Source organism: Dioscorea cayenensis, chromosome 15, assembly GCF_009730915.1.
Source record: "Dioscorea cayenensis subsp. rotundata cultivar TDr96_F1 chromosome 15, TDr96_F1_v2_PseudoChromosome.rev07_lg8_w22 25.fasta, whole genome shotgun sequence".
Taxonomy (NCBI): domain Eukaryota; kingdom Viridiplantae; phylum Streptophyta; class Magnoliopsida; order Dioscoreales; family Dioscoreaceae; genus Dioscorea; species Dioscorea cayenensis.
Genome location: NC_052485.1, coordinates 22109302 through 22171974, shown reverse-complemented (window position 1 = coordinate 22171974; position 62673 = coordinate 22109302). Strand labels below are relative to the sequence as shown.

General features: G+C 32.8%; 4 protein-coding genes and 1 pseudogene across 7 annotated transcripts; 1 reads left to right on the top strand and 4 right to left on the bottom strand.

Moving 5' to 3' along the window:
* Positions 1–2659: 2659 nt before the first annotated feature.
* Positions 2660–5733, top strand: LOC120276920 (interferon-related developmental regulator 1-like). 2 transcript variants are annotated; one of them, XM_039283658.1, is made up of 14 exons: positions 2660–3099; positions 3214–3282; positions 3411–3534; positions 3629–3709; positions 3804–3886; positions 3996–4111; positions 4197–4304; positions 4374–4486; positions 4585–4819; positions 4921–5004; positions 5090–5140; positions 5238–5306; positions 5383–5448; positions 5542–5733. In XM_039283658.1, exons 1-14 carry the CDS (start codon positions 3090–3092, stop codon positions 5581–5583), a joined length of 1251 nt encoding a protein of 416 aa, XP_039139592.1. In that variant the 5' UTR covers positions 2660–3089; the 3' UTR covers positions 5584–5733. The 2 variants fall into 2 exon arrangements, with proteins under 2 accessions (XP_039139592.1, XP_039139593.1); XM_039283659.1 differs by lacking the exons at positions 2660–3099; positions 3411–3534.
* Positions 5734–9784: 4051 nt separating this feature from the next.
* On the bottom strand, positions 9785–11298 carry LOC120277818 (annotated as a pseudogene).
* A 1353-nt stretch (positions 11299–12651) lies between these two features.
* On the bottom strand, positions 12652–16917 carry LOC120277923 (receptor-like serine/threonine-protein kinase SD1-8). 3 transcript variants are annotated; one of them, XM_039284794.1, is made up of 4 exons: positions 15203–16911; positions 13847–13942; positions 13325–13763; positions 12652–12706 (listed from the first exon to the last, which is right to left on the bottom strand). In XM_039284794.1, exons 1-3 carry the CDS (start codon positions 16455–16457, stop codon positions 13750–13752), a joined length of 1365 nt encoding a protein of 454 aa, XP_039140728.1. In that variant the 5' UTR covers positions 16458–16911; the 3' UTR covers positions 12652–12706; positions 13325–13749. The 3 variants fall into 3 exon arrangements, with proteins under 3 accessions (XP_039140728.1, XP_039140727.1, XP_039140729.1); XM_039284793.1 differs by lacking the exons at positions 12652–12706; positions 13325–13763 and adding an exon at positions 14093–14226 and having other exon boundaries at positions 13885–13942; positions 15203–16917; XM_039284795.1 differs by lacking the exons at positions 12652–12706; positions 13325–13763; positions 13847–13942 and adding an exon at positions 14100–14287 and having other exon boundaries at positions 15203–16915.
* A 21559-nt stretch (positions 16918–38476) lies between these two features.
* On the bottom strand, positions 38477–41960 carry LOC120277922 (receptor-like serine/threonine-protein kinase SD1-8). Its single transcript, XM_039284792.1, has 6 exons — positions 41381–41960; positions 39777–39904; positions 39485–39695; positions 39164–39401; positions 38912–39059; positions 38477–38798 (listed from the first exon to the last, which is right to left on the bottom strand). The coding sequence occupies exons 1-6, from the start codon at positions 41883–41885 to the stop codon at positions 38490–38492; spliced, it is 1539 nt and encodes a 512-aa protein (XP_039140726.1). The 5' UTR covers positions 41886–41960; the 3' UTR covers positions 38477–38489.
* Positions 41961–41977: 17 nt separating this feature from the next.
* On the bottom strand, positions 41978–42635 carry LOC120277817 (S-locus-specific glycoprotein S13-like). Its single transcript, XM_039284652.1, has 2 exons — positions 42047–42635; positions 41978–41997 (listed from the first exon to the last, which is right to left on the bottom strand). The coding sequence occupies exons 1-2, from the start codon at positions 42633–42635 to the stop codon at positions 41978–41980; spliced, it is 609 nt and encodes a 202-aa protein (XP_039140586.1).
* Positions 42636–62673: the final 20038 nt, after the last annotated feature.

Below are 62673 nucleotides of genomic sequence, written 5' to 3'. Positions count from 1 at the left end.
CACATGCATGGACATTCACAAGAAGCATGAGTGTCATATGTTGCTAGAACTCAAGTCTTATATATAAATCTGTGTTTTATGTTTGAATTTCTAAATGATAGAGTTTAATTTTTTTTATTAAAAATAATTATGATTCTGTTGCTCAAATTTTATATGAAATAGCTCGATGAAAGAAATGCATTATATATATATATATATATATATATATATATATCCTATGATACCAATGATTAAATTTTTAACTTAATATCATTATGTATTGTGAAAGAAAAATTTGAGTTGTTGGCCTATCATGGGGATCAACTCAATTAAAAATTGTATATTTTAATAATAAAAATATTTATTTTAGTCATTTAATTAAACAAAAATTCTTTATTTTTGTATGTGTTTGTGATATGAAGTATGAATCCTCTTAAGTGATATATAGCGGTTTGTGTGATAAGTTGCTTGGTTGAATTTTTTAATTTTTTTTTTAAAGAAAACGAGCGTCTATCTCTATAGCGCATGAGTAAATTGCGATATGGATTCGAACTCTCACCACTCCGCACGCCATATAATAGACTTATTTTGGTGCCGCGCTGACCACTCGACAAGTGCCTATCTATAGTGTGTGAGATGCTTGGTTGACTTTAACCTATGCAATTGAAAAAACAATTTTATTAAAAAATTAAATGTTTACATCTTGGTGTAACACATATAAGTGAACATAAACAATTTTTTAATAAAATGTGCAATGTAACAAAAATCATCTCGTCAATACTTCATTGGATTTTTACTGCATGTTGTACATTCAATAATAATAATAATAATAATAATAATAATAGGAAAAGTAAATTAAGTTATTTGTAAATTAATTCATTTGTATTTAGTTGTAAGACGAAAATAACCAATATGTTTAAGTTACTAATTTGTTAAAGCAACTAATTATCCCATATTAATTAATTTAAAAATAATATTTTTGGTTTGTAGCTGATATCTAATTCTAAAATTAAGCCAACGACCATTTGATCTATTGGCATCGGGTCCCTTGCGTAGGGTGTTCGCCTCGAGTGTCGAGCGTGGCTCCCCCACGTGTTCGTCCCTGGGTTTCGGTGCTTGTCGCCTTTCTCAAAAAAAAAATCTAAAATTAATACATTAAATTAAATGTATCGTCCTATAACATAAAACTTAATTTAATTTCATATATCTAATCAATTGAAAGGTCATAGTCATAGTTTCTTAAAATTTAATCTAATTATGAGTTTTTTTTAGCCTAACTTTAAAACTCATTAAAAGAGTTATATCAAGAGTTATAAAAACGATTTCATATTCACCATGCGGCGAAAATGTTTTTTTATTTTTTTGTTAAAACTAAATAAAAAAAATATGTAAATAAATAAACCTATAAACTAAAAAAATTCAGTTAGATAACAACGGCACAATAGTTGAAAAATAAATAATATGATCATATGTTCATATATTTTCATTATATTTATAATATGTTTATTTGTTATTGTAATATTTTTAAAATTATTTTAGAGTTTTTAAATTAGTTAATAATTTTTTTTTAATACTACATGCAAACATACACTTCCTAAAAACATGATTCGGTTAGATTTTTTAAGTTTTTTTTAATCAAAATTAGACTAACAAAAATAGAAAACTATATTTATGTTCTAACTAATGCTATTATGATTAAATCCACTTATTTTTAGCGTGCCTTATAAGACCGTGAATGGTTCATGCTATTCATACATATTTTTAATAAAATATGTGTGCAAACTATAGAAAGGAGAGTTGTGTGACAAATGAAACAAATCATGCTCTCTTATAAATTTAATCGATTATACATGCTCATAGTTAAGCTCATTTGAATAAAATAAATGAACAAGTTATCATACATTAATATGATATTGTTTTATCAAACTTAATTAGATTTTGAGATATTAGAGTGAATCAAATAAATTTTAATGCGCTAAAAATAAAATAATTAAAAGATAATATTTTTAACACATTTTTGATATAAAATAAAATATTAAATAATTATATTATTTAATATTATATAATATAATTATGATAATAATAATCTTAATTTTAATTTGAATTAAAATCAGATTTTCACCCAATTTGAACTTACATAGGTGGAAGCATTGTATATTTCTATAAATTATAAACATAAGATAACTTCAAATAAAAAAGACATACTATTTAGAGCATTACTTTGAAACCCATCCAAGATTTGAAAAAACAATGAATGGAGTTTCTTTGTAAGTGGGGATCAATAATGTTGTATTTTTTAATTTTTAATTAAAAAATAATAATTAATCAGAAAAAAACTTAATTCAAAATTTATTTTAATAACATTTTTATGCAAAACCAGTTAATTTGTATTAAAAAAACATGGTCATAATTTATTTTATTGAACTCTAAAAGGAAAAAAAATATAACTTTGTTCTTAAACCCAATTAAACAGTTTTTTGCTGATAAATTATTAATATATTATTTTAATTTTTAATTTTGTTGAACATAAATAATTATTACATGATTTATGAAAAAAATTAAATATATCTGATAATTTAATCATCAAAACCAAAATTAACCCTTTTTACTGTGTAAAATTTCATAAAAGTTTATTTTTCATCAAGGGTTTTTATGCAATTTTACAATCTTTGTACTTTTCGTTCCCAATTCAAACCCTAATTTCCAATTTCGCTGCCGTCGTTTCCACTTCGCCGTGGCGCCATTGTGATCGCCGCCACCAGGAGCTCCTCAATGATCTGGTCGTGTAGCCGGCTCGAACTCAGCGGCAGGTGCCGGAGCTGGGGACGGCCTGGCGGAGCTGCGGATCGAGATGCGAAAATATCCTATGTAATCTTAATCGGATTGGAATTCTTATTAGAAAAGAATTCGAATTGGAGAAGGTGTTCTTTTTTTTTTCTACGAATCCGAATTCTTATTCGAATAGAATTCAAATTGGAGAAAGTGTTTCTTTTTTTTCCATAAATTATATATAGATAGCACTGTATTATGTAATTATAAACCTTGAAAATAAAAGAGTTCAAGCTCTTGTGCTTCTTTGGCTCCTTGAAACTCTGCAACTCCAGTGAATCATGGGAAAAAGTAAGTAGCACTGTATTATCATTATTATTTTCTGCATTTTATTGAAATTATAATTTTGCACTCTTTGTTCGAGCCTAAGAAATTTTGGTGTATTTTATTGTTTATGTATAACAGGTAGGATTGACAAGGAGAAGGTCGTGGACAAACAAAAAGCTTTGCTAGAGAAAAACACCACTAGACGAGGTGAATCTCTTATAATCACTGCTTTATTGATTTTTGATATTGTTCTTGATATTCTTCAATGCAAAAACCTTTTTTTTTTTTGTGTGAATTTATAAGAGAATTATTTGTATATGATTTCGTCAATGCAGAGCGAAATCAATATGTGGCCACTGATTTATCCAAGCCTGACAATAAAATTGATATTGTATCTAATTCACAATCTATAAGTAAACGAAAAATAGATGACTTTGTGGATGCTCTCAGTAATAAGAGGTACTTTGGTGTTTATTTTGTTAATTTTCAGTATCTAGATTTTAAAGTGGTAGATATTGATTGTGAGTTGTTGTTGTTGTTGTTGTTGATACAGAGTATCAGTACGAGAGAAGGCTTTAATTGTGGTTATGGATCTCTTGGAAAGTAATGGGTTTGGTGAAGTATTGGAGTCAAGGTAAATAATCTATATATATACAGTATAAGTTTTATTATTATTCCATATGTTTTACAAATTTATAAAAATTGGTTTTTCACATTGTTTGTTGTAGATACATTACGTTATTGTATGAGTATCTCAAATTTATTGAGAAGGGGACAATCAAAGAAGCTTCAATTGCTTGCCGTTCCGTTGGTTAGCCTTCCATATTTTTAAATTTAGAGTTTTTGGTTATTCTTTAGGGTTTTAATTATTTGTCATCACTGAGTATTGATGTGCATATAAATATTTATATTTTTTGAAGGATTATTGGCTATTTGCATTGGTTGTACAAGCAAGGTTCAGGAAATCATAGAACATTCAACTCCGATTTTTTCTAAAGTTCTTGAATCACGGCTTAACCCACAAGTTAGATCATCTGTAAGTATATATAGTATTTTTGTTTTATCTTTAACAATTGTGGGGTTAATTTAATCTATAATGCATCGTGATTTTGATTGTGCAGCTATTCCAATGTATTGCTATCGTCACTTTTGTTAGTAATAATCCATGTGAAACCCAAATGTATATGAAAACCATTTGGGAGGCAATTGAGGAAAATTCAAATTCTAATGTAAGTATCCACATTCTCCCATTTAATTTAAATTTAAAGCAATTGTAACTCACATTATAAACTTTGCAGCATGGACAGAATAATAAGATTAAATCGTCTGTGTTGGTGACTGACTTGACAGCATGGTCATTTCTGCTGACAAAGTTGGACCATTGGAGGATTGATTCAAACAAGTGGAAAGGGCAAGTGAATGCTAAAAAATCACTTTCTTGCTTGCTTACTCTTGATGTTCATACGATTTTTGGAGTTATAAAAGTTTGTGTTTTGATGATCTTTTCAGTTCAATATCATTGTTGACCACATTGCTCGAGGATGCAGATTCATCTACTAGAATAGCCGCTGGTGAAGCCATTGCTCTAATTTTTGAGACAGGTAGAGCGTATAATTTCTGCATAGAAGAGGGCGATTGTGAATTTGTCAAGGACACAGTGAAAACTCAAGCAAGCCGATATTCAAGTGAAGCTAAGCAAAATGAAGAGAAAAGTGTTTTTGATGACATTTTTGTATTTTTGAATGTAATTTACTCTCATAAAAAAGAATTTGTTCTCACCATTACTATATACTCATATATATATAAATTATGTGGTACTTAAGATTTATTAATTGGTTTCCACAGGATGGTACATTTCAGGATAAATCAATAAAATTTGCAAATAAACACGGAGAGCTGAAAGTGTCAACATGGGCAAGAGCCATTCAGGTTCTTATTTGGTTGCATTATTCTCTCTATTTCTATTTCTGCACATATTTTGTGTTTGTAATTACTTATGCATATTTGATTGCAGTTGAATTTTATCAAGTGTTTTCTTGGGGCTGGTTTCCGCAATCACATGCAGGTTTTTAATCTAATATTAATATTTCTGTGTTTGAGACTAATATGTGAATGGATTAATCATCTTTGCTTTTTTTTTTTTTTGCTCTCCGGTTTTACAGAGCAATGAGTTCCTTCAAGATCTTTTTGGTTTATCAGAAGAGGATGATCATCAAACCTGGGATGAAAAGGTAGAACACGAATAGAAAATTAAATTAAAGTATGGGTTAAATGTCGAACTAATGGATTTGTTTTTTTATCATGAAGACGGTAAATTATACATCTCACAAGGAAAGAATGCAATTGCGAAACAAGCAGAGGAAATTGGTTGAGGTAGCTTCTTGTTTCAGAAAATTTTTCCTTCAATGCCTGAAATCATACTTTGTTTCTCTCACAACTATGTATAAATTATGTTTTCATTTTCAGGAACAACATTTTTGTTTCGACTCTGAAGAAGGATTTGCCTGACTATTTTATACAGTTTTTTATTTTTTTATTTTTTTATTTTTGTGTGTATATATGCATGTGTATGTGTATATACATACATCAATTTTTATTTTGTATTAAAACAATTTTATTATACATTTAATTACTAATCAATGAATTGTCGATTTTTTCCCCAGTAAGCAAACACTTCTTGAAAATTATATATTCTTGAAATACTACTGCAGATTTTTATGGGTTGTGTAGACATATGCACTTTTTTTTGTTGTATATATGTAAATAGTATTTTTATGAGTAATATGCTCAGATGTGTGCACATGAATATTAGTTGGGTCTGTAAATATGGAAATATCCTGTGAAAAATAATCCAAAATTATGGTTAATTATATTTACTAAGAAAGAATAAAAAGAAACAATTTGAGAGCTGGTGACATGCATGAATACATGTTCAGGTATTTCAATTTTTATAAATAAAACTTAAAGTTACACGTATATACATTCCGCATGATAAACTCTTCAAATCAAAGAATGCTAAAAAATTAATATGTTTATAGATATATGTGATTTAAATATGGTTCTTTATATTTATCAACATTTGTTTTTTTTTTTTTTTTAAAAAGATTATCAACATTAGTCATCCAATTTGTGTGAAAGAGATGAATTTTAATTTTACATGTTGAATTAAATAAATGTATCTAAAGATTACAAGTATGCATAAATAGTGAGACACAAAGAAACTTAAAGGGCATAATGTTTTAGCTCATTATGTTTAGAAAGATTTATAAAATTAATTAATTTTTTTTTTTTGAAATATTAGAAAGAACCAAATATTAATATATAAAAGAAACTTACATATATAAAGTTGATTTAACGGTAGAAGATTTTTTCAAATTTTGATGAAAATTATAAAAGAATTAACAAAAGAGATTAAGTGGTTATGTAAATTTAGAGACTATATAATTATTCTTAAATAATTTGTGGGTCTTACTCTTTTGATTTTTTCTTTTATTTATAATTTGACAAGTTTGTTTTTCACGAGAGTTGAAAAGATCCATCAATAGCAATTAATCAGTTGAGAAATAATAGAATAATATTTTATCATAACCCTTAATAGAACAAAGCAAATTATAATTCAGGGCAATAAAAAATTTTATTTTATTTTAATCATTTTTATTTAATACATTAATTTTTTAAAAACTATCTTGTTGAAGAAATATATAAATATAATTTTAAAACAATATTTATAAACAGGATTAAGCCTTTTAATTACTATTTATTATTATTATTGTTATTATTATTATTTTAAATATAATTTTTTATTCCAAGGTGATTTATAATAAAAACAGTATTTTTTAAAAAAATTTCACATAACTTTTAAGCTAACATTGAACACCTGTCACAATTTATGAAATTTATTATTATTATTATTATTATTATTATTATTATTATTTATGTAAAAATTATTTATTTTTGTGAAGAATGGGTGCTGTGTTAATGATTTTGTGTAGATAAATGAATATACTTTTTGCAAGTTCAGAATGTGAAAAAAAATAACACCGTCATTATAGTTCAATTAAAAAAAAAAAAGTCTTTGATTGGGTAACAGTAGGGGGTTGTATATAAAATCAACAAAGTTTTTTAAGGCTTGGAGTAAGTGAAGCTCGGCCATTTGACTTGAGTGACTAATATTTTTATCCCTGTCTGGTTTATAAACCATTACAAAAATATTTATTTATTTTTTTACCAAATTTAATTCTTTTCATATATCTACTGCAGACGTTTCTAGAATGCTTGCAGCTAAAAAACTGGGTTAAACGAGTCAGATTGATTGAGTTATTGTTATGATCAAATTAACACTAAAAAGTATTCACTGTGTGACTATTTATCAGCATGGTAACACTATTATAGGATCACAAGTTTGTATTAAGTTGAGAAATGGGTAGTAGGGTGATGTAGCTTTTTATAATTTTTTTTTGTTAAAGTGCTAGTAGAAATCGGGTTGGATGGTTCAGATTGATTGAGTTACTGTTACGTTCACGATATGATGTTTTAATTAAAATACTGTGTATCCCACTTTGTATTGTATATTTATTTATCAGCACGGTAACACTACTACAGTGCCAAAAGCTTGTACTAAGTTGAGAAATGAATACTTGGGTGTATTGGTTTTTATAATTTTTTATTATTAGGTTCATTAGGATGCTAGTAGAAAATAGAAATCAGGTTGGACTGTTTATTGTGTAACTATTGATAAGCACAATAATACAATTTAGATGAATAGTACTATTTGGATGAGAATTGTTTCTTTGTTGCAGAGGCTATTCCATAAGCATACTAGCATGTAATACTATTTAGATAAATAGTATCATTTGGATGATAATTGTTTCTTCACTGTAAAGGCTATTTGGATGACCGTTAGATAGAAATCCAAATAGCATGAATGTTCGTAGATTTTATATTTACGAACGTTCATAGATGATGCCGCTTCATATATATATATATATATATATATATATATATATATATATATATATGCAGCATTTTGTAATTATGAACATCAATTTTGACAGGAAAAATTGTTATATAACACTATAAGATAATATTTTATAAATTCTTTTAGTAAAATGTATTATCTTGAATTTTGTAAGTAAGAATCCCTCGAACGGAAAAGTTAACTACTGTCAATAACTATTTGGTCTATTGATATCAAATATTTTGTATGAAGTGTATTCAGTGTTTATCCCACTGAGATGGATGCGAATTCTAATTTATACAGGTGAAGAGCATAGGTGTTGTAAAATTTAGCTCTTTATGTGTGCTCATTTGTGACATGTAACTTGCCCACATTTATTAAGATAAAAAAAACTAATTAAAAATTAATAATTACTTTGTTTATGAAACTGATCTTTATAGAGACCCTAAAAACTTTGTGAATCTGGACGAATTACATACGATGGAACTTAATTATTGTGATACTCAATGGACAAAATTGCCTTTAATTTTATGGTAAAAAAATGGTAGAAGCCTTGATATTTGAATCATAAGATGTGTAATTAATTGATTCGAGACTACATATATCAGCAATAATAAGTTTGAAAATTATTCACAATGAAATTTACAAAGTGTTGTAATTATAATTAATGAAGACACAGAAATAAATTCATGATTTTGTAGTTTTCCTACATTCTGAGCCACTAATGCTACTCTCTATTATTAATACTGTATATCTACACTGTTGCTTCTCAAGTTAGAACAGAGAGAACCAAAAGCCTTTGGTCTAATGGTATTGGTTCATTGTGAAAAGTATTTTGTAGAAATTTTTAATATTTAAAGTTTGAAAATACTCTGAACAGTGGTGCCAAAAAAAGTTTCGATTATAAGAGTGGATTTGCTATTTAATCCCCTATCATCAGAGTGAGTGCGCATGAGTTGAACAATTAATTTTTGATGATATTGGTTCATTTATAATTAATTTTAATTATTATAATTAAATAAAATAAATAAATAAATAAATAATATTAATTTTCAATATTAATTAACTATAAAGAGAGGTAATAATGTCATTAAAGACTCGTTGCCCCTTGCTACCCCATTATTGGGTAAATAGGGATTCTTACGATGATGGTTGGACCATTAAATCAAGGAATCCTCATTCCCATTACCTCAGTACTCCAAATAAGAGGCAACATGGATTAATGAAATGATTATGGTTATGATAGTATATCTATTCCCTCCATCCAAACGTATTTTGTAAGCATAGGGTTCATTACAATAACATGATCAAATAAGTACTCGTGCAAATTTGTTACTTGAAATAAAAATTGGCATACAATTAATACAAGAAAAATCAAACTGGGTTCTTATCATATATCATCCTTGCAGTCATCAACGTGAAATATATATACACCATTTCTCAAATTTCCAAGAGCTCCTACAATGTTTTTTTTTTAATATTTTTTTCCTAAAAAGAAATCATATGTGTCCATCTACTAAGTATGCCCTCATTTACATAAACGGTAGGGAGAACATCATATTATGAGGTCAACAGTTTATTCATAACTAAATCAACACAATAAAAATGGCTATTAGAACGTTTTTAATAATAAAAATTTATTTTAGTGGAAAATTCTATTGTTAGTTTCACATCGCATATAAATTACATAAGACTAGAACATGAATCGAGTTTATCACTTGCTTAAGTTCAATCATTCTATTATATAAATTATTACCGACCTGTAAGCTCTGTAAGTGTGACATTATTAAAAGTATACAAGTCAGCCTGGTTTGAAGCTGAATCATTTTTAGTGGAAAAAATACCATTAAAACCCGGTGCTTTAGGCGTTGCTAATGGTGCATCATCGTAAACATTTCCCAACATGATAACCACCGATGACATAATTGGTCTATCCTCCGCCTTTTCTTGAACACATAAGAGACCTATATTTACACATCTCATGACTTGAGATACTGAAAATAAATTGCCGATTAGTGGATCCAACAAATCTAAAACCTTCCCTTCATTCCATAAGCTCCAAGCCTGAAAAGATTGTTTACTAGTTTTAATGATACATTTTTTTAAAGAAAAAAAAATAGTTGTTAACTTTTAGTATATATTAAAATAAATAGCTCAATACATTTATATTGGACTACTCACATTCCCAAGAAGATAAAGATTTGGCTGTGAGAGGAAAGCTCTATTCCTCTGGCCACTTATGATTTCCAGTATTAATACCCCAAAGCTAAACACATCTGATTTCACTGAGAAAACTCCATCCAATACATATTTTGGGGCCATGTATCCACTGCATTTTTAAAATTTATGACCATTAATATATATATATATAAATTTAATTCATTTAAGACAACATTTAAATTATGAAAGTGGACTTACTATGTGCCAACCACTTTTTTTTGTCTTGGTTAATTATCGTTTCATGTTCTCCAAAATTTTTAGCTAAGCCAAAATCTGAGATTTTAGGGTTCATTTCATTGTCAAGAAGGATGTTACTAGCTTTGAGATCTCTATGTATGATCCTCAATCTCGAGTCTTGATGAAGATACAAAAGACCTCTAGCAATGCCCACAATTATATGGAAACGTGTTTGCCAATCCAAATGCACTCCTTTTTCTTTATCTAATGAAGTACAAAGTATTAAGATGCAAACTAATAGTGGTTATAATGAATGAGACACACACACACACACACACACACACACACACACACACATATATATATATATATATATATATATATATATATATATATATATATATATATATATATCAAAATAAGTAAGAAAGCTAACCGAATAATAATGCATCCAAGCTCCCATTGGGCATGTACTCGTACACAAGAATCTTTTCATCTCTCTGAATGCAATATCCTAAAAGCCGCACAAGGTTGCGGTGTTGAAGCTTTGCTATGAAAGTAACTTCATTCTTGAACTGATCCACACCTTGCGTTGAATATTTAGTGTCACGCCCCGAACCTGGTGCGCTGACAAACGGCCGCAGACCCACAAGGCGGGGCCCAGTCAACCTGCAAGGCCTCAAAACCTAAACACAAACTAGGAGTAGAAAATAACTGACAAAATACTAAATAAGAGTACAACTGAAGGTTTACAACCAAACCCAAATACAAGGCGAAAGAAATACAGTACGACCTACAAGGAGGTCCTTACACAATAATACAACAAATGCAAATACATAAGCCACAGAACATAATTCCAAAGAAGGCATCTACTGGAAGTCTTCTAAGATCCCTCAGGTCTCATCGCTCCCCGATCCGAAAAAGGATTTAAAGTAAATCCATGAGCTCACTAGCCCGATGAAGTAATCCAAAAACAAACTGGAAGCAAAAAGTTCGAGTCCGAAAAATTTCACACACAAAAAAATAATGCAATAGCACAAAAATAATGTAAACAAAAATCAAAGGTAAAACAATAAATACAATATCCAAAGTATGACTCCAAATTCACCGAAAGTGCTAAAGGTCATTTTGTTTACCCTCGGTGATGACTCGAGCCGAAAATAATCGAAATCATTTATTTACCCTCGGTGACCCGAGATCGAATAACAGTGGTCGTTGATTATTTCACCGAACGGACACTAGATGCAAGCTGCAGCTCTCATTTTTCCAAAATTACTTGTCGACAAGGTCGGGGTTTAACTCCCCAGCGACGGGGTTGCATATTGTTCATTTGGAGACCAAAAAATTCGAGATACAATTCCAAGCCAAGAATACTGGAATATCCACAAGTATTTTTCCAAAAAAATTCATCTAATAAAGTAAAGTAAATAATTAAATAAACAGATAAATAAATAATGTAAAAAGGAAATACTCACTTTTTTTCCAAACCTAAGCCCTCGGTTCTCACTTTGGAGAAATAACAACATTTCACAAATATTTTTCCCAAAAATTCAAGAAAAATAAAGGATTTACAAAAAAATAAAAATAAAAATAACACAAATATAAATAATAGTGAAACCAATAAATAATTATTCGACCAATCTCAAGGAAGAAATGCATTAATACAATAATATACTAAAAATTTGTAAAAAAATACAAGGTCTAATGTATCTCATCAATTGAAGAAAAAAATGGCCACCTAAAACCAAAAATAGCTAGAAAGATAATTTCAAAGGAAATATTGTCAAAACAAGGATGTTAAAAATTTTAAGAAAGAGATAGGCTAGGACATAAAGGCAAGTGGATATTTAAGTGATAAATGTATAACCAAATAATATATAGGTAATTCAAGTTGATGTTAGGTGGACCAAGGATTCAAGCACTTAATAAATCTTAAGTTTTTGTTATTGGGAATAAAACAAGATTTCAAAAAAAGGATAATTACTTTGCTAAATGTTTGGAAGTAACAAGGAAATAACATATATAAGTTTTTGGCAAATAATAGCACTATGGTTCCAACTAAGTATAAAAACTTCTCTTCCTCTAAAAACACAAGACATAAATAGATGGCATTCCCACAATAATTTTTTTAAAGAATAATGCAAACAAAAATTTCAAAAAAATTTTTGCATGAAAAATAAATCAAAACAACAAAAATTTAAATACAAGAGTTTAAGGGATTACTTACTTGGTGATCCTAAATTCAAAAAGAGATCCAAGATGATGCTCAAGGTGGTCCTAAAATCCAAGGGAAAACCAACCAAATATACATGAATATTTGGAAGAGTTCAAGCACCAAAGTTCATGCTAAGCTAGTCTAAAAATACCCCATTAAAACAACAACAATATGAAAGTATCTACAAGTAGATCTAACATAAAACTAATACTAGCGGTAATAACAATGATGTGGGAAGGGAACATAGAATGATTAAGAGGAACAAGGACAATAGGTGAGAGAAACAAGGATGGAAATAAATCTCCTAGCACAAGTAGTAGATCAATGCATGCATGCATGCATGTATATATATATATATAATCACAAGGGTGCAAAAATATATAAGGTCCAACACACATGCCAAAACTACAAAACTAAACATTCATTAGGCATGCAAAAACTTGGGTTTTTGGCTTGGGTTTCAAGCAAAATGGTATAAACATATAGATGGTTCCATGAATAAAACTTTATGTAACATGGAGACCAAGAACTAAAGATACTCAAGAGGCACAAGGGTGGGTTTCAACATGCATAAGGAGAGGTTTTTCATGCAAGGATAAGCACAAAAAATTTTAAACAACAACCCATGCAAACATAAGCAACAAGACAACCACCATCAACAAGAGGAGGAGAGAGCCTACCTTGCCTTTGGAGGACGCCGGCGGCTACTTGCTCTTCTTCTCCTCACCTTCGGATGCCAAGACCACCGGTGGAGACTCGAACTCCGGTGATGGATGGCCTTCTTCTTCAACTTCCAAGGAGTAAACAAGTGGGAGAGTGGAGAGAAAGAAGAGAGATGGAGGAATGAAGAAAGGAGATGACCATGGGGGTGAAAACATTCGGCCAAGAAGGGGGCCATGACAAGATGGCTTCCGGGAATTCCTCCGGGAATTCTTCTCTCTAGAAAGACTCCCAGCATGGTGACAAGAAGAAGAAGAAAGGATTAAGGGGTAAGGTAAACAAGGTTAGCACTTAACTAAGTTTTTTAGGAGACAAATGAAAGGTGTAGGGACCAGGTTAGCGGGGTCCACATTTAGACAAGCGCTTCACTGCTACTTGACGTCCCTCAGCTAGCTTCCCCTGCATTAAATTTGTGCTTTAATCACATGGCTTTATATTTGAGAATCAATTTAATGTAGCTTATATATATATACACGATTCACCTTGTAAACAAGGCCAAAACCGCCTTTCCCAAGAATGTTTGTTTCGGCAAAGTTGTTTGGAGCTTCCATCAAAGTACTCCATTGAAGTTGTGTTACCTACAATTCATCATTTCCTCTTATATCTCTCTCAAGTTGATGATATGTAATAAAAGCTGAATATGGAAGAGCTTTATAAATAGATATTATTAAATGTCCCTTACAGTCGTTGAATTTGATTTAACTATGGGAGAGTATTGATTTGCTTACCTTCGTGCATCATCCTCTTCTCCTCCTCCAACAGAAGAATAGCATTAAAAATATTAATGCCACAGTCGAGAAAACAATGATCAAAACCATTGATTTGGATCGATTTTTCTTACTAGACTTGCTTGAGATTGAGGCTGTTGGATCATCGTAACAAAATTAAAGACATTGTTCTTTTTCGGATGAGAAACCATCGTTCTTTAATTTTGAACAATGACATGAAAAGAAGAAAAAGAAGATTGATGTTTTGGAGATTGAGGCTAACAAATAAATTTTCAAAGATACTATGAGAGAATGCATCAAATGGTCAAATTACTCCAAAATTATGTCATCATATATAGCACATTTCAGCTCAGAAGATATAGTTTTTTTTTTTTTTAAGAAAAAGAAAAACTTAGTTTAGTGATGGTTTGATTTATTTAACTTTGTTAAAATATAGTTGTAATTATTGAGGAAATGATTAATATAGTAGTTAATAAACCTAATTCGGTTCATATTAATTTGTTTGGACTTAAAATATTGCATTAATGACTTAGTGCTGGTCGTTATACCATGTTTTATTAAGACATGGGTATTATTGGAATATTAATAACTTGGAATAATACGTCCATATCTCCACTATGTATTGAAAGGCCATTCTTGGAAATATCTGAGTTGTTAATGAATAGTCAATGCTCATGCACCTAGGCTACCATAGAAAAGTAAAAGGGCCCTTAATGTCAAGGGTGTGAAGTTGACTCATTTTAACCAAGTTCTCAAGTGGCTACACAGACCCTATAGATCACCTACTCTCACGTTCACCCCCGCATTTCGACCTAACAATCTAACATCCACAAATAAGAAATTCGACACATTCATATATGTACACGCATATTAAGTCCTCCGATTCGAAGAGATATATAATAAATGACTAACTTAATCTAGCAGTTAAAATTTTCATTGGCATATATATATATACTGTTTTTGTCAGATGATCCTTGTGATATTCAAACTCAAGTTTAACAATGAACTAGCACAATATTAGCAGATACTATCGTGCAAATATACTCTAATAATTAATTCACAGGAAATAAATAACAATATATGGGTTAATGCATCAGGGAGCTTAATTACCTAGATCAGCAGCGGCAAGCCGGACAAAGACATCCTGTGTAGGATGAGAGGACATTTGCATGTCGATGAGCTCTGTGACCCAAATAATGCACCCCATTCCTGCACCACTGATGTTGGTTATCGCATAGGCAGTGCACGAGCAGTTCTTCAAACAGTTAGCTCTGCATTCATTCAGGCTAATGTTTGGGTATGGGATGGCTTTTGACGTTTCTGGCAGCGCCGTAATGGTGATAGTCATGAACCCGTCGGTTTTATTCTTGCAGTCGAGCGTCGTGAGGCGCTCACAACCGGACAAAGCATCCCTTAGAGCCCACTCCTGTGGCGACTTTGGTTTGAACCCTTGCAAGCACCTGCATATGGGCCAGACATCGATGTTGCACACGCCGAAAGGCCCACACTCTGAGTACTCCTCGCACTGGCTCTTGGGGAAGTACAAGACGTTATTCCACGTGCCTGACCTCTCAATCCACACAAAACTTTTCTCCATGCCGGACTGGTCCACTATCGAGCGACACACAATCGTTGTGCCCGTTGTGTTATACATGTAGTAAACCTCGTCCTTGTTGCTAACAAAAGCAGAGGAGAGGCCATTGTTGCTCTTCGTTGCTCCTATGTTGCTGAACGTGATACCGTTCCATGGCCCCATGCGGGCCTTTTTAGTTGAATCAGACCATAAATTAACTTGAGGAATCCCTTCGAGGTCCATGGATAGGACGTATCTTCCTGGAGATGGATCATCATTGCTCCGCCAAGAGGTGAGATTGCGGTTAAGTCCAGTTCTCAAGTCCCATCCGAACTTCATGCCAGAGAGAAGGGTATCGGTCGGGTAGTCAAAGCTCTGCCAAGCGAACTCGCTGCTGTTGGCTTCTCTGATGACAAAGTTACCGTCATCTAACAGCTGCGCCACCGGATTGCTAAGGATCACTGAGGGCATGGGCAAGAACATCATTGAGCTGATGGTGAGAGTTCCATTGTCATTCAGTTCCAAGCTTCCATTGGTGCCTGACAGTGGACTTCGACGGTTGGCAACCCATACTATTGTTTTCTGTCCTGCTGGTTGTAGCTTGTTGTACCATATCCCGACGTAACGGTTCTTTGATCCACCAGGACTGAAGAAGCCTAAGGCAAAGAATTCTTTGGCTGAAACTAAGATTTGGCCATCTTGGAGAGGCTGATTAGGGTTCAAAGTGTCGGTTGCGATGGAATAATGGAAGATAACTAAGAGCAAGACAAGCTGGGTAAGTAACTGTACCATTTGTTAGAGATCACGACCTCAGTGAACTATCTTCAATGGCTGCAGCTGCAAGAGAAAACAAGAACCAGAGAGAAAAAAACACAAGAAGAAGAGGATAGCTAACAGAGCAAGAGAAGAGATGCTTGACTAAGTTGACAGCCAATACCAAGCTGGTCTTCTCCACTACCATATATATTGAAAAGTAAACATAAGAAAAGTTAACCACTTACCTCGCTTCTCATTGGCCAACATAACCCACTAACTTGTCACTAACTGGTCCACAACCTTAAACATATACTATATAATATTGCTAATAAAAACATACTCTTTTCTCAGTCAAAAGTCTGAGTATTGGTCAAGCTCTCCATCCTTCACACCATGCTTGATGAGCTTCATCCATGCTTCAGCAGAGAGGTCCACCATTCTTCTAGGATGCAACACCCAGCTACTCAACACCATGCTTCGATCACATCAGTAGCTTAGCATCAACACCATTATGATGCAAGTTAATTACCATGCTTCTTCTCTTCTGCTTGAGGAACAAATGGATCGGTATTAACGTTACTTATAGAGAGAGAGAATCAATCAACATTAACATGAATTATTCTAAGAAAAAATCAAAACAAAAAACTTGACTTTGACATTGACAAAGAAGCGTAGGGCATTAATTTCAACAAATTTTTTTTTCCCGGCCTCACCGCGCTTTTTATGGTCAAACATCAATACTAACATCATTTTTTCATTTTGACATGGTACTTGAACTATTACTTTTCTCCTCCTAGTCTCTTTTTGTGTTCTATTTTTTTTTCTAATTTTATTCTGGTTTATCTCTTTTCTTTGGTTTTAGTTTTTCTTTGTAGTTTTTGTTTCTGTTATCCTTTGTTCTATACTCATTTATTTATTTTTAATAATTTTATAATTTATCTATTTTATTAAAAAAATAATGCATTATATAACTTGATCAGATTTTCTTCTTGTCTGCCTCTTTGTTGTTGAACACTTGGACTATTGCTTCTCAACCCTTACATTGATTTATATACACTTGTGAAATTGTACAATGTTTTATAAAAATAATTAAGAATAAATAAATAAATATATTTATGTCGGACGGGCTTTTCTTTCACACAATTTATACCCTTATTATACAAAAGAGAGAGAGAGAGAGAGAGAGAGAGAGAGAGAGAGAGAGAGAGAATCAAGCTACATTAACAAAAAAATTAATTGGGAGAAAAACGAAACAAAAAGGCTTGACTTTTCTATTCAACAATGCTGAACAATGGTGCATTAATTTATATATATATTGTGAAAAATAGATAAATCATTAGTTTAGTGAAAGAAAGTGATAATGGGTGTATTGACGACGTGGCATGTGCGTACATGGAGAAGTATGAGGCAAGGGCATTTTGGTAATTTGGCGGGCGACTGGATTTTATGGTCGTACCAGGTCTATTTGATGGGAAACGGGTCAAGGAATAAAAGTCACACATACCAAACTTTGGCTAAATTCCATTGTTTAGGCCTCGAAAATCCTAATCTGTCGTTTTTAGTAATAATTGATTTCGTTATATCTTAGAATAGAAATTTCTGATTTGTGAACCGTTTGTGGCAACAGTATTTATTTTGTTAGATCTTTTATTTCTTGCTGATATTTGAGAATTTACTATTTTTGGTAAATTTTCAAATTATTTCCTTTCTTAGTGCTATTTTCGCCTATTTAATGTAAGCCTACGGGCAAGAGGAAAATCAGTTTTGTGATCATCATTTTCTTGAGTAATAAGATTTTACTCTTCCCAATTCCTGGTTATCTTTGATCAACAGGGCTTGGACAACTTGTTACAGGCATTTGAAGGCGAATCAACGGGTTTAAGTATATTGCTGCATCATAAAGTAACACAACAAAATATCCACCGGAGTTAAGAAGACAACCACTTATTGAGAATAGACATTTTTGTCATATTACTTCCTTTCTTTGGCTTTTGAAAACGGACAAATAAACACCCCACACAAAAAAAAAAAAAAAACATAATCATCCACTTCTTTTTTGTTTTTCTCTCTCATATATATATATATATATATATATATATATATATAGGCTAAATATCAACCACCAACTTTTTTACAGTTATTGTTATATAACGATGATTGTCCAGTTAAATGATGATTTGACATTATTACTTGTACTAGATTGTGCAGGATTATTGTTATTTGCTGTGAATGATTATTGTTCTGTACTATATAACACTGTTTGGTATTGTGCATAGAACGATGATCACCATTATATATAAATCTAACAATATTATGGGATGTTCTTAGATTTGAAATTTAGAAACATACTTAGAAGATGTACCCTCATATATATATATATATATATAGGGAAATGATAATCTAGGTACGCCCCTATATTACTATTCTCTAATATTTGATTTACAATCATTGGATCATTATCTAATGGCTATTTGTTTATATAAGTACCGTACACCTTTTATTGTTCATGATTATTGAATGACACTATCGAACGCGTTTTAATACTGTTTATGATGATCATAGCCGTCGGATTACCATTTGACGGGTATTTTGGATGTGCCTAGATTTAAAATCTAGGGATGTCCCTAGATTACCGGTCCTTATATATATATACTAAATATCTCTTGTTGGCATCTATATATTTGGAAATTTGTTCACAAACCTTACATTTATTTACAATCTTATAAAATTTAATAATTTTTTTTTGTTTTTTATTTTTTTGAGATTTGTTGTATTCAGATGCAATATGGGGGCTAATAATTTTAGGATTTTAAATTTAAATATTCAAAGTAGTTTTTATATTTTTTAATTATTTTAGATTTATTAGTTAGTTTATTATCCAGTAATTTGTAACTATTTTAATTTTATTTACTATTTTGATTTTGTTCTTGATATTCTTCAATGCAAAATTTCTTTTTGTTTTGTGTTTTATTAGATAATTATTTGCATATAATATTAACAATGAAGAGAGAACCAATATGTAGCTGCAGATTCGTCCAAAATTGGCAATAAAATAGATATCGTTTCTAATTCACAGTCGATTAGTAAACTAAAGGGGTATTATGAAGCATTGTTATTTTGAGACAGTATCAGTGAGAGAGTGGAAGTTTCAATTGTGCTTTAGAATGCCTTGGAAAGTAATGGGTTTGGTGAAGTATCGGAGTCGAGGTAAATAATCTATACAAATATAGGAGTAAATTTTTGGGGGTGAGTATCAAACTTTTCCATATTTTCAGTTAGAACACCAACTTTTAATTTGTATCAAAATGAGTACAAAATTTTAATTTTATTTTTACAACGGATAATTGGGGGATCTTGGTCATAATCCAGTGATGTGGATGCTTGAAATGTGACGTGGACACCCAAGATCCCCGTCAGCAGTTTACTACCTCAGCAATTAATATACAACGGATTTTTCCCATCCACGTGGTGGCCACATAAGATGCCATGTAAGCATCATCCCTTTCATTTGTTCCTCTTCCTCTTATTACCTAACACTGTAGACCTAATTAATTACGTCACAGGTACCGCAATGAGCCACCGGCTTTCGGTGGAGTGAGCATGGCACAAATTAGGTGCACTCCATAGATGGTCACCACGAGCATGGCTCTAGCCAAGAGCATGAGCTTGATAGATTTCAGCGCCATACTGCTGATCTTGTCCATGACTTCACCAGCGGAGGTGGTGGTGGAGAGGAGTTCTTGTTGCTGCCGTGGATTCACAAGCTATTGAATGTGTTCGTGATTTGCAACGCCATCCGTGATGGGATCAAGCAGGTGTGGAAATGGCACAAACACCTTGAGATCGTCATCGTCGTGCTTTCTCCGAAGAGCTACCTGATGGCCTTTGCTCACTTGGTGGGTTATCCTCTATTGTCATCTTTAATAACAATTTCAATGGGAACCTTCCACCGATGCTCGGTGAGTGCTTGATGCTGAACAATATTGATCTATAACAATTGGTTCATTGGTTTGTTTCCCCATGGGATATGGTCTGTGGTGAACCTGACCACCTTGATCATGCACGGCAATGGCCTCACTTGCGAGTTACTGTAAGATATGTGGAACATCACCCACGTTGAGGTTCAAGACAAATGCTTCTCTGGTAAGATCCCCTCCTCGGCGGGAAAACTCTTACTCTTTAAGGCCGGAAACAACCAGCTCTCCGACGAGCATTGTGTTGGGTATTGGGCTCCCTTCCTATATGGAGAAAAGCCTAAATGGTCCAAGCCCATTAGGGTTCACTTTGTTAAGTGTTTTCCATCATATCAGGGTTAAGAGAGTGAAAAATCTAGAGAGATATACCAGTCTCAAAGGGAAAAACTGCAGATTTTCTCAGGTTTGGATTTGACAGGGGTAACAACTTCAAGCTGGTGTTTGGAGGGTCAAACAAAGTCTGATTGAGCTGAAATTTTGTGGGCACGTTCGGGACTTGTGGAGCTTGATTTCTAATAGACGGTTTGTGATTTGGCTTCTCCTAACTTGAGATATGAGGGTCAGAATAGAAGCCGCAGAATATTGCTTTTGCTTCCAATATATCTTGTTTTAGCTATTATTTTGGTCAAGTTGTATTTTTTTGATTTGTGCTCATTCTTGAGACTCTCTTGTACCTTGAATTTGATCATAGTGGAGCTTGGCTTGGTCGAGATTGACCCATGGTTTTTCGCCCTTGATTTAAGGGGTTTCCACGTAAAAATCTGGTGCCTTGTGTGATTGCAATTTTTGTCCTGTTTAGGTTGCTCTTCTTAATGTAGCAAGCTTGGGGATTGTTATTTGCTATTAATCTATTGAGATTTTTGCTTAATTCTCATCAGAGTGGTATCAGAGCTAGGTTCTCAATCTTTGTGATCATAATGGTTTTCTTGCTTGAATGATAGAGGCAAATACAAACCAGATGATTAGTTTGAATGGAAGCATTTATCATCTTTGGAAAGAGAAAATGGAAGATTTGTTGTTTGTTAAAAATATGCACTTACCTGTGTTTGCTGCATAGAAGCTGGATTCAAAATCTGATGAAGAATGGGTATTTGCACATCAACAAGTTTGTGGGTTTATTTGACAATGTGTTGATGATAATGTTTACAATCATATTGCTAAAGAGACTGAAGCCAAAACATTGTGGGAGAAGATTGTGTCTTTGTATGCTTCAAAGTCAGGAAACAATAAGCTGTATTTGTTGAATTCCATGATGAATTTGAGATATAAAGAGGGATCTTCCATATCAGATCACTTGAATGTCTTTCAGGGGCTTCTTGATCAATTGTCAGGGATGAGTATTAAATTTGAGGATGAAATTCTTGGACTTTGGCTTTTGAGCACACTACCAGATACATGGGAGACATTTTGAGTCTCAATAATAAATTCTGCTCTAGGTGGTGTGGTGTCTCTAGAGTCAGTTAAGAATAGTACTCTTAATGAGGAGATGAGAAAGAAGGCTTAGGGTTCTTTTTTTCAACCAGAGGTTCTGCTTCATAAAGATCAGGGGAGAAAATTTTGATAGAAATCAGAAAGGTAGAGATAAAAGTAGAAGCAAGTCCAAGTCTAGATATAAGGATGTTGAACGTCATTATTGTCATAAAATGGGGCACATAAAAAGGAATTGTTTCAAATGGAAGCGAGAAAACAAGGGAAAGGGCAAGCAGGAGAAGAAGAATAAAGATTGTGATTCTGTATTTGTTACTACTTCTGATGATTTGGTCTTCACTACTGAGACTGATATAATCAACATTATATTTGATGAGTTCAGTTGGGTTGTGGATAGTGGTGCTACTTTGCATGTGATGCCAGGGAAGGAATTCTTCGCATCTTTTAAATTTGGAGATTTTGGCTCATTGAAGATTGTTAACACTAGCATTGCAAAGGTGGCTGGTATTGAAGATGTGTGTCTACAGACTACCATGGGTATGAAGCTGCTTCTAAAAGATGTAAGGTATGCTGCTGATGTTCGCTTGAATCTTGTTTCAGTTGGCAGATTTGATGATGACAGATATGACAACTTCTTTGGTGGTGGAAAATGGAAACTTACCAAAAGAAACATGGTTGTAGCCCGTGGAAATAAGGATTCTAAGCTATATTGGTTGAAGGGTGTTGTTCCTAGTGATGATGTGAATGCAGTAGATATGGTGGCATCTAACTTGTGGCACAGGAGACTTGGCCATATTAGTGAAAAAGGACTGTTTTGCTTGGCTAAAAAGAATGTTCTTCCAGGATTGAAGAATTCAGAGTTAGAGAGATGTTCTCACTGTATGGCAGGAAAACAAAAGAGGGTATCCTTTAAGAAGCATCCCTCTTCAAGGAAGTCAGAGTTGCTTGAGTTAGTACATTCAAATGTTTGTGGACCTTTAAAGGTAAAATCTTATGGTGGTGCCTTATACTTTCTAACATTTATTGATGATCATTCCAGGAAACTTTGGGTCTATGTTTTGAAGACCAAAGATCAGGTGCTTGAGAAATTTAGAGAGTACCATGCCTTGGTTGAAAGGCAGTCTAGTAAGAAGCTCAAATGCATTAGGAGTGATAACTGTGCTGAGTACTGTGGATTTTTTTAATGCTTACTGTAGACAACATGGAACCAGACACGAGAAGACACCTCCCAAAACTCCTTAGCTTAATGGTCTGGCAGAGAGGATAAACAGAACATTGATGGAGAGAGTTAGATGCATGCTTTCAGAAGCAAAGTTACCTCAAATGTTTTGGGGTGAGGCATTATATGCAACAACACATGTGATCAATCTTAGTCCTATTGTAGCCTTCAAAGGTGATGTGCCAGATAAAGTATGGTTTGGAAAGGATGTTTCTTATGACCACTTAAGAGCATTTGGTTGCAAGGCATTTGTTCATATTCCAAAAGATGAGAGGTATAAGCTTGATGAGAAGACTAGATAGTTCATCTTCATGGGTTATGGTCATAATGATAAGTTTGGGTATAGACTGTATGATCCAGTGAAGAAGAAGCTAGTTATAAGCCGTGATGTGGTATTCATGTAAAACCAAATGCTTGATGACATTAACAAGGTGGGGCAAAAAGATCCCTTGAAGACTTATGAGTTAATTAATGTAGAGTCAGTTCATGTTACACCAACTCTAGAGACAGTTGATATCGATGTTCAGAATGATGATTAGCAGGGTGGAGATGAATTAGATGTTCCAGGAATGGATGTGGAGATACAACCTGAGGAACATGAAGATGAACTTGAAGATTCATCTCAAGTTCAATTTAGAAGGTCTAACAGAGAGAGAGATGTGTCCACCAGATATCCATCAGATGAGTATGTGACCTTGACTAATGGGAGAGAACCAGAGAGTTACAAAGAGGCCATAGAAAGTGAAGAAAAACATAAATGGATTCATGCAATGGAAGATGAAATGAAATCCTTGGATGACAATTATAAATTTGATATAGTCAAGTTGCCTAAGGGAAAGAGGGCCTTAAAGAATAGATGGTTTTACAGTGTGAAATATGAAGGAAATTCATCATCTTCTAGATATAAAGCTAGATTGGTGGTGAAAGGCTTCATTCAGAGAAAGGGGATCGACTTTGATGAGATTTTCTCACCTGTTGTGAAAATGGCATCTATTAGAACTGTGTTGGGTTTAGCTGCAACTCTTGATTTGGAAGTTGAGCAAATGGATGTCAAAACTACATTTCTCCATGGTAATTTGGAAGAGGAAATTTATATGGAACAGCCTGAGGGTTTCAGGGTGCATGGCAAGGAAAATCATGTGTGTATGTTGAAAAAGAGTTTGTATGGCTTGAAACAAGCTCCACGACAATGATATAAGAAGTTTGAATCGGTTATGATTGAGCAAGGCTATAAAAAGACTACTTCTGATCATTGTGTCTTTGTGAGCAAGTTTGCTGATGATGATTTTATTATCTTGTTATTGTATATTGATGACATACTTATTATTGGGAAAGATTTTTCTAAAATTGACAGAATAAAAAAGCAACTCAGTAACTCATTTGCTATGAAAGATTTGGGATCAGCAAAGCAGATATTGGGTATTAGTATTATGTGAGATAGAAAAGAGAAGAAGCTTTTGATGTCTTAAAAGAAATATATTGAGAAGGTGTTGGAGAGGTTCAACATGGGAACTTCTAAGTCTGTAAGCACTCCTCTAGATGCACATTTCAAACTGAGTGTTAGTCAGAGTCCTTCAATTGAGACCTAGAAGGTTGACATGGAAAATGTTCCTTATGCATATGCTATTGGGAGTTTAATGTATGCCATGGTGTGAACTAGACCTGACATTGCTTATGCTGTTAGCAATGTTAGCATATTTCTCTCAAATCCAGGTAGAGAGCATTGGAATGCAGTGAAATGGATTATGAGGTATCTTAAGGGAACTTCAGACTTAAATTTTTGTTTTGGTGGTGAGAAGCTTGTGCTTGTCGATTATACAAATTTTGATATGGCTGGAAATGTTGATTCTAGAAAGTCTACTTCAGGGTATTTGATCAAGTTTGTAGGGGGAGTTGTGGCCTGGCAGTCTAGATTGCAAAAGTGTGTTGCATTGTCCACCACTGAGGCAGAGTTCATTACCATCACAGAAGCCTGCAAGGAATTGCTTTGTCTTAAAATATTCTTACTTGAGCTTGGCTATACACAAGAGAGGTATGTCTTATATTGTGATAGTCAAAGTGCAGTTTATCTTGCCAAGAATCAAACCTTTCATTCTCGCTCAAAACACATTGATGTGAGGTATCATTGGATACGAGATGCATTGGATGCCAAGTTGTTGGAGTTGGCTAAAGTTCATACAGATGACAATGGTGCTGACATGTTGACAAAGACTTTGCCAAGAGGAAAGTTTGAGGTTTGCCGTATGATCGCCGGAATGGCGGTCACCTCCACATAGTCGTGATGGGAGATATGTTGGGTATTGGGCTCCCTTCCTATGTGGAGAAAAGCCCAAATGGTCCAATCCCATTAGAGTTCACTTTATTAAGTGTTTTCCATCATATCAGGGCTGAGAGAGTGAAAATCTAGAGAGATATAGCAGCCGCAAAGGAAAAAAATTACAGATTTTCTCAAGTTCGGATTTGACAAGGGTAGCAACTTCTAGCTAGTATTTGGAGGGTCAAACGAAGTCTGATTGAGCTGAAATTTTGTGAGCACGTTCGGGACTTGCAGAGCTTGATTTCTACTAGACGGTTTATGATTTGGCTTCTCCTGGCTCGAGATATGTGGGTCAGAACAGAAGCTGCAGAATATTACTTTTGCTTCCAATATAGCTTGTTTTAGCTATTATTTTGATCAAGTTGTATTTTTCTAATTTGTGCTCATTCTTGAGACTCTCTTGTACCTTGAATTTGATTATAGTGGAGCTTGGCTTGGTCAAGATTAACCCATGATTTTTTGCCTTGATTTAAGGGTTTTCCACGTAAAAATCTGGTGCCTTGTGTGATTGCAATTGTTGTTCTGTTTAGGTTGCTCTCCTTAATCTAGCAAGCATGGGGATTGTTTATTTGCTGTTAATCTATTGAGATTGTTGCTTAATTCCCATCACACTGGTGGGCCAAGAAAGCCCTAGATCCTAGAAAACTAAGCTACATTCCAGCAACTCTAGTGATCTTTCCCTCACGGGCCCAGCGACCACCACCACTACCGGCGATGATCTCCAAGGCAGATCATTTCTGGCATGAGCCAAGGTAACAGCGAGTATTTCTCCCGCATCGGTGTTACCGGCCGGCGAAACCCCTCTACAGTGCCGAATAATGAGAGGAAGTAAAAAAAACCTGGGGATGCTTACGTGGCATCTTATGTGGCGTCTACTTCAACACCATGTGCAGAAGTTTTTGAGCTGACGCATTGATGACGTGAATTCTAATAGTCCATGCAAGATTTTTGGCATCGATGTCTCAAACAAATCACTGGAATCCCCCAATTGCCCAGCCAGAAAAACAAAATTAAAATTTGTATTCATTTTGATACAAATTGAATGTTGGTGCTCAAACTGAAAACATGGCAAAGTTTGGTACTCACCCCAAAAATTTACTCACAAATATAGTATAAAACTATAAGTTTTACTATTATTGCATATTGTTTACGAATTTATAAAAATAAGTTTTTCACATTGTTTGTTGTAGATACATTACCTTATTGTATGAGTATCTCAAATTTATCAAGAAGGGGACAATCAAGGAAGCTTCAATTGTTTGCTGTTCCATCGGTTAACACTCTGTCTTTTTCAATTTAGAGTTTATGGTCATTATTTAGGGTTCTTATTATTTGCCATCACATGTGTATGTAAATATATATATACATTTTGAAGAATTATTGGCTAGTTGCGCTGGTTGTACAAGCAATGTGCTAGAAATCATAGAACAATCAGCTCTGATTTTTTTCTAAAGTTTTAAATCACGGCATAACCCATAAGTTAGATCATCTATACGTTTATAGTATTTTTCATTTGATCTTTAACAATTGTAGGGTTATTTTAATCTATAATTCATACTATATAACTCATCTTGATCTTGATTGTGCAACTATTCCAATGTATAGCTATCATCACTTTTGTTGTTAATAATCCATGTGAAACCCAAATGTATATGAAAACCATTTGGGAGGCAATTTGGGAAAATTTAAATTCTAATGTAATTATATATCCACATTCTTCTATTTAATTCAAATTTAAAGCAATTGTAACTAGTACTATTAACTTTGCAGCATGGACTAAATAATAAGATGAAATCTTCTCTGTTGGTGATTGACTTGACTGCATATCATTTTTGCTGACAAACTTGGACCATTGAAGGATTGATTCAAACAAGTGGAAAGGGTGTATGACTGTTAAACATTTACTTTCTTGCTTAATTACCCTTGATGTTCATAAAAGTTTGACTTTTGATGATCTTCTTAGCATGATGTCATTGTTTACCTTACCTCTAAAGTATGCAGATTCATGTACTAGAATTGCAGCTGGTGAAGCCATTGCTCTAATTTTTGAGACAGGTAGAGTATATAATTTCTGCAGAGCAGAGGACAATTATTGTAAAGATAAGTGTCTTTCATGACATTTTCGTGTTTTTGACTATAATTTATTCTCATAAAAAAGAATTTGTTCTCACAATAACTATATGCTTATATATATATATATATATTATATGGTACTTAAGATTTGTGAATTGGTTTTCACTGTACAGGATGGTACATTTCGGGATAAATCAATAAAATTTTCAAATAAACGTGGGGAGCTAAATGTGTCAACATGGACAAGAGCTATTCAGGTTCTTTTTGGCTTCCATCAGTCTCTCTATTTCTATTGTTGCACATGTCTTGTGATTTTGAAGATTAATGCGCATTTGATTATAGTTAATTTTTTTTAAAAGGTGGAAAACCACTTTAATTAAAGATCAAAAGCAAACAACAACCTTTCACAAAACTGCCGTGGAAGAAGCACAAAATACAGAGAACTACAACATCAAACCATAAGAACCGACAAAAGACATACATAGAAAAGACACACAGAATAACAAACAAACAAAAAAGACACTGGCCTCCTCAAACCTCTTGAACCACAGTCTCCTCAGAAGGTGGAGCTCCTCCTGCTTCCTCTACTTGAGGACCTAAAAAATCCAGATTACGTCGGATGGTAAAGATGGAGTCCTTCAACTTTGCTCTAGATCCCTTTGCGGCTATAGAGAACCAGGGCAAGAGCATATGATCAATTTTCAAATAAGAGCATGTGCAGGTAAGATATTAGTGTTAAAGATGCAAGCATTCCTAGCAAGACAAATATTTCACACAATCGATTTCACAACTAAGTCCCCCATGTCCCTACAAGCCGGTCTCACAGACGATCTCCAGTTTCCCCAAATGGAGTACATAGACATAGGTGGATCAGGAAGATGGAGAAGTCTCACAAAATAATCCCACACCTGTTTTGTAAAAGAGCACTGAAAGAAAAAGGTAATCCACCGTTTCTATCTCAGAGTGACACATAACACATGTAGCGGTTGGAAGCTGATTACATGTTCTTTTTTCTCGATTCTCAAGAGAGAGAATCTTATTTTTTCAAGCAAACCAGTTGAAGATATTGATTTTCTTCAAACATGTGTTACGCCAAAGGAACCTCGCAATTGGACATCGCAACTCACCATCATTTAGTAAGTTATAAAAGGATTTGACCGAGAAAGCACCATTTCCTATAAGTCTCCACCATTTTTTATCCCCCATTTCCCCAATGGGCGCCCGTAGACGAGCTCTATGAGTTGAGGCATCCAAGTTCACGGAGAAGGGGACCTCATCTAAAAGGGACAGTAGATCGTGAATTGTGCCATTGGAGAACTGAGACCTTTTGAACTCCTCTGGCCAGAAAAACATAGGTGCTTGTCCATTTACCCAACGGTCTTTCTAAAAAAGTGTCTCTATCCTAGTATTAATACCTTGTAAGACACATCCTCTTAGAGCCATGAGACAATTCCCCACCCCTTTTCAAAAAAGGGAGATCCTATCCGATTGCCTATGGAACATGTTCCATCGAGACATCTCATAATTAAATTGTACAACATCCGCGTCACACCAAGAAGGTTAAGTCATGAATTTCCACCACCATTTTCTTAGTAATGCTAGGTTAAAATTGTGCAAATCTAAGATTCCCCAACCCCCTTGGTCGTGAGAATGAAATAGGTTTTTCCAACCTACAAGTCTGCATCTAGGGTGGTCAATGTCTTGTCCTGACCACAAGAAGTCTCTTCTAATCTGGTTGATCTTCTTGATGACCCAACATAGTAATTTGAATAAGGACATCCAATAAGTTGGAAGTGCAGAGAGGGTTGAATTCACCAATGTAAGTCGACCACCTAAATATAAATGTTGCACTTTCCACGAGGACAACCTTCTTCTAACCTTAGAGATGAGCCCCCTCCCAATCTTGTCTTCTTGGCCTTCTCCCAAAAATTGGGATACCTAGGTAAGTAACTAGGAGTAAACCTCTCTCGCAATTTAACATTTCTGCGGTAGCCGAATCAAGTAGCATAACCAAGGAAGATGAGTATAAACAAGTTTTTGAAAAATTAGTCGTTAAACCCGTCATCCCCTCAAACACATACAAAATAAGCTTCACAACCCGCATATCTTCAAGTCTTCTCGTGGTTAAAACCAACAGATCATCTGCATAGTAAAGATTATATCTACTACCAAACTTCCCTAGCAGCACACCAACCAAAACCTTAGACCGAAGCGCATGGGAGTTGTACATAGCACGTTCATAACAAGCACGAACAACAGGAATGATAATGGATCCCCTTGTTGTAACCCCATTTGATATTGAACATAGCTATTTGGAGACCCATTCACCAGAATTGAAGCCTTAGAAGAGAACAAAATGCTCTTGATCCACCCAATCCAACCATCCTCAAAGCCCCTAGCTTTCAACAAGTTAAAAAGAAAGTCCTAATCTACAAAATAAAAAACCTTGGAAAAATCAACTTCAAGATTTGCCCTAGTAACTTGTGCTTGTGAATACTGAAAATCAATTCTTTAGTAGTTGCAATATTATCCAGGATGCATCGTCCTTTTAATAAAGCTGATTGTTCATTGTCCACCATAGAATTCATGACCTGGTTTAGACGCATCGCCAATAGTTTAGAAATAATTTTTAAGGAAGAATTTATCAGACTGATGGGTCTATAATCCCCTGGAGACTCAGGTGTTTCCACTTTAGAAATAAGAGCAATACAAGCCTAGTTGGTCTTTTCTAAATTGACTCTTTGCAAAAAGAAATCTTTGTAGAGAAGAAAGAGGTCAGAAATCATTGCCCCGGGGCTTTGTCTTTCCCCAAGTCAAATATTGCTCTTTTTTACTTCCTCTAAAGTGAAAGGTCTTTCCAGATTTGTCAGGTCAATAGGTGCCTTTTTTACAAACAGCTTATGTAAGTCAACGCGGAATCTAGTTGGGCACCTTTACCCATACTGAAAACACTACAATGTCATGAGGATTCAGAATAGTGGCACTATCTTGACACAAAAAAGGAATGAAATTACGATTCTTACACCCATTGGCCATAACACGAAAGAACTTTGTGTTTTCATCCCCTTCTTTTAACCATTATATTCTAAACCTCTGTTTCCAATAGATCTCTTCTTGCTTGCGAATTTCCCTCAAGTTTTCTAATAAATCCTGCTCATTTCGAGCCTTCACAGAGGTTAGTCTTCTTGATTCCTTAACAAGATCCAGGGAATCAACATCATGCAATAAGGTGAGTTTTTTGAGTTTAATATATCCGAAGTTAGACTTAGCCCACTGCCTCAGCTGTGCCCCAACCCCCGCAACCTTTTTGGAGAATATAAAGGCACCATATCCAATAGGTGTTATCTCTGTCCACCACTGATGCACAAGTTCCTGAAACCCCTAGCCTCCTTGGTGGACCACGCCAATTCGTAACAGAAAGGTCTTAGGTTAGAAGAATGGCTACCAACTTCAAGTCAAATCAGCACATGATCAGACCCCAGTCTAGGGAGACTTGTCTACATCACTCTAGGAAAGCATGCTAACCAATCATTATTAACCAGGAAATGATCCAATTTGACCCAGATCGAATTAGCTTGACCATTAGTCCAGGTAAATCTTCTACCCACTAAAGGGGGCTCCTGTAGTCCTAAATCTTGCATAAAGGAGTTAGCGCAGTGGATATCTTCCAAATTGGGATTACCCGAGGTTTTATCCTCCACTGTAAAGATACCATTAAAATCACTACAGATAACCTATGGAACATGAGTCGCACCTATGTTGTTTCTTAGTTCCTCCCAGAAAGCTTGCTTTGGCCTATACAAGACCATATATCGCCACTTAAGGTCATCCATCTTGGAAATGAACTCCACCGTCAAACTAAACTTCCCAGCCTATGGCAACTGGCCAGTCAAAAGCACGTTGTTCCAACCTAAAGTTATACGACCCGCATATCTTTTAGCTGGCATGTAGGTGAACTAGTCGAGACGACATCCACCAATCTGCCACCAGGTTGCTGGTGTGATCTCCTCCAGTTTCGTTTCTTGTTAGGGGTTTAGGTAGGGCAGCTGAGCGATTTTTATTACAGTTAAATTTTATTAAGTGTTTTCTTGGATCTGGTTTCCGCAATCACATGCAGGTTCTTAATCTAATATGAATATTTATATGTTTGAGACTAAGATGTGATTGGATTAATCATCCTTGCTCTTTTTTTTCCCTTGGGTTTACAGGGCAATGAGTTCCTTCAAGATCCTTTTGGTTTATCAGAAGAGGATAATAATCAATCCTAGGAAGAAGAGGTGGAAGACAAATAGAAAATTAGATTAAATTATGGATTGAATGTCAAACTATGGGACTTTTTTTACCATAAAGATGGCAAATTATGCATCTCACAAGAAAAGAATGCAATTGCAAAACAAGCAGAGGAAATTGGTTGAGATAACTTATGTTTCAATAATTATTTCCTTAAATCCTAAAATCATACTTTATTTCTGTCACAAGCACTTATAAATATATTTGCGATGATAGGAACTACATTTTTCGTTTTGACTCTGAGGAAGGATTGGCTTGACTATTGTATACAATTATTTTCTTTTGTGTGTATATACACACTACTATGTGTATATTCATACATTAATTGTAATTTTGTAGTAATAGAATTTTTTTTATACATTTAATTTCTCACCAATGAATTGTGGATTATTTTTCCTCTTAGTAAACCCTGTTTGGAAACTATATTCGCTCAAATGGCACTTTAGATATTTATGGGTTGTGTAAATTTATGAAGTCTTTTAGGTGTATTTGTGTAAATAGTATTTTATGTAAATATGATTGTACATTCATAGGATGTAAATGTGTACACGCAGATATGTTTTTTTGGGGCCTGATGAAAGCAGCAGGTTTTGATCGGGATGTCATGTAATGAATTTAGAATTAGTTCACATCAACTAGTAGATATGAAGTTCATATGCATATAAGTAGTGGGTATATTTCTCAGATTGGAGCCTCTCTGGGGTTCCACATGCAATTGGTTCTTAATAATAACATTAATGTTGCACACAACTTGAAGATGATTTGACAATCCATTACATTCCAATTTTTCAAATGCATACGACTACAAGAATATGTCTGATTAGCAACAGAAAATTAAAAACGGATTAATTCCTTTTCTAATTAGATTCATATTAGCAACGAATTTGTGTTCAGTTTCTAAATTAGCTACTAATCCGTTTCTAATTTAGAAACGGAACTTCTACATTTCTATTATGTTAATAATGTAGAAACAGAAAATGATTCCGTTTCTAAATTTGAAATATATATAAAATATATTATACAAAGAATTTATTAAAAAAAATATATAATCGTTGTATAACATTTTGAAAATTTATTAAATTATTAAATCTAATCCTATTTGAAAATTTGTAATTCTATTTGAAGTATTAATAATTAATAATTTGTATAATCAGTAATTTAAAATAGACTTATAGAGCATTTTTTTTGGATAAATTAATTTTAACTTTAATATTACTTAAAAATGTGCAAATAAATTGGTAATTATATATATATATATATATATATATATATATATATATATATATATATATATATACACATACATATATATACATATAAGATGTTTTATTTAATTAGGTAGAATTAATGTGATTTATTAGCTAGGTAGATTGAATGTGATATATTAAATTAATGTCAATAATATATTTAGATAATATTATCCTAAATTAAAATAATTTTTAAGTTAATATAAGTAAAAACAGATATTTTTTAGATTCATCTCAATGAATGTCAGCAATGTAAAAAGAAATTTAAGCTCTTCATAAAAATAGGATATGGGAACTAGTGTTACTACCACAAGGGCGAAAGCTTATTAGTAACAAATGGGTCAACAAGATCAAGCGCAATAGTGATGGTCAAGTATGTCACACCTTGACCTGTAGGCCCCGGGATGCGACAACCACTGTGACAACCCAAGAAGGGGTACCCTACCACTCTACCCTTAGGTCGCCACAAGGCTAACAAAATACATGGAATCAATTACCCTGAACAGAGTATTCACAAACCGGAATATCTAAGGCTACGGAGTACAAATATACAGAGAGGAAGCTACACACTCAGCAACAAAATAAAAGGAATTCAAAAGTAAAATAAGACATCACACAATCAAGATAACCTATAAAGTAGAACATGCAACAACAATAATAATTTTCAAAACCTAACGGTACTAGTGGATCCATGAATGTTATACAATGCAAACATACCCATAGATACAAATATAAAAGGCTGTAGAAAAAGAAAGATGAACAATACGAACCATGCCCAGCACTCCACCATGCCTCATCTCCTCTAAAATCTGAAATCTATAAAGGGGGAGAGAGGGTAAGCAACCTAAGTTACTTAGTGAGTGGTTTAGCACAACTCTAAAAGAACATATCAAAATAATCGAGATACATTACCAAAATTAGCTTTTACCAATAATACTCATAGATTAGAACATAATAACATATAACAATAATCACAGGTGCAATAAAACCAAAGATAGCATAAAAGAAACCTTTTCATTAAATAGGGTTTTAACAAACAATTTTCAGAAATACAAAACATGAGTTTTAAACAATAAAACAAGTTAAACATCAAGCCAAGTTTTTAGAATAATACATATAGATAAGGACATTTCAGTACATAACAACATATATACTATGAGTTTCAAAATTCATAAAACACAATACTCATCATCAAATCAAATTTGTGGGAGACCGCTCTCCTAAGAGTGATAGCTGGGCTTTGCCCCTTACCACAAATTTAAGATGACACTATAAAAGATACGGAACACATAATACTCGTTGCCAAATCAAATTTGTGGAAGACTGCTCTCCTAAGAGTGACAGCTGGGTTTCGCCTCCTCACTACAAATTTAAGATGATACCGCAACGCAACCAGCAAGTAATGGTCTAGGAATCTCTCTAAATCTTCGCCGTGGCTGCGGCTAGGTTCAGAGCCATATTACGACTAATCAAAGACATGTTCTCCTTGTAGGTGCAATTGGAACCCAAGCCAATTCCCCAATCAATGCTGAGATTGCTTTTATTAATTTCGCATTGAAACATTGCATATCCAGAAATTGGAAACCGGATAAAATCCTATGTGATTGCCGTAGCGTCATCTGAATGATTAGAGACTTCAACAAATGTGTGGCTTGGAGACACGTGACGAAATTGCAAAGGCTGAACTTCACCTTGATCTTTTCCCTGATACCACTCTTGAAACTATTGACCGAGAGGGAAATGCAATTGCTGACGAACTGGCCAATTTTGGGAGACAAAATCCGTAATTATCTCTTTTCTCCAAAGGCTTGATGACCATTGCAAAGTTCTCAATTTAAGTTTTTAATTTTTTCCTTTTGCTTTTCAGTTAATTTTCTCAAATTTGATTTATTTGAGAACTCAAAAGGAGAAAGTTACTCTAACAGTTAAATCTATTTCAGATAACGGTATCTAGCCTTTTCAGTCATGGTTGGAGAAACATAAATTGTTTTGATTAGAGCCATTTGTATAATTATATATATAACATCAAATTCTCTTTAATTTGGTCTAATATTCAAATTTTCAGATTTTTTAAAACAAATTTGGTGGGGATTATTAAAATTTTCAGATTGAATTTGTTGATCCTTGTAAATTTTTAAATTGGAAAAAATATTCCAAGAAATAAAATTTTTCTTGGGGGAAAAAATTACATTTAATCAAATAAAATAGGTGAGAGAAAAATAAGATAATCTTAAAATATATAAAATGTTATGGATGCTAATTAGTGGATAGTCTAATGGTATGACACAAGAGTGCAAGAGGGAGGGTAAGGGTTCGAATCCTATTCTCGGTAGTACTGTTCATATAGCTCATACACCGTATATTTTGGCTCAATATTGTTCATCATTACTGTTCACAAGTCTAATTGTGTCCTCTGTACAAGGTTTCACCCCTCCAGGGTTGCGGGACAAGAGAGATTTTGTCAGAGATGCGTAAGACATCGTAATTGATATATCTCTGTATTTGTTTGTGCCTTTGACAATTAGTTAAATGGAGGACGCTTGTCGCTTATTAAAAATAAAAAAGGTGAGGGTGGAAAAATTAAGGATAATTTTAGATAATAAATAAATTTTTTATTGAATTTTAAGAATCAACTAATTCTTTTAATTGAATAGATTTGGTTATAATTAGGAACAAATACATTGGAACAAAAGGAGTCATTTTTAATGGAGAACAACCTCCATGTCGTCAAAATGTTTTGACTACTAATTCATAAATATAAACTAGAGAATTCCTTACTGGGAACGGATTCTTATAGTGAATGGCAGGCTCAAATTGGCTGTAACCGCATCTTTAGTTTATTTGTACAAATCTATACATAATATGTATTAATATAAGAGTAGTTGTATAATCTGTACTATCTACTCTCGAGCATTTTAAGGGTGTGTTTGTTTGGGTGTATTTGGTTTTACATGTAAAACCAAATATTTTACTTTTTGAAATTCGTTGTTTGTTTGAGTGTATTTACAAACCCTGATGTAATTGGGATTACATTACAATAGTTTTTTTGCTGTATTTGGTTTTACGCCCAAATTGGGCGTAAAACCAAATCTCGGGAGCTGAAAACCAATATATATATATACATACATGCATACATACACATACACATACATATACATATACATTTATATATTTATATAAACATAAACAGATATTTTTACACACATACATATAAATACTCATATACATATATGTATATATACATATACTTATACAGGTATATATATACTTATACATATATATTCATATACATATATACACACATACATATATATATATATATATATATATATATATATATATATATATATATATATATATATACTCATATACATATTTTTACACATATACATATATATACCCATATATGAATATGTATATATGCACATACATGTATGTATATATGTATATGTATATACATATATATACATATATATACTTATATAGATATATAGATATATATATATATATACTTATATACATATATGTATATACATATATATACACACATATACATGTACTTATATAGATATATATATACTCATATACATATATGCATATATACACATATATACATATATTTATACATATATATATACTCGTATACATATATGCATATATGCATATATACACACATATACACATGCATTTTCCAATCACAGATTTACAAATCTTTTCAAACAAACATAAAATTTTATAATACAGTAATTTCAGTTACATCAAACCAAATACAAGATTTGACTGTACTGTAATTTGAAAATCAAGTATTTCTAATTACATTGTAACTAGAAATCCACTGCATTTAGAATTACATCCAACCAAACACCCCCTAAAGAATAAGCACGCATATATATACTAAAAAAATATTACATTTAAATTTTTGTTTGCATTAGATACGACAGTAGGAATATAACTATTTAATTATAATATTTATTAGTTTTGCATTAAATATTTCATTAAATCTTTCAAAACTGATTTATAGCTATCATGCCTCACCTCTGGTGAGAGACTTATGGTTTCCTTCTCTCTTATCCTGTTCCTGTTTGTTTCTTCTGTTTTTTTAATTTAACAAAGTTGTGGTTTATCCATTTTTATAAAAAATAATTATAGCCATCAAAAAAATGTTTGGTTTTGTAGCCCTCGGCAACAGTTTAAATTGGAAGGATTTATTTATCATGATTTTTTTTAAGACCAACTTACAAGTTATAATTAAAAACAGATTTTCGCTTTAGTTTATATCTAAGCAAAGTAGAAGAAATTGAAATATTGAAACATAAGAAATTAAAAGATGGAAAACATCGAAACTCTAGAAACTTAATATGTTTCTAAAAATTGTGGTCAGAATCATAACGTTAGAGGTTTTAATTTTGACTTTTCAATGAGTCATAAAAGAGGTGTGATACCTATTATTGTGTAATTAATTTTTTTATGCCTTTTTATTTATCTTCTATTTTTTTTTTCTTTATTGAGTTATTCTTCTACAAATTAAGTATTGTTTTATTTACATTTGATTTGCTCTTTTTCTCAAAATACTTCGTGTTTGATGTTATATATAATTTGTTAATTAAAATTCTTTGTTTGTATTATATCTATATGCAATATTACCTCATAATGACTAAATTGAAAAAATCGATGTGGAGCAAGGGATTTTCCTAGCTAATTAGTTAACATGAAGTTTTAATTTATAACAACTATAAGGATTGGGAGCACAACAATAGATTTTGAACGATTAATATATGTACACTATAGATCAAAATAGCATTAGGATTATTTTATTAAAAAAACATTTACCATAAGATTTTTTCAATAAATTTATCATAAAAAAATAAATTTATAGCCAACGATTTCTTAATTTATCGGTACCAAGTTCAATGCGTAAAGTATTCATATCATGTTAAAGAGATGGGTTCGAAACAAATGCCCCATGCACAACCATTAAAAAAAATGTATTATGCTCATGCGTCATTTTGGTGATTATCATCATAAAATATATATGCACTATTTTTCCAATTTTTGAGAATTCAGTCTTTTTTTTTAAAAAAAAAAATATGGACAAATTGTAGGGTAAGATTTAAACCCTTAATTTTTGAGTTTGAACAAAATAAAATATCAATTAACCTATTCCAATAGTGATGCAATATATATTTTTTATTATTATTTTGAGTTTCCACAATACTTTTATTTATTTATTCCAAATAAAAATCAGTATGATTGTTGTCTCGTCGGTCATAGAGTGTATATGCCCTTGTTTCTCAGTGTCATATACAAAATCCAAAAAGAACACCTTATGGTATAAGATCAACGATTTACAGATAATTAAATTAACATAATAAACATCGGTATTTGACATATTTTTAATAATTAAAAATAATTTTAGTAGAAATTCTACCTTTCAATTTCACATCGCATATAAATTATAAAAGCCTGAAACTTAGAATATGAGTTTATCATTTAAGTTCCATCGTTACATTATATAAATCACTATCTACCTATTTGTTGCTCTGTAAGTGTGATAGTATTAAAACTATGCAAGGCATTTCGATTTGAGCCTGAGTCATGTTTAGTGGGAAAAATAGTTTTAAAACCCGGTGCTTTAGGCTCTAGTAATGGTGCATTATCATTACCTAGCATGATAACCACTGATGACATGACTGGTCTATCCTCCGGCTTTTCTTGAACACACAAGAGACCTATATTTACACATCTCATGACTTGAGTCATTGAAAATGTGTTGCTGACTAGTGGATCCAATAAATCCAAAACCTTCCCTTCATTCCATAAACTCCAAGCCTGACAAGATTGCTTATCAATTTCAATGATAATCCCTTTTTTTTAAAAAAAATAGTGATTGAACTTTAAATATTAAAGTGAATAATTCAATACAAATATGTAAAACTACTTACATTCCCAAGAAGGTAAAGGTGTGGTTCTGAGAGGAAAATCCTATTCCTTTGCCCGCTTATGATTTCCAGGATCAATACGCCAAAACTAAACACATCTGATTTCACTGAAAAAACTCCATTCAACGCATACTCAGGGGCCATATATCCACTGCATCATTACCACTCATGAGATTATTAATATATATATATATATATATGTATGTATATTTAATGCATACAAGATAAATATAGACATTATGAAAGTGCACTTACTACGTGCCAACTATTTTCCTTGTCTTGGTCATGGTTTCGTGTTCTCCAAAATTTCTTGCTAAGCCAAAATCTGAGATTTTGGGGTTCATTTCACTATCAAGAAGGATGTTACTGGCTTTAAGATCCCTATGTATGATTCTCAGTCTTGAGTCTTGATGAAGATACAAAAGACCTCGAGCAATGCCTACAATGATGTGGAAGCGTGTTTGCCAGTCCAAATGTACTCTTTTTTCTTTGTCTAATTAAGTGAAATTAAAATATCAAGAGATGAATACTTATGACTATTAAAATATTGATGTATCAAGAGAAGCAAAAACCAACCAAATAGAAATGCATCCAAGCTCCCATTAGGCATGTACTCATAAACAAGAATCTTTTCATCTCCTTGAATGCAATATCCGAGAAGCCGCACAAGGTTGCGGTGTTGAAGCTTTCCAATAAAAGTAACTTCATTTTTGAACTCATCAACACCTTGTGATGAATTTCCAGAGAGTCTCTTTATTGCTATTTCAAGTCCCTCAGTTAGCTTCCCCTATAGGAAATTAATGGTTTAATCACAAGTCCTTATACAATAAATAATTTAATATAACCTATATATTTATGCATGAATTACCTTGTAAACAAGGCCAAAACCACCTTTTCCTACTATGTTTGTTTTGGCAAATTTGTGCGTAGCCTCCATTAGAGTACTCCATTGAAGTTGTATTAGTTCTAGTTCACCATTTCCTCTTATATCTTCCTCTAAATGCTTATATGAAACAAAAGCTGAATATTGGGATAGTTTAATGAATAAATAACAATATATATCTTACAATGATTACATTTGATTCCGGAGAATATTGATTAGTTAATTTACCTTTGCGCATCATCCTCTTCTTTCCCCTTGAAAGAAAGCATACTAGTGGAATTATCAATGCCAGTATTATTGATAAAACAATGATCAAAACCATTGATTTGGATTGACTTTTATTATTGAACTTGCTTGAGATAGAGGCTGTTAGATCATCGTAACAAAATCAAATACACTAATATCTTTTATATAAGAAACATTATTCTTCAATAATTGAACAATAAGATCAACAAGAAAAAAGATGGATGTCTTCCAAGAAGCGTTTAAGGAATTAAATTTTAGAAGTAATTACGCCAAGGGAATGCATTAAATACAATAAAAAAAAAAATTCAAGAGTTACTGCAAGAGGATGTTTTTTTTTTAGACGAATGGCGACAAGCGCCGCCCCACAAGGTGGTGTTAAAGGGCCGGACAGGCAACTGGTATAGTGGTGCATCAGTTACAGTGGCTTAACGCCTAAAAATTTATCATATGGGACGTGGGGCAATTAAGGTCTGTCACGTACGCCTAAGATGACATATCATGGATCATAACTCCGCAATGGTAAATCCCCTTGTCTTGCAACTGTGGAGGGGTGAAGAATATGGCTCCTCATATAGGGGACTCAGTGAATAGTACTGATACATTATTTTTACAGTATGCATACAGTATATTAGTACAGTACTGCTGCACAAAAGATTTGATCTTGCACCACTTACCCATCATTCAAAGTGACTTCTACTAGGCTATATAGTGGTTGTCATTGCAAGAGAATGTATACATATAAACTTATTTTTATAAAAAATTAATTTAAAAAAAATTTCTTCAACTTTGATTAAAAACAAATATTTAAGATAAAATAAAATTTTTGTATGAATTATTGGGAAATATTTTTGACTAGTCGATAGATAGAATTCAATGCACGAGGTTCCCAGAGTATTACGGAAATGTAAAAGTTAAGGGCCAAGGGTGTGGTGTGTAGATTGCTCATTCTAACCATGTTCTCGAGTGTGCTACACATTTCCTTTAATCATCTACTCTCACGTCAGCTCTAACAATTTCTACCAAGCATCCAGAAAAAATACTTGACTTTGGTGAACATCAATTAGGACACCCCAATCACGTACGCCTTCTAAATTTTCCAATTCCACACGTCAGATTAATTCGTCATGGAAAATAAGGGTCAAAAACGCCGGCCAGATCTGATCTACATTTTAATAAATGACATTACTAGGCTAGTTTAATCTAGCAGTTAATCCCCCACTGTCAGATATATGATCACAATGGTAAAGCGAACTAGTACAACATCACTATATATCATGCATAGCACTGTAATTCACAGGAAAGAAGAATGGGTTAATGCATAAACAGCTGATCAAGGAGCTTACCGAGATCAGCAGCGGCTAGCCGGACAAAGACATCCTGTGCAGCATGCGAGGACAATCGCATGTCGATGAGCTCCGTCACCCAAATAATGCACCCAATTCCTACACCACTGATGTTGGCTGCGGCATAGGCAGTGCACGGGCAAATCTTCAAACACCTAGCTCTGCATTCATTCAGGCTGATGTTTGGGAATAAAATGGCGTTTGACGTTTCAGGCAGCGCTGCAAGGGTGATAGTCATGAAGCCATCAGAGCTATTCTTGCAGTCCAGCGCCGTGACACGCTCACAACCAGAAGAGACATCCATGAGAGGCCACCCCTGCGGTGACTTTGGCATGAACCCTGGCAAACAGCTGCATATGGGCCAACCATTGATGTCACACACCCCATAAGACCCGCATTTTGAGTGCTCCTCGCATTGGCTCTTGGGGTAGTACAAGAAGTTATTCCACATGCCTGCGCTTTCAATCCACGTAAACCGTTTCACAACACCAGACGGGTCTAGCATATACCGAACCACAATGTCTGGGTCCGTTGTGTTATACGTGAAGCAAACCTCGTCCTCGTTGCTAATGGAATAGAAGAGGACGCCACTCGTGGTCAGAATTTCTCCTGAGTTGCTGAAAATGGCACCATTCCATGGCCCAGTGCGCCACTTTTTAGTTGAACCAGACCATATATTAATTTGAGGAATCCCTTTGAGGTCTATGGATGCTTGATAGCTACCTGGAGATGGATCGTCGTCATTTCTCCAAGAGGTAAGATTGCGGTTAAGACCAGTTCTCAAGTCCCATCCAATCTTCATGCCTGGGAGATGAGTGTCAGTTGGGTAGTCAAAGCTCTGCCAAGCAAACTCGTTGCTGTTGGCTTCTCTGATAACAAAGTTGCCGTCATCTAACAGCTGTGCCACCGGATTGGTAAGGGCCACTGAGGGCATGGGCAGGAAGATTATGGAGTTGATGGTGAGAGTTCCATTGCCGTTCAGTTCCAAGCTTCCGTTGGTGCCTGATACTGGACTGCGGCGGTTGGCAACCCATACTATTGTTTTTTGCCCTGCTGGTCGTAGCTTGTTGTACCATATCCCGACGTATCGGTTCTTTGATCGGCCAGGGCTGAAGAAGCCTAAAGCAAAGGTTTCTTTGGCTGAAACTAAGATTTGGCCATCTTGGAGAGATTGATTAGGGTTCAAAGTGTCAGTTGCGATGGAATAATGGAAGATAACAAAGAGGAAGACAAGGTGGGTAAGTAAATGTGCCATTAACATCTACTCTTCCAACTCGAGTTAAAAAATGGGTTGGTATTGATATTACTTAAAGAAAGAAGAAACATAGAGAGTTAAAGAGAACGAATTAACAATAACATGAATTTTACGGAGAACAAAATTAGAAAAGTTGGCTTTTTTTTTATTGACGTAGAAAAGTTGTTGAAATTAAGCATTAATTTGAACAGATTTTTCTACCGGTACGACTTCGTCCATTGTATTATATATATATTATTTTTATGATAAATAAATAAATAAACAAAAATAAAAGTGAATACGGGTACAACTTTTGTATTATATATATTATTTTTAGGATAAATTATTTATTAGTCTTTATAACTTTTCAAATATCCCCTACGGTCCTTCTAACATTTCAATTTCTTCTGCAGTCACTCTTTTTTCAATTTACCAAATGTACTTCTCATTTATTAATTATATTTTTTATTTAACATTGTGTGTTTGTGTGTAACTACACAAATTTTCATTTAAAATATAACATTTTTGTTTAATATTTGTTGTTGATGTTTAATATCTTAATTTATTGTTTACTATTTTATGTTTCAATTTAAAATCGCTGAGGGGCATTTCTGAAAAAAAAATATTGAAGAATAGACTATGTGTCAGAAAAAAAAAGAATTTTTTGGAGATGTGAAATAGTCCAGTGATCTTTTGATTAAGTGACAAAATTAGAGAGATGATATGAATAATTTTTTTTATTTTTATAATAAATAAATAAATAAACAAAAAATAAAAGTGAATAGCCCTGGTTTAATTCCTTCTCTTTTTGACAAATTTTCAACAAACACCTTTTTATTTTTATTGTGCATCCAAATTTAAAAATTTTATTATATTTTATTAAATTTTTCATGAAATTCATTTTCTATTTTACTGCATGTAAAAGTTGAATGAAAACCTTAAATAAATATTGAATAATAAAATAAAATAAAGTAACTAGTTGAGTTTTAGAAAAATTTAATAATACTATCTAACAAGATATTGATTAAAAAAACTCTATTAAAGAAGTGAAAAGTCATGATCCGGTAATAAACTTAGTAATGAAATTGAAGGACACACAATTAATCCTCACCTATCTTTATCTTTTTCATGTCAAAAATGTGAATCTACTGACTAATGGAATTGATATTCTTATATAGTTATACTTGTGCCTACTAATTTGGAAAATGGTGCTATTAATTTGAACATATTTTCTTGCTGGTGCCACAAAGTTCTTTTTAAAACAATAAAATAAATAAGTAAAAATAAAAAGTGGACATAAGACTTTTGTTTTCTCAAACCTTACATTTACGTACGCTCTTATAAAATTTTATAATATTTCATTACAATTTTTTTTTTTTTTTGAGATTCATTATATTTTTTCTATTGTCGTGTCAAAGCTGAATGAAAAATATCCAAATTAAGAAAAATTCAAAAACTACTTGACTACAAAAGAATTTAATAATATTAATTGTTAGATATAATAGTGATAAGAATGAAGGAAGATCTTATTAAACAATTAAAAAATCATACATACATGGGCATTAAACTTATTGATGTGGTTGAAAGGCAAGCTTCAATAAATAATTCTTCTAATTATCTTTATTTTCTCAAAAAATTAAAAAGTCATACTTGGGCACTAAATTTAGTAATCATATTTAAAGATAGAATTCATGGAGTGGTTCTTTCTAATTAATTAATTACTTGAAATCACGTTTTTTGGTATCAATGCAAAGATATATATAATTACCAATACCATTGAATAAAGATTACCAATACCATATGGTAATTTACTTTAAATTATGTTTTTTTTTTAAATTAAGGTATAGAAACAACTTTTAGTTATAAAATTTTTATTCAATATATGCATAGGAGGTGTGTAGTTTATTTTTTTTCTTGTTTGTTTTGTTCCTAGCTTATTTTTATTCTGGTGGTTCATCATTTATGGTGATGACTACCTATCTGCGTTGTTTTTTTCCCTCTCTTTCCCTTATTTCTATTGTTAATCTCTTTTTTGTACTTGCTTTTATTTTAATAAATTTGTGATTTATCCACTTAATTTAAAAAAAAAATTATATACATGCATAGGATAAATTTTGTTTGTTTACCAAAAAAAAAAAGAAAAAACTATATATGGAAGATCGAGAAAAATGACTCAATCAAAAGAATATGTTCAAACCAATTCACAATTTCTTAAACATTTAAAAACATTCGGAATTTAACCAAATATATATGTATATATACTGATGGTAATGAATTGTTAATGAATATATCTTTGAATAATTGAAAAAATAATAATAAACAAATTAAGTGATTAAAAACCATTAAAGAGATAAATTTAATCCCATTCACAATGAAAGATGAAACCCAAACGGGACTGGTATTTGCAGTAAATCATAAAATTATGAAGATGCACATTGAATTTTAGCATAGGGCTATAAAATTTTTTATTCTACCACAAATTTTATTGAATGAATATACAAAGGAAAAAACTAATATACTTCTCTAACATTTCAACACAGTGCATGTCAACTTCTCTACTACTTGAGTTGGAAGGCAGAAGCGGAGAAGTTGTTAGAGAGCCCAATGCCAGTATTATGAGAATGGAATGGAAAAACTCAAATAAATAATAATAATAATAATACCTATTTGAGTTTTAAAATAATTTCATAATAATAAAGTCAAATAAGGTAGTGCTAGAAAAGAAACAAGACTTTGTTGAAGAATTGAAAAGTCATATTTCTAGAACAAATTTAATATTGAAATTGAAGACCACACAAGTCATTCTGTCTAATTGTTTTGATATTTTTCTTATCAAAATATGAATGCACTAAAATTACTATTTGAGTTTTAAAATAATTTCATAATATATAACATAGTCAAATAAGGTAGTGCTAGAAAAGAAACAAGACTTTGTTGAAGAATTGAAAAGTCATATTTCTAGAACAAATTTAATATTGAAATTGAAGACCACACAAGTCATTCTGTCTAATTGTTTTGATATTTTTCTTATCAAAATATGAATGCAATAAAATTACTATTTGAGTTTTAAAATAATTTCATAATATATAACATAGTCAATTAAGGTAGTGCTAGAAAAGAAACAAGACTTTGTTGAAGAATTGAAAAGTCATATTTCTAGAATAAATCTAATATTGAAATTGAAGACCACACAAGTCATTCTATCTAGATAGGCCACAATGCAGCCCAGGAATAGTTGCTCCTTCGACATTTCTAGACAGGCCTGAGATGCCAGACGATGTCTTCCGCCTGCTTAGACTACTCTTATCTACTTTCTGCTTCTATGTTTTTTAGCTGTATTCTGTTCCCTCACTTCTGGTGAGAGGACTTAACTCTTTGTACTCTTATCTTTTTTTTCTCAATAAATCAGTGGTTTATCCACTTTTTTTCAAAAAGTCATTCTATCTAATTGTTTTGATATTTTTCTTATCAAAATATGAATGCATGCATTGACTGATAGTTTTAATTTTCTTTTACTTGTGATCTGAACAATTGTGCTATTAATTTGTGTAGACTTTCTTACCGGTGCCCATTCTGTTTTTTTTTTTTAAATAAAAATAAAAGTAGATGTATTCAGTTTTCATTTATGATTGGACTTTTGTTTCTCAAGTCTTACATTTGTTTACACTCATATAAAGTTTTATAATGTTCCATTAATATATATATATATATATATATATATAAACATTTTCTGAAATTCATTGTAATTCTTTACCATTGTAGAAGCTAAATGAAAACCCTCCATTAAAAAGTTATTCCAATCATAAATGAATTTAATGTTGGTGAACCCCTATGCGTACAATGGCACAAGTATACGAGTGGTGCAAGTGGTGAAGTGCGCTTTGAGGTAGGGTAATCGATCCCATGAGGACCGGTGCTCCTACTACTAGTTGCTTCTCTATTATTTAGCCGACAAATTGAATGATGGTTGCTAATTCACTAATCTAAGATAGCCTTGAATTAAATTGACCTTTATGGTGAATCTAGGGCAAAATCAAGATGAGAACCTGGTACATTGGATACAAATCCCCTTAAGACTACCTTGCAATTAACTCCCCATATTCGCAAAGTATTGAGTATATATATATGTGTGTGTGTGGACCGTGGAGACTCCTAAATTAGTTTGACCTTATTCTCAAGGTGATCAAACCCTAATGCCATACGATGACACCAATTGCCCTATGATAGAATTAGACACTCTGTGAATCTCTATATTAGGTTTAACCCTAATCCTGAGAGTTTGACACCATACACCATTTCTCTAGGCGTGTACTCAATTTCTATCTTCTATGTGTGATCTATATATGATTGATTTATCAATTCTAATCATGTAAATTAAGTATGTATTTAGGGCTTTAAACTGGCAAGCACAAGTAGCTAGGAAGCAACATAGAAGATTTATAAAAATAACCCAAATAGCTACTTAAAACCTTGGCCTTGATGAAGCTTTTGCCAAAAGTCTGCAAATAAAAAACCTAGCTGACAGGCTTTATATTGCAGTTAAAAAGATAATGCGCACCTGTGCTTGAGGTGTGTTTGACCTGTACTGATTGCTGATGGTGCTTGGAACTCGAATCATCGAGATTTTGATGTTCGAATAGTAACTATAGCCAAGGAGCACGCCTGTGCATTTTGAGCACCGTAGTGCTTTGCGCAGGAGACCCGTGCTTGGGTTGTGCCTTTCAATTTCTCCTTTACAGTGATTTGCATGGCCTCAACACATGTGTTTAGGCCATGCAATTCTCTGGAAATTTGCCTTGATGCTGGTTTTGCTCTGGTTCACCCTAATTTTTCTTCCTTTTGTCCCTGATACCTAATTACCTGCTCAATGAACATAAAATACCCAACAAAGTACAAAACTAGAAAAATTCATACTAAAAGCTAAACTAAGTTCATTCTTTTATAGTATAAAAAATATGTATTTTATGCACTCATCAAATGTTAATGTAAAATAAAATGTTGATAAAAATGAAGAAAGATGTTACTAAAGAATTGCAAAGTCATATTTGAGCATTAAACTTGGTGAAAAAGTTGAAAGACTAGACTTCAACAAACAACAGTGCTTTCTGATTATCTTTATTTTCTTAAAAAAAAATTAAAAGTCATACTTGGAATGGTAATGTAGGTAATGGGAATGAAGTAACAAGACAAGAAATGAAAACTGCGTTTGGTTGAAATGATCGGAAACAATGATTTATGTTTAACAATAAATAAATTATTTTATTTATAAAATATTTTTAATAGCATTATTTAGTTAAATTATTATTATATATTTAGATTAAATAATTCGAATTAATTGTTATTTCTTTTAATTATTTTAATCAACTATTTAAATTGATAACTTTTATTTGAAAAATATTTATTTAATATATAATTATTCATAGTAAAACATTAAATTTTTTAAAATAATAATAATAATCATAATAATAAATTTATAATTTTTATAAATAAATATATTATTATATTGGTTTATATTTCAATATATTTAAAGGTGCCTTTAGAATTTCCCGACAAGGGATCAATGGGCATATTGGGAGGATTTTCATTACTTTGGTGGGAGCAATTCACCACTTCACTTATATGGTAATTTTACCCCTCAATTTACATCAAACAAAACAAACAAAAAGCAAATACAACATTTCAAATTATAACAAACCAAGCAACTGTGATGTAAATTAAAATATAGCACTTCCACTTACACTGTAACTTCACTTACATGTAATTTCATTTACAGACAACCAAACAACCCTTATGGGATGTTTGGATCACAGATTGAGGACTTAGGAATGTGAATCTTATTCCCAAGCCCTTGTTTGGTAACCAGGAAAGGCATGGGTTGCCCCCATGCATGGGAAAGAGATTACTCCATGGAGAGGCATCATATTCCACCCAAAAATGGGGGGAGAAGTATTCCTGAGCCATGAAATTACTACTATAACCCTGGTATATATATTCTCTCTTTAATTATCAAATAATTCAATTAATAATATAATTACATATTTACATATTTAACTTGAAATTAATGTAAATAATTAAGTACAATAATTAAAATTAATACAAATAACTAAAATGAAATATTAAATTTGAATATTTATTAATAATTTAAATAAGATAATCACATATTTACATATTTAACTTTAATTATTAAATAATTCAATTAAATTATTTTGGGAAATTAAAATTAAAATCAATAAATGAAATTAACTTAATTAAACATATTTCATGATATTAACTAATTTAATAAATATATAATAGTTAAATAAATTATTAAGATTAATTATATAATTATAATATATTGAATTATATATTTATATTATAAATAACTAACAATAAATCAGGTTAAATATCCATCATTAAATATAATCCATTATCTTATATAATATCATATCATTTACTTATAAAAGTATTAATGTAATTTTACTACAGCCTACCTTTTTACTTTTTTTATTCCCGATGCTTATTCCCTCAAACCAAACACATTATTCCCATTCCCCTTATTCCAATTCCTATTCCTCTTCTTTTCTCATTCCCCTCATTCCCATTCTTATTCAGCAATCCAAACGGGCCCTTATTGTATTGTGTTTTGTAAAAAAAAATAAAACTTATTTACTTTATGTCGATTGCTTAATCAATTTTCATGCATAATTAGGTTATTTGATGAGTACATATATTCTCTAAAATGTATAATTTAAATCAAAGTGTATAATAGTTAAACTAAGCTTTTTAACAAAAAATATAATAATAGTCAAATGACCCAATTGATTTAATTTTAATAATTAAAACGCATAATTATCATTAAAGTTAATTATCATTAACGTTCATTATTCATTGAAAGTTTTTTAATTAATAATATTTTCAAAATTATTTTATAATAAGTGAATAATTATATCATTAACAATGCACAAATTTATATATTTTCACTTATTTAAATTTAATAGTATAAAAGTAATTTAACAAATTTTCTTTATTTATTCTTTCTACGTTCACACTCTTATTGTCTCCTACCAAACATAGTTTTGATTCTCATCTCTATTACTTTATTCTCACTCCCTTCCCCATTCCTCCATTCCCAACCCCCATTCCGGAAACCAAACGGAGCCTAAAAGAATTCCCCTCTTCCAAAAAGAGGAATGAAATATGAACTCTTTTGTAATAGAATTGATTATTATGTAAGAATCAAATGGATGTTTTTCCACTGATTATTTATATTACATTACCTAGGAATCAAAATAACGAAGTATTTTTTAACTAATTTGGTATTTGAAAATATGGAATATATTTTAAATAATTTTTTTTATAAAAATAAATAAACCACTGTTTTATTGAAGAAAATTCAAATAATTTTTATAATCTTAAATTCTATTTAATATAAATTAGAATTTTCATGTTGCTTTCATCTTCTATTGTAGGTGGAATTTAAATATGTTTCTCTTTAATGGTTTGTAATTAATCATTTTTTTTAATATTTGCTTGAACTATTCGAAGATACACTCATAAATAATTTATTAACATCAATATAATTTGATGAATTTTGAATTTTCTAATATTTCTAAGAAATTGTGCATTGGTCTTAACACACAGACATATATATAATTTAATTGAGTCATTCTTTTCGATATTCAATATATAGTTTTTTTGTTATATTAAACTTTAGAGGAAACGCCCACTTAACATGGTTTCAAGATAACTAGAAATTAAGAACTATTAGATAAATTTTACCTGTCAATCTTATTACGAAATTTAAGTGTGGCACTTCCATTTTTTTTTTTAAAAAAAATCAAGATAATAAGAAGAAACCATTTGTTAATGTCCAGCCTTTCAACTTTATCACTAATGGAAGTTTTGTTTTCATTTCTAATTTACAAATAGAATTATCTTCCATTGCTAATATTATAAACAGATTTGTAATTTGTTCCTAACTTATAAACGGATTACAAATCCGTTGGTATTTACAAACGGAGTTACGAGCCATTTCTAAAATATAAACGGATTACCAACGGATGACATTTACGTTTCAAATGTTGAAACGGATGCAAATTCCGTTTGTAAAACTGAATCGGATTGATAATTCATTACTAATCCATTTCAAATTAGTAACAAAACAAGTCCTTTACTAAATTACGGTTTGTAATTCAACATCTTCTTGTAGTGTAAGATTACCCCTATCACATATTGTTAATACTAGTTATTTAATATTATTTATAATTTTTTAATTATATACTAGCATTCAATTTTATCTTTAAAAATTATTAATTACTTTAACTCTCATTATTTAAGGTTAGTATTAATTTAAAAAACTAATTAATTCAGTGTTAATACTAATATTAATTACTTAAACTCTCATTAATTAATTTAACTCTCCATCATTTATCTTAATATCAAATATATCTGATTATATTCTTTATTACTAATATTGTTATTAATACTATCATTCTTGCTGTGATTATTGTTTTCCTTGTTATTATCATTATTATTAATGACGCTGTTAATATCAAATTCTAATTAGAATTCTATCTATGACAAAATTTATGTAGCTGGAAAAATTATTATTAAAATAAGAAATATTAAAAAGATGGAAAACTTTATTCTTCAAATTAGTATAAGCTAATACTGTTCAAAAAATGGTTTATTTACTCTTGAAAATAAAGTCTCTTATTTCAAAAATGAAAAAAAAATTATCCCTTGCTCATCCATTAGTTAGTCAATATTTTGAGAAAGAATGGTTTTCTCTTTCTTAACCTTTGTTGCAAAATAATAACGGAAGCAAAGAGATCATACTCTTTAAATTACAAATTGATTGCCTTGAACATTCTCCCAAGTAATAGCTACCTAGAAAATTACTGGAACCCCAAAATACAGAAAATGAAGTATATGGGCTCATGAAGAGAAAACTCATGAAGAATTATTGTTCCTCCTACATGCTACATTAAACATTATAAATGGCAGCAGCTCCACCCTAGCAAAGCCATCTCTCACTTCCTTTGTTCACGTTCCATCTTAAGAAGAAGAAGAACGTGAGGAAGGAGTTGCGGATCAGAGCTTAGGGCTTGGGAGAAGAAGCGGATGGAGTCAAAGTTTGATGAGAGGAAGACAGAGAAGATGGGATCGGAGGTGAAGGAGTCGTAGGCGTTGGCATTGATGGAGATGATGGCAAGGTCGTGAGTGGTGGCGTTGTGGATGCTGTTGATGGAGAATTGTTGGGAAAAGTTGAAGGGGTGATGGTAACCCTTTGTTTTGCTGCATTTCCACTTACAGCCAAATTGGCCGTAAGTCAAAATACAACAAAACACTATCATGATGTAATTACTTTTATATGTAAGTGATGTTTTACAATCAACCAAACACACTTTTACATGTAAAACAACTTACATAATAGTCACTTACACCTACTTACATACAACTAAACAGCCCTAAGTAAATAAACAACATCACACGAATTAATATAACAAGTTTTTTTTTTAACAAAAACACAATACATAAAGTCTGTTAAGGCATCACAAGATAACACACATCACATTACACCATATATACATATAATTCATAACAAGTTCTTACAAAAGCATGACCTAGAAGAAAGATATTACGCCATACATAAAGGTTTTAGAAATTCCAACATTGAAATTGGTATGAAATCTTCATGAATATAAATCACAGGGTAGGCGGACTATATCCCAATCTTGCTAGAAGTACATGACAAAAAGGCAGCTTCATGTTGCCAGGTAACTCCATAAAAGTTTTAAGTTCATCTTTATATTTTGGCAAAAACCTGCAAAATAAACATAACTTCATTAATGGAGAGCCTTCAACCATAGGAAGTATTTGATGTATCAATTTTCTCCACTCTTCATGCTCCGCACTGGAAGCTTTTTTATTTATTTTTATTTTTTTTATAGCAGCTACTTCATGCATGGCTTGAAATCCTGATCCTACCATTTCTATAAAATTTTTAAAATTTTCATAAATTGAATCCATAGCGGGGTCCTTCTCAACGCTTTTCCTATTCCGACGTGTTTTTGAGGTACTAGTCTCTGATGCCATAGGTGAAGGATTTATAGCAGGTTTCTCTGTGGGCATGGTAAATTGATCATTTGGTGTTTGAGAAAAACTAGTGTCTTCATCCAAATTAATACTTTCATGTGCATATTACTCTGCATCATTCCCAATATCTCCCCTTGCATTGGTGTCCCAGATCCTTGGTGAATAAGGGAACTAAGTCATTAAAAAAAGGAAAATATTTTCCATAGAGACCCACCCCCTCCTTATGGCTCCGTATATCAATTAAAAAAGGTTAATAATACAGATTGCATGATATCCCTCAAATTAACATGAATTACCAATTATAATAATATATACCTTAACATATTCATCATATGCACTCTTCTCACACTCAATAGTGCGTTTTTCATATTTCCAGATGAAGCCACTCATTTGTAGGATATCAACGATTGGAGTAGTTTGCTTCCTCAATAGCTTCACGTGAGACCTGATATTGGGTGAGGCTTTTAAAGTGCTTTGTGGAAGCTTTTCCTTTATCATTCTCTCTATTAATTTGAATAAGATAACCATTGCGAAACCCATTCTCTGCCTGCCACATAGGATTTGTTGATAGTTCCACTATGGTTTCAATGAGAGCCTTGTCTTCGTTCGCTCGCCAATAAGGTTTATTTTGTCCCCGGCATCCTACTTGAGAATCTGAATCCATACTAACAAAGATAGCTGAACAATACATTATTTGAATTCATACATTGCGGTAATATAAGACTGTTCGTATGGTACTAACCAAGTAAACAACTCAAACATATATTGCTATAGACTAAACTCATATAGAGATTAAGCAATGGGTCATGCTCTACATCTCTGATTTCACAAGTAAAAATAGATGATCCATTAATCTACATATGCATTTATTCAAATAATAAAATAAATTAAAATTTTAACATGTCATGTAAATCTTTGGCTGCAAATTCAATCAAAACAATGTTTATCCAAACTTACTTTCCCACTTCATTATTAATTAATTTGCAAAGCAATAGATATTCCAATTTATATAAACCCAACCAAATGCAGTAAAAACAATAAAAAAACATTATAGTATGGTTACATAAACAAAAACAACAATATTCACAACACACATTTCTCACATCAAAACATTTATAAACGATTACCCAAAAAAAAAAAAAATGAAGCAACACACACATTTCATACTATCAAGCAAACAAATTAACATGACTGCCACATGTTAAGCATATTTATAATCATGTCACGCCTAAACTTAGTCCACTCATCTGTTGGATCAATAATTGTAATATTGTCAGTCTTAGTCTACATGCTCTCATCTAAATTTAGATTGTCAAGTTCATTTTCTACAGGGTCTTCAGCCATTTCCCTTCTAATAGAATTATGCAACAAGCAACACACATTAATGATACATCGTTGGGTGACTATATTATAAAAACTTGGGTTTGACAGAATTTTTCATTGAATTTTTAGTTATATTAAAAAAACTCTTCAAGTGTACGTGGTTGATGTCCATCCGCCCAAGAACTCAAGTGGTATCTCTGTCCTCGAAAAGGTGCAAGAAAACCAACGCAATTTGTATATCTAGAATCCACCAAGTAGGAAAACCTTATCGAAGCAAAGATTTTTTATTAGCCAATGGTTTTGGAGTTCTTTTGTTGTTATAATTTTAGAAAGCACTAAAGAATGATTTATTTACAGGCGGGAATCTTTAATCCATTGCGCTTTGTTATAGCATCTCTAAGAACTCAGTCATCATGAGCTGAGCCCTCCTAGCCAAATAGGATGTATATAAATTGCATGTCTTGACTACAAACGGCGAGTACATTAGTAGTTATTTCATATTTTCTTGATATACATCTCTGTCGATCAGCTTTAGGCATAGTCACTCTAATATGAGTATCATCTAATGCTCCAAGACAATTCTACATTAAATAAAAGATGAATCCTTATTTGTAAAACAATCACATGGATTAGAAATTAAAAAATTTTAAAAAATACATGGCTTTGAATTATTTACGGTAAAGCACTTCCATGTAGGGTCGGTTGAATTTTCTGGGATAGGTTTAGATTTCTTTAGTAGGGTACCATGACATAGAATGATTGACCTCAAAGTAGTATGAAAATGTCTACTAACTATTTCTCCGGACCAGATGAAATCAAATTTAATTATTCTGTTTTTCACATGATGTGCTATGATATTCAAAAACATTGTTGTCATCTCTTCAACCATAACATTTCTTGTGCCTCGTAGCCCACCAATTATAGTTAGTAGTTGGCATAGTCTATTAAAATTATGTTCACTTTTATAAACCATGCGATGAAGGTAGTCATATTGTTTGCGACGCCTAATAGATGATGACTCAAGCTCTTTTCAATTTTGCTATTCCTAATAATGTGTTGCTTTATCACACATGCAATGGTTACAATTTTACTACGAAGAAGAAGCACATATACAGAGCATATAGCTGTAGTTCTTCAAAGTCACCCATATTGTCAATGTCCATATATAAAATTAAAAGAATGGCTTGCAGTGAAATTCATAATTTAACATAAAAAATTATGTGCAATATAAAAAAAATTAATATTTAATAATTCTATAGTCAATCAGAAAAAATAAAGAAAAAGAAAAGTGTAACTCTAGTTGGCCGTATAATTCATTAATACTAACTATGTGCTTAATTATTATAATGAGCTCTTTTTATAATTATAATAATTAGGTCTTGGTTTTTTCAATTGTTCTTATATTTACTTTTGGTGCCCTGTTTTTCTTCTTCTTTTGTTGGTTTGCGTGAGCTTTTAGAGAAAGCTCCATTATCAAATTTTTTTTTAAAATTTTACATATTAAGGTTCTCCTAAGGATTCTCTTGCTTAAAATTTCTCACTTTTCCTTTTTGATTCATATTTATGTTTATTTTATGGTTGTTATTGTGGTTAAATTTGGGTTTTTTGAAGGGATTCTTGTGTTCTTCCTTTTTGTAGGGATTTTATGAGGGTTCTATGCTAGATTTTGTTAGAATTTATCCATATTTTGGTTTTCTAATATCATTTATGTGTTGGATTTGGCTTACAAAGATTGAATTTTTTTTTTAAGATTCAAGCATTTTTGTTTCCATTTTACTTTAGTATGTTGTACTAATTCATTATATATAGTAAGCAACAACAGAAGTTTATGTATGTATCTGCATATTATCATTATAGATATATTATTCTTTGGTTGTTTATCAGTAAATTAAGTGGTGCTATAAATGGTAAAACAAACATACTTTGCTTTTGAAGATTTGAAAAGTTTGAGGATACCTGAAGAAATAACAACAGCTTGCAAAACAAAAGAACCAGATGGACGCAGCAGATATGACAGTGGAGTTGCAACTGTGGTGGTGAGCAACGGAGCTGATGATGGAGAGGCAAGTGCGGTGGCGAGTAACGAACACAACGACCGAGTGACAAGTGCGTCAGCGAAGGTGGAGGTGGCTGCAGGCTATTCTGAAGGCAATGGCAGTGTGAAGATTAAAGCGTGAAGATGAAATTTGAAAACAAAACAATTGCGATTGGGTTTGAAAAGGTGTCCTTTTTTATTTTCAAGAGCAAATTAGTATTTTTGGGTCACCAAAATTAGCATTCCCCCAAAATTTGGGGGCATGCTGGTTCCAGGTTGTGGAGGGATGAAAACCCTCTCCAAACCTAGTCCCATGTTTTATGATGTATACTCAAACATGGGTATGCACCAAAAATAGGATTGCTCCCCATTACCTAGGGATCACACCCTGCAACCAAATGGAGGGTTAATGTAATAGTTTGAAAATTAATATATTCATGATATTGGTGTTATTGTGAAAACATACATTCTACTATGATTTATAAACATTTAGTGCTCGAAATATATTTCTTGGAAGTGAATATAACAAACAATGCATGTTATTAATTACACTGCATATTAATTAACACAGAACATTATGAATAACTAATAACAATTGATCATATGGGGATAGTCTAAGATTCATGAAATAAGCAAATGAGTATTGTTTAATGTGAGGTTTTTATTTATACATTAAAAGTACTGCTATATATTCATCCATAGTCAAACTTGGTTTGATGAAGCATATGCTAATAAACTTTATCAATGTCATTGATATGTGCTTGAATGTATATATATTTTTCTATAGCAAATTAATGCATTGAGCATGTTCTTTTTGCCAAATTTTGTGTTAATTGGTACTTAGTTCACCTCTTGTGAGTGTGCAAGTTGTAAATCATGAGTTCGAAGCAAAAGGAGCAAAAAGGGAGCAAATCAAGGTGAAAACTAGTCAGAAAATAAAATTCTAGAGGATTATAAGGGGTACACACGGTCTAGTGTAATTTAGGAACTGAAGAGCATAAACCTTCTCTTTGATTTCAAAGAAACTCAAGGACCACCACATTGGGTCCCATATGACCATGTGTTCCAGGCCGTGTAACTCTCAGGAAATTTGGAATATTCTTTAGTGCAATGGAATAGCCCCATGTTGACCCTCGTGTACTTTCCAAATGACCCTATATGGAATTTACCCTTCCCCATGTAATTGAGGGTCAAGGCCATGTAATCCTAAGGTTTTTGAGGGATTTGGCTCAACAAGGAATACACGACCCAACACACACCCCTTGTCTGGCCCTTGTATTCACCTGATACCTAGACTTTAAAAGGTATACTTAAGGTTTTTGAAGAGACTTCCTTCAAGCTTTTCTCCAGCCTTCTTCTAGGGTTTTTGCAGGGTTTTTGCAAGATTTTTGGTAGCTTGTATTTAGGAAGTTTTCCAAGCAGCCCTTTGGGTACAACTACAATCATCTTCTTTAGGGATTGAAGACGCCACTATAGAGAAGCATTCTTTAGTGGTTCATTGGTGGAGAAATCGGCAAGATAATGGAGGAAGAAGCATGGAGCACAAGGGGTTTTCTTTATTATTATTTTGATGTAATTTATAATCCTCTTTAGTGTACCCTGACGAGAACATCTCCACCATCCATTTTTTAAACACATTCCATCACAATACTTCCCTCCTTCTCTTAAACTAACTTTAACAAATATTCAATAACACAAAATAAACTAAATACAGTAGACAGAAACATTTATGCAGACTCCCATTCATCTCTAGTCTTCAATCCCACTAACAATAAATTGCTTTCAGCTTTACAATAATCACTCTACTAATATAACAAAGGTTGCCGAATCAACACTAACTAAATATGAATAAACACTGCACAATAATAACAATCAAGGTTGTACAATGAAAAGCAGCACCTCCTAGAATAATCTTGAAGTTCACACCGACTTATGCATCTAGAATGTGATCAAATATCATAGCATGAATCTGGAGTCTTCTATCAACCGACCTAGCATCCTATAAATAGGTGTCTTCCATTTGTAAATGCATTCAAGGAAGCAAAGCAAGTTATAGAGAGCTACTAAGCTAAGGCAAGATAGTGAGAGTGAGTGAGTGCATAGTGAGAGAAAAATTAGAGTGAGAAAAGAGAGTGTCTTGTAAATATTTCAAGTAATTAATAAAATTAAGTTCATATATTCTCTCTCCACTCAACATTTCTGGTATCAGAGCCAGGTTGCAAGGAAGAGTCTGCCAGATCATCGACGAGTGCCCGAGCATAAGGAGTTCACCAGTATTGCAAGAAGTTCGCCAGTCGGAGTAAGTGAGGTACCGGTATTTTACTGAGGAGGCTTGCTGGACGTCAGGTGACCCAGACACAACAATGGAGTTCACAAGTACGACTAGTGGTTTAAAGAAATTAAACAATAATAATTACATAAATTGGAAGGCCTGCATAGAGTCCTATCTACAAGGACAAGACCTATGGGAGGTCGTAGGTGGGTCAGAAACGACTCCACCGGATGTCACTTTTGAAAAAGTGGCAGATGTTGCTGGTGATTCTAAATCAAAGGAGAAGAAGGCTCTGGCGGTAGAGAAGTCAAAAGATGAGGCTCTGCGAAAATGACGCATCAAGGCTGGTAAGGCAATGCTTGTTCTGAGAACAGCTGTTGAAGATGAGCTGTTGGAGTATATCAGAGATGCTGCTACACCAAAAGTTGCATGGGACACTCTCATTATACTATTCTCCAAAAAGAATGATGCCCGTCTCCAACTACTTGAAAGTGAGCTGATGACAATCTCGCAAGGAAGAATGACGATTAGTCAGTACTTCACCAAAGTAAAATCACTATGCAGTGAGATTGCACAGGTCGCCCCTGAAGAGAAGATCAGTGAGCAGCGAATGAGGAGGATAATTATCAATGGCCTTAAACTTGAATACAGTGGGTTTATGGCTGCTGTTCGAGGCTGGCCAACACAACCAATATTGTTGGAGCTGGAGAATATGCTCGCCAATCAAGAAGCATTAGCTAAGCAGATGGCTGGTGTTTCCTTGAAGCAAGAGGAGGAGGCACTATTTAGTGGTAGGAGAAAGGGTCGATTCAACCCAAAGCAGAGACCTACAACTGAAGACAAAACAAGCCAGCAAAGGAGGCCAAAGGAAAAGACTGACCTTTCAGGGGGAGCTCGCAGTCAAAGGAGTACCAGCAACCGTCCATCCAAAGTAGGTGACAGTCGAGATGACCGCTGCTACAATTGTGGAAAAAAAGGGCACTATGCATGAGACTGTTGGCATAAGAAGAAAGGCCAAGGAAATGCAGCAACATCAAGAAGCTTCCAAGATACCAAACATCAAGGAAGGTATGATAGTGAAGAAGAGTGGGATGTTGAAGCAGCATTTGCAGTGGTCACCACCAAAGTGGAGGAGCAAGAAGAGAAAGTGGTAGTAGCTCTGACAACAATAACAAAGCAAAAGAAGATCAATTATGAGAATGACTGGATCATCGACTCTGGCTGCTCCAACCACATGACAGGTGACATCAAGAAATTAGAGGGCTTGGAGAGGTACAAGGGGAAGCAGGTGATTGTGACAGCTAATAACTCCAAGTTGCCCATCACCCACATTGGTAAGACACTTATCTCCTCGCGCTTCAATTTAGATCAAATTAAGTTGCAGGACGTCTATCACGTTCCCGGGATGAAGAAGAACCTGTTGTCAGTCTCACAACTGACAGCACAAGGAAACTATGTGGTATTCGGGCCACAAGAAGTCAAGGTATACCGCAATCTACAGGCATCAGGCACTCCAGTAATGGAAGGTCGCAAACTAGAGTCTATCTATGTGATGTCTGCGAAATCAGCCTATGTGGACAAGACCTGGAAGAACGAGATGTCTGATCTCTGGCACGCAAGACTGGGGCATGTGAGCTACTACAAGTTAAAGTTGATGTGGAGAAATCAATGGTCAAAGGCCTGTCCGACATAGAAGTACGAACTGACACAATATACGCTGGGTGTCAATTCGGTAAGGCTCATCAACTTCCCTTCCAGCAATCTAAATTCAGAGCTAAGGAGCCTTTGGAGTTGGTGCACTCTGACGTATTTGAACCAGTCAAACAAGCATCTATCAGTGGTGCCAAATACATGGTGACCTTTATCGACAACTTCTCAAGGTATGTATGGGTTTTCTTCATGAAAGAAAAATCTAAAGCATTCTCCAAGTTTAAGGAGTTTATGGAGAAGGTGGATAATGAGCTCAACAAAAAGGTACGGTGTCTTCGTACTGACAATGGAAGGGAGTATCTCTCTCAAGAGTTTAATACCTATCTGAAGGAGCATAGGATTCGAAGACAACTAACCTGCCCCAACACTCCACAGCAAAATGGTGTAGCTAAAAGGAAGAATCGACATATAGCAGAGATATGCAGAAGCATGCTACATGCCAAGAATGTGCCAGTGAGATTTTGGGCTGAATGCATGAGAACAGCAACTCACATCATCAACCGGCTTCCACAAGAAAAGATGGGTTTTCTCTCTCCATTTCAAAGACTATGGAAGATCAAACCCACAGTAAGTCACTTCAAAGTCTTTGGATGTGTATGCTATGTTTTTGTACCAGATCATCTTCGTACCAAGTTCGATAAGAAGGTGGTACGATGCATCTTTGTTGGCTATGATAATGAGAGAAAAGGATGGAGATGCTGTGATCCAACGTCTGGACGCATCTACACATCCAGAAATGTGGGCTTCGATGAAGCTTCAGCTTGGTGGCCTTTAACAGACTCAGTTCAACCAAATATGAAGGAGACTGAGCCAATAGTAGAAGAGCAGTTACAAGACCAAGCTCAAGAGGTACCAACAACAACTGAAGAAGACATAAGTCCAAGATCATCAAAGACTAAGAGCCTATGGAAGACAGGAGTTCATGGAGAAGCTGAAGAAGACCTTGCACATTTGCCAAAAGAAATGCCTCCACCCTTAAGAAGATCATCCAGGGTAAGACATCCCAATCCTATGTATGCAAATGCTACACTAATCATGGAAGTTGAAGAACCAACATCCTATCAAGAGGCAGTTAAAAGTGATAAATGGAAGAAAGCAATGGAGGAAGAGATAGCAGCTCTCAAGCAAAATCAGACGTGGGAGTTGGTGCCAAGGCCAAAAGAAGCAAAACCAATATCGTGTAAGTGGGCGTATAAGGTGAAAACTCGAATAGATAAAAGAATCGAAAGGTACAAAGCTCGACTTGTGGCACGAGGATTCTCGCAACAGTATGGAATAGACTACGATGAGACATTCAGTCCAGTAGTAAAGATAACAACGGTGCGAGTGTTTATACAAAAATTTTGCATGTCCTAATTCAAATCAAATTAAAATTTTAAAACCACATGTGACCCAATCATAATCAAATTAGAGTAGCATGTGGATAAGATAAATAAATTTTATAATATATGGATATATTCAAGATCACCCAAGAATACATATCCTGAGGCGATCTAAATCCAAAGATCAGCCTAGAGCACAGATCTCAAGGCGATCTAAAATACTCAAATATCAAGATCTGCCGAGAGCACCGATCTCGAGGCGATCTAAATATTCAAATCTCCGGATCAGCCAAAAGCACCGATCTCGAGGCGATCCAAAATACTCAAATATCAAGATTAGCCAAGAGCACCGATCTCGAGGCGATCTAAATATTCAAATCTCCGGATAAGCCAAGAGCACCGATCTCAAGGCGATCCAAAATACACAAATATCAAAATATATCAAGATTAGCTAAGAGCACCGATCTCGAGGCGATCCAAAATACTCAAATATCAAGATCCGCCCAGAGCACAGATCTCGAGGCGATCTAAATATTCAAATCTCTAAATAAGCCAAGAGCACTGATCTCGAGGCAATCCAAAATACTCAAATATCAAGATCTGCTCAGAGCATAGATCTCGAGGCATTCCAAATTTCAAGGCCAGCCTATAGCACCGATCTTGACGAGACCACAATACCAAGATCAGTCATGTATACAAATCACGGGGCAAAAATATATATAGATATATAATATAAAATTTAAATTAACAAAAAAATAAAAAATAAAAAATAAAAAAATAATAATAATAATAATAAAAATATAATAATAATAATTGAATAAGATAATAGATAAAATAGAATAACAAGACAAAAAATTAAATAAGATAAAAGATAAAATAGAATAAAATAAAATAAATAAAAAATATATAATTAAAATAAAATAAAATCCGATAATAAAATAAAATAAAAAAAATCAATCAATCAATCAAATAAAATAATAATAATGATAATAAAAATAGTAAAATAAAATAAAATATATACATATATAAATAGTAAATAATATATATATATATATATAACAATAAATCAATCAATCAAATCAAGTAAAATAAAATAAAATACATATCCTATAAATATATGTTATATACAAAATTCAAATCAGATAAAATAGATAATATATATATATATATATAATGGTAATAAATTAATAAAATAATAAATATTGTATATATGTATATAATATAAGAGAAAGAGAGCCGTGGGGGGAGGGTGTGAATGAGAACGTGATTTGCATGGTCGCCCACGCGTCTCACAACTCTGCTCACGATTTTCATAACTAC

Coding starts and splice junctions, on each gene's coding strand:
- LOC120277817 (XM_039284652.1), bottom strand. CDS start 42,635: ATGGCACATTTACTTACCCACCTTGTCTTCCTCTTTGTTATCTTCCAT. Junction 41,998..42,046: donor TCAAATTAATATATGGTCTG/GTTCAACTAAAA, acceptor TGCCATTTTCAG/CAACTCAGGAGAAATTCTGA.
- LOC120277923 (XM_039284793.1), bottom strand. CDS start 16,457: ATGGTACAGTTACTTACCCAGCTTGTCTTGCTCTTAGTTATCTTCCAT. Junction 14,227..15,202: donor GCTTGCCGCTGCTGATCTAG/GTAATTAAGCTC, acceptor ATGATCCAACAG/CCTCAATCTCAAGCAAGTCT.
- LOC120277922 (XM_039284792.1), bottom strand. CDS start 41,885: ATGCTAGACCCGTCTGGTGTTGTGAAACGGTTTACGTGGATTGAAAGC. Junction 39,696..39,776: donor GTTTTGGCCTTGTTTACAAG/GTAATTCATGCA, acceptor AATTTCCTATAG/GGGAAGCTAACTGAGGGACT. Junction 39,402..39,484: donor CTTGGATGCATTTCTATTTG/GTTGGTTTTTGC, acceptor TCACTTAATTAG/ACAAAGAAAAAAGAGTACAT.
- LOC120276920 (XM_039283658.1), top strand. Junction 3,887..3,995: donor AATTGCTTGCCGTTCCGTTG/GTTAGCCTTCCA, acceptor TATTTTTTGAAG/GATTATTGGCTATTTGCATT. Junction 5,449..5,541: donor AGCAGAGGAAATTGGTTGAG/GTAGCTTCTTGT, acceptor TTTCATTTTCAG/GAACAACATTTTTGTTTCGA.